Genomic DNA, 67,669 nt, shown 5'->3' with positions numbered 1-67,669 from the left:
AGTTGTGGCTTCAACCCTAGCTCCAGTCCTACCTCTGCTTGCTCCTCCCGGGCATGGGTCTCTCTGCTCCCATCCAAAGCCCCGAGGCGAGAGCAACCAGCACCAAGCCCAGGGTCTGTAAACGGGGCCATGGCTTCCACACCCAGGCCAGAAACCCTTTGCACCTCCATTGTGCTGATTTCTAATAAAACGTAACTTGCACTTGGCAGCTGGAGGGAGCGATGATGAATCGGGGTCCTCAGTTAGCGTCTGCCTGGGGGTTTCTAGGTGCTCTTTCTTTCTTCCTTTCTTTCTTGGTAAGAAAGTGGTCTACGGCTGGGCTGTTCCTTTTCGAGCAGCCCGAGTCACCTCGATGGGTGAAGGCACTTCCGGCAATGGTCTCAGTTTGGGCTGCCTGGCTTTCTGTTGTGGAAAGGGTTGGGGGGGGTCGCCAGGCAGACAGGAAGGCAGTAGGGGACTGCATCACTGCAAAGCCCGTTTCTCCGGCCTCGCCTGCCCAGCCCCGTGGAAGATGAGGCCGCGACCCCATGTACGGAGGAGGCTGCACGTCTCTTGGGCAATCGTGATCCGAGCCCCCCTGCAAAGAGACGATTGCAACGCTGCTAACCTCTGGCTTTCTGCCTGCCTTGCTTATTCTTCGAGAGGCTTGAGGTGACTTCTTAATAACTCGCCCATGAGTTTGCTAGGAAACACTGGTGCTGTCCCAGGCTGCTTGTTCCTGGGTCTCTGCTTCATTCAGCAAAGAGGAAACCATTCCCCGCATGGTCTGCCATTACATCTAAGCTGCCACTGATAGTGATGGGGGGGGGGTCCCATATATATTTTGGGGTGTCAACATTGGGCCCCTACAAGCAGTTAGCTTCTTGGTTTTGGGCCCACCGCACCTTGACCAACTGGTGAGGACCAAAGAGAATGAATCAAACTCTGCCAGTTGTGCGTCTGGAAGCCCTGTTGCCTATCAGCAAATGCTGACTGGGATCCACCCGGCTGGAGCCGTCAGCGGAACGTGGGGAGGAAGAGGTGGAGGTTTGTGCCGCTTTATTGATTGCTTTCCTTTCTGCTCATCAGCGTGAAGGAGGCAAACTGCAACCCCGTCTACCAAGAAAAGCTCCAGCTAATGGGTCTATGCCAGGCCATAAGGGAACCATCATGTGAGCCTCTCAGGTGAAGGAGACGCATGGATCTGTATTAAAAAAGGCAGGGGAGAGCGATCCACCTCAATGAGGCTAGAAACACCTTCATTTTTTCTTCTAATCAAGGGGAAAACAGTTGCCCATTAAAGCTCTCTGCCTTCCTCCACCGGGCCCTTCCATCAGATGGGTCTGTGCTACTCAAGACAGCTGGAAAGTGAAAGAAGGAGCTGGAGATGAACAGCATTTCAACTGCTAACAGAGTCGATCTCAGGATAAATAACTTAGCATGCTATCAGTTATTGTATGGGCTTCTCCTTTGGCCGTTAGCTACTATAATGACAGCCTCTACAGAAGGAAAAATCCCACGTAGCTATAGTATACTGATATTTCTAATGCACCCATTTCTACAAGTAAGTCCCTGTCAACTTCTAAGGGTTTTTGCACTAAAGCCACATTATCGTATGCCAGTCAACCAGTTCCAGTAAATACTTGAGCAGATCCTTGCCCAGATCCCACTACTGCCAGCTCTTCCTGTTGAGTGGGCCCTGCATTGAGCCTCAGGGTTGGGGGCAGAATACAGCCTCGCCAGGCTGCCCGTGGAAAGGGGACAGGAAAGGCCAAACTGCAAATGCTCCAGCCCTATTCACAACCTCATCTGATGCAACTTGGAGCAATTCCATACGCCCATTAATAGCAATGCAATCATATGGCAGCTTGAGTATTTATATTTGCAGTCCAAATCCTCTATCCATGTACTTCCATTTAAAAACAGGCCCTGTGTCTTGCACTTACACCACCCCTGTTCCCATAGCATCAGAGCTGCTCTCCACTGCTAAGGCCCTCGCGATAATGATCCTCCTGGGTATTTCTCCTTCAACAATCAAGAGAATAAGGTCACCCAGGGAATGTGCAGAGGAGCAAGGCATTGAACCCATCCTAAACGGGTGCCCTAACCACATGGGCCAGCTGCTTCCCTGGGCAGAGGAGCGTACTAAGATTTAACCTCAGGCACTCCCTGAATGCAGCCTCTAAATGTTTCTGCCATAAGCATGGGGCTGATTGACAGGCTCTTGCTAGATGCAAGATCCCACCTGCCCCCCATCTGTGTGGCTAGCATGTCGCTGCAGTACCTGCCTAGAGAGGAAGAGCTTGCCAAAACGTGGGTTAATGAGGTTTGGCGCAATCTGTTAGCACACCTGCAACAAAAGGAGACAACAAAGCTCCGGCTGTCTCCTTTAGAAGCACTACCTTTCTGTGGCAGGAGCCCTTGTGCGTCTTGCCACCATTGCTTTCCTCACAGGCCACCTCCCAGTACAAAGCGCTTCTCAAGCCCAGGATCCATCTTGCTTATTTCCCTTTGATTGCCACATCTTTCATCTTGAAAGGGATTAAACAGTGTGTCCAGGGTCCCGGTCGGGGAGGAAGCAGGGGTGATTAAGCTATCCCTTGTTAGTGTGGAAATGAGACGTATACGCCCAGCAGCAGCTCGGGCATTTCCAACAGCAGGACTCTGAGTATCCTCTTCCCGTTTTAAAACCCAAATGAAGACTGGGATGCATGGTTAACAGGCAACATTAAAACCCACCCAAATCATGAGGCCTGTGAGAAGCAGGGACCAGATGTTGGCCGCAGAGCCCATCAGTCCATGATGCCTGGCTCCCTTTTGCCAGGGGTGCTAGCACCATCGGGAGCTGGGGCCCAAGACTGGTGCTGGCAAGATCCCGGAAAGAGGATGCTGTCCTGAGCCCCAGAGAGCTGTGCACAGGGGAACTTGCCCTCCCACATCCTGCCCCATTTGCATGATGCACCCCCCACCCATTCCTGGATGGCAGCCCCCAAGTGTGCTTCTAAGGACACAGTCCTGAGCAAGACCATCTCGCCCCCCCAAGGGCCAAAGCCTCGGGGCACAAATGGCAAGGGGTGGTGGTGCTGGGAGTATCATAGGGAGAAGGGTTTGCAACACGGCCTTCAGGCTGGAAGAAGACCAGGAGGAGCTTGCAATTCCTAGCGGTCTGGTCATGCACGCCCATGGCCTCTCAGCCCTACCGGATCCAGCTGTGATCACAGCATCAAAGAATCGGAGAGAAGTGGGGCTGGAAGGGGCCTGCGGAGGTCAAGTCCAACCCCATGGCCTGCAGCAGGATCAGCCCCGTACAAACCATCCCAGGGAAATCTATTGTGCAACCTCTTAGCAAAACTACACGTCCAAATTGAGCATCACCCAAACCTGCAACAGGCAAAGCAGGGGGACCACGGCAGCCAATGTCCTGCTGCTGTAAGAGTTAACACATACTCAAGAGATGCTGGGTACAGGCTGTGCCCCCCGGTACAGAGGAAGGCAAACCCCTCTCCCCCAGCCTGTAGCAATCTGATCAGGGGGTAAAATTCCTTCCTGCCCCCAAATGTGGTAGGGAGCAAGCAGCAGCCAGGAGGGGATGCTGGCAGCACTCCCATGGGGTTGTCGTGAAAGCCCCGAGGAGGAGAAAAAGCCAGACATCCTGCTCAGGGATGCAACATCTGGCAGGCAACTTCCTCCAGGGCAAGCTGCCCCCAGCTCCAAAGGACCCCAAGCCTGCTGGAGGGGGCAGAGAGCTGGCAGCTTCTTCCCTGCTGCCCCCACACACCAAACATGGGGAGGCCTAAGGGAGTTAAGCACCCAAATCCCTTTGAACACTTTGAGTTAGGCACCCAAATCCCTGGGTTTTATGACAGCAGCCACCTACCCAGACAGGCAGAGCCCAGGTTGTCTGATGGGGACCCAAGTGCCATCACCGCCACTCAGGGAGGCTGTCCTGATCTTAGATCAGCTACAATCAAGACATCATCCCAAAACCCAGAGCTAGGGGATGGGTGCGTTTAACCACAGGCCTTCATCATGGCAGCACATAGCTCAGATCCAAGCAGCCACATACCCAAAGTCCCAGGGGTGAGTCTACGCTCCCAACCAAGGAGGGGTCTCATCCAGGCACCTGACTGCATCCTCTCCCTCCGACAGTCACTCAAGACTGGTCTGACACCGTCAGCAGCTCCTCACCCAAGCAGCACCCTGCCCTGCCATGAGACAGCTAGCAATAGCCAGGTAATGGCAGACACAGGGACCCGGACCTCCCAGGTGATCCGTGTCCAGTTTCTTTGCGCCGTAGCCATCCTTTTATAAGCCATTTATAAGTAGCTTTCCCTCACTTGGGCAAGGAAAATAGGTAAGGAGTCATGGGGGGGCTGTGCATTCACAGAGCAATGCTACTCAGAGTTGTGAATGAACATGACAAATCCACACAACATACGTGACCAAATCCATGCTGTGCTCTGGAGCTCAGAGTCCAAACCGGCAGCAGAAAACTTGCTCCCGGCTCCCATCAGAAACTGCTCTCTGCATAATAAGCCTCAAGATGAAATGCAAGTCATCATTCCCCCCAGCCAGGGTCTTGGGTAATGCTATGCAAATCAGATTAATGAGACTGCAGCAGAACCAGGCTTAGCCCAGCTGACTCTGATCGGGAACATGAAGCGCTGGCACCAAGTGGCTCAAGTGTGGCACGTTGGTTGATCGCAGGTCCCCAAGACAACTGCACTCCAGGAGGGAAGAAGCCGGTCTGGATTAAGTAGTAGGCAGATCAGGCCAGGGAAGCCTGGTGAGGATTTCTGCCCCATTTCACCTGGGAACAGTTTGGCATCTGGTGCCTTCCTCAGAGGCGCTGGGCTGTGCCAATGCTCCTGCTGGAACTCACACCCAGAGCCTCTTGGCTAGAAGGTCTTGCCCTCTGCTCGTAGTCAACCCAATGCTTCAGGAAGTCAGACAGGTCTAAATTATTGGGGGTTTTCCTCCATAGTCAGACAGGTCTAAACTATGGGGGCTTTGCCTCCCTGAAAAAGCACCAACGCCAGGGAGAGGCCCGTGTGTGTTCCCACCACGTGCAAGCTCCGGACACGCCTGACCCAAGCAGGTTGGTCAGTACAATGGAGGGGCCTGCGCAGGCTCTGGCTTGCCCCAGATCCGGCTGGTTGCCAGACAAGCATCAGCTGGTCCTGAGAAGCCACTGGGGACTCGTTTGCTTTATGAGAGATGTAAAGACTTCACACTGAACCAACCCCGGCGGCTCCAGGGATGCTCAGCGTGGGTAGAGAAGGTCTCAAGTACCCTCTTGTGGCTAAATCGTTCCAGTGCAGGCGAGCCCCCATGCACAGCACCACGCAGGGAGTTGCTACCACTTTTCTCAGGTAGAAAACACAGATTTTTATCCCCCAAAATGAAGACCTAAAATCAAGGTGCCTCTTCTACACAGAAGCTGCAGAATGAAAAAGAATTGCAAGAAACGCTGATCGAAACGTGTGTTAAACAACTTTTTTTCTGCAATTTTATCCTTTTTTTTGGGTGGGGGGGTGGGAAGCGTGCCTTAGTTATCAGCATATTTTATGGACTGGGAAAATCCGGTGCTTCCCCACGCTCCGACACCCAGAGGCTGTATATTTGCCTAACAAATTCTCATCCCTTCTGCTGTCAGTAGCAGACTGGTCAAAGCACAGTGCCCTTCGCTTCACGCAGGGAACCCTTCGGGAAATGTCTATATGAGGCACCCCCAGTCCCAGGCTCATGGGTTGCGTGAACTCTCCCCCAGGCTGGTGTAGAGTGCAGCACATGGAGACATTGCGTCTTTTGACACGTACAAGCCAGACCCTACAGATATTTCCATCTGAAATGAGACAGAAAGAAGGAGAAAACCCCAGGGATGACTTAGACTGGAGAGTTGTAGAAGTTGGAGAAGGGAAAGACACCACTGGGGTTTAGCCTGGTCACTTCTACAGGACAACCCAGGGTCCACACCATGGCAGGCAGTCAGCGGATGTCATGCTGGGAGCTCTCCAGCCGACTCCACTCCCTTGCTCACCTTGCCATTAATGCAGTTTGGGGGCTGTCCCTTCTCCTCTGCGCTATGCCTGATGCATGAACACATCCATGATCCGTATAACTAGACACCCCTGCTCCCACATCCCCTATTTTCTTGCATACTTCAAGCTCCCCTCCAAACTAGATATATACCTCTTCCCCTCAACAGATGTACACTGCCAAAACTGCTATTACCATATTTCCTCGCTTATAATGCACAGAGCAAATTTCCAGCTGCTAATTTTTTAAAGTTGTTTATCATATGAGAAAATTCGGTATGCTACACAGATGCAGGTCTGAGGGGCAGAACCATAAGCCTCTTGGGGCATGGCCCACTTACACAAATGAAGCAGCTTCGTTAGCAGACAGTGGTAACTGGGCATTATCTTCTCTAGACCTCCTGCCTAAAAGAAGATAATGGGAGCATGAGCTCCTAGAGACCACGAGGACATACTCCCACAAGCATTCCCCACATCCAGCCAGCTGCGGTAATGTGTGCACACCAAGCAGGTTCTTACAAAACATGGCCCAAAACACACATCATCACATGCAGCATCCTCAGGTTGAGTTTCTGGTACTAAGCTGTCTTTACTTGCTGGATCTATCTTATCTACTAGGTGTCTCTGTGACCTGTCCAGCAGGCAAGGTGATATGTGCGCCCTGGTCAACAAAGGTGACCAAGCTGGGACGCAAGCAATGTTGGCTTGTGCCTTTGTTTTCATTCATAAGCATCTGTTGCCTCAAATTTTTGTGCATCCATTTAGTTTTGCTTCCATGCCACTGCTACAAAACCCGATCGTGGGAGCTTAGAGCAATGCAGCTGAGGAACTAATCTCACTGCTTTTTCTTTGCCTCCCAATGCATTATCTTTTAGCTTTATTCTTGCTAAGCCCCCCGCCTCCCTTTTTCCTAGCTACGCTCCTTTACATCCAGCCAGCCCAGCATTATACCCATCATGTGACCTCTTCCTTATACCAAGCAGCCGATATAATTCCCTTAATCTTCCCTTAAACACGTCACCAGATGCCACAGCAGTCCTCACAAGGCTGAGGACTCAGCAAGAGCTTTGCATCTGCAAAGATCCTTTGCTGGAAGCAGCATGGTTCTTTCTACTAGCGATAACAACAGTAGCCACGTTCACCGTGTTGCTGGCATTGTAGGGAACTGGAAGCCTTCCCCTGGCCCCGCCTAATCTTCCCTGCAGAGGTGACTTAGCTTGTTTCATACAGGATAAATTTGCAAATATACTCTCAGGCCAGCAGCAATAGGACATAAGCATGATACATCCCATCCAGCATGTGTAAGGACCCATAGTACTTTGTCCTCATTCTGTCTGAGGACCCCAAAGCCCCAAATAAGGGGCACCCCAGGGTGAAATAGCAGCCCCCCCACACACCCATAGCAAACCACCCCTCCATGGCTCCTGTGGGCACAGGGGACCCAGATGTCTGGGCTGCCAGGCAGGCAAGTTGCCAAACCCGGGGTCTGCCTGCCTCACCCCGTCTCCTCCTGCCTCCCATATTAACACAGCAAATCTCCCTCTAACTCTGTCCTTCCTCCCCGAAAGCGCCTTACAGGCACGCGGGGGAAAGAGAGCAGGGGCTTTTAATAGCAACCATAATCCTGCTCTGGCTGCATCTCCTCCATGCAGGGCTCGATGCAGAGACGGAGGCAGAGAAGGATGCGGGAAAGCACCAGTCCCTCCCAGCATTACTCCCAGCCCTATGCTGAGCTCGGACAGATGGGGGCTGGATTTCCTTACCCACATAGCCCAATCAGGCATTTGCCTTCAAAAATCCCTAGAAATACAGCCTTCAAACTGAACGCAAACAGGCCAGAAATAACCCCCTGAAGCTGCTCCAATAGCCAAGCAGCTGTGGAAACTCCAAAGCAACATTTTCATCCCTTTTCCCCCACTTTTTGAGGCCTGTTTCAGCCCAGCCTACATATGCTGCACAGCCACATGCAGGTCCACGGCCCCTGGCATGAGAAATGAGACAGCAGGAGGCCAGGACAACAGTTAGGAGAGTGTTTATGAAATAAAAAGTCTCCACAACAGCCAGATGAGCTGGAGGAAGCACTGGTTCCAGTGTCCTTTGGATACTGGGGAAGTCCCAGGCTGAGAACAGCGATCCCGCGCCATGGAGCATCAATGCAAAACTCTTGTCTGTCCCGGGGCAGGGGCAGATCTCAGGAGCTCGGGCACCTGAGCCTGTGATTTTCCCCAGAGCCATTAATTAGCCTGTGATAAATGAGGCCTTGGCACTGGGGGCAAATGCGGAGCCGCTGACACAGCCAGGGCTACATGAGGGGATAGTGTTTTCAGCACTAATGCCAAGGCATTTTTGCAAGGAAGATTTTAGGGTCGCCAAGTGCCCACCCAAGAGATTCCCATCCTTTCCTGACTAAGCAGGAGCTCCTGTCTTTCTTAATCTTAATGACGACAGGCAGGGATGCCCGTCATTTAATCACGTAGCTTTCTCAGAGCTGATTGAAAGAGCGGCTTGCATCCTAGCCATGGTACGTCAAGAGAATGAAATGACCCTAGGGAATATCTTTAGCTAGAGAAACTCAATGCCATGTACAAGCGCCCCCTGAGCCACCCAACACCTGCCCCAGGGAAAACTGCAGCAGCCAACATCCTGCTGCTGTAAAAGATTATTAATATATACTCATGAGATCCCAGGTAGAGGGTCACATCCCCTGCTATAGAGAAAGGCAACCCCCCCCCAGTCCATACCAATCTGACCATGGGGTAAAATCCCTTCCTGACCCCAGTTTGAGCCTGAGCAGAGGAGCAAGAGCTGCTAGCCAGGACCCTCCGGTTTGGTGCCAGCAGGAGCCTGGGCACAGCCCAGTCCCCATCGCCAGCCTTGATTGCAGCCAGCACCCAGCACCTCTGAGGAAGGCTTAAAAATTTTAAAAAACCCAAACCCTGACACCTGTAGCAAAAAGGAGGACAGAGGGGAATGACACCAGATTCCCTCCCCGCCCCATGCAGCAACAAGCAAAGCCCAGACGCATGGGCAATACGCACAGTAGGATGTAGGCATAGCTGCCCTCAGCCAGCTCGTCTTCACTCTTGCCTTAGACATCTGTTGATTAAAAAAACCCCAAAAACAGATTTTCATAGATTCATAGGTTGTTAGGGCTGGAAAGGACCTCGCAGATCATCGGGTCCAACCCACTCCCCCACTCTAGGCCTCCAATTTAAAATGTCTCGCAGTTTAGGGGTCAGAGGAAAAGAAAAAAAAATACCGCTCAACAAAAACGATGTTTCTCCCCCAGTAAAAAAAAAAATCCATCTACTCAAAAAAAAAAAAAAAGATAGTTGGTAAAATTGTGACTTCCTATGAAGTTTATTGCAGGATAGCGGGGGGGAAAAATCAGTGCTCAGAGTATAACATCAGCTTCTGCGCTCGCTCCGTTCAGACGCCGACAAGCCCCGGCCTGCCGGCACCTAGGCACGGCCCGTGGTCGGAGGGATCTAGCCGGCTGGGACCGGGCCCCGTGGGCGGAGGAGGGTCGCCCCCCGCCCCACCCCTGGCTCCTCTTGGCCCAGCCCCCCAGGGAGCGCTTCCCGGGGTAGGGGGAAGTCACCCGCCTGCTGTTCCCGCGGGGGAGGGAGGGACCCCCCCCAGAGCCCCAAAAGCACTGAGGCGCCGGCCGGCCGGCCCTTCTGCGCATGCGCGCAGTTTAAAAAGGGCCCGGCAACGGCATAACCGTCGCCAGCGTCCCGGCGCGAGACGCGCCCGCTGCGCCCCGTGAGCCCCGGGACCCCTGACAAGCCCCGGCCTGCCGGCAGCGACGCAGGCGCCCGTGGAGGGAGGGAGCGGGCCGAGTGGACCGAGGGGGGTCACGGCATCCCCCCACCCCGCTCCTACTTCACCCAGCCCCGCAGGGAGCCGCGCGAGTTAGCTCGGGAGTGAGCAGTCCCAGCCGCAGCCAGCCCACCAGCGCACCCCGAGGGTCCCCTCAGGCTCTGCGGCCCTCCCTCGGGCACCTCAGAGACGCCACCCAGACGGAGCCGGGCTCCACGCACACGGATCCCCTGGATCTCGCCTGCGGGGGCTGCCTGTCGCTTTCTCAGGCTCTGGGGCCCGGGAGCATGGCCACCTCCTCTTGCGGGGTCTGCTCCCTACTGGGGTCTCTGGCGCGCCAGCGGGAGGAGCTCCAGGCCACACAGTGCAGAGACTGCGCGCCATCAGGGACTGTGAGCGGGAGATAGACTCCTGCTGCCAGGCCCTTCTCCCCCGGGAGCCGCAGGGTCGACCACCGTCTCCCTCCAGGGCAAGGGAGGACCTGCGGACCACCCCTTCTGTCCAGCCACAGGGCTGGACCAAGGTGGTCAAGGGCCCCAGGGCCCACCGCACCAAGGCCCCTGCCCCGCTGGAGCTTTGCAACAAGCATGAGCCTCTTGCAGCCCCAGCAGAGCCTGCGGAGTTGCCAGCTCCCACAGGCAACGCAGGGGACACTGCGGCTACCGTCCCCGCTCTCTCCAAGACCAAACGCAAAGTGTTTGTCGTGGGAGACTCCATCCTGAGGGGGCAATCTGCCACCCCATCCCCTTAGCCCGGGAAGTTCGCTGCCTCCCAGGAGCCCGCGGACAAGATCCCTAAGCTCCTCCAGCCCACAGACCGCTATCCCATGCTCCTCATCCATGTGGGCACCAACGACACAGCTGGGAGCGCTCCCAGCTGGGTCATGAGGCGCTACAGGGATTTGGGAGCAGGGCTAAAGGGTCTGGGGGCACAGGTGGTGTTCTTGTCAATCCTCCCAGTCTCGGGCTATGGGCTGTGGAGGGAGAGGAGGATCCACGTAGTCAACCAAAGACTGCGGCGCTGGTGTCATTGATAAGGATTTGGCTTCCACGACCACAGCCCGCTCTTCGGAGAGAGAGGCAGCGAGCTGCTGGGAAGGGATGGCCTCCACCTCTCCCCTGGGGAGGAGGCTCTTCGCAGCCAGACGGCTGACCTGCTCCACTGGGCTTTAAACTAAGCCCGCCGGGGGATGGGAGAACTACTGCCGCTGCTGGCCCACCAAGTGGCCCTTGCAAAGCCAGCAGGCCAAGGCACATAAGGGATCCCACCCCTGCCCCAGCCCTGGTACAATCTGTGGGCAAGGCAAGAACCCCTAAGGGGACACTTGCGTGTCTATACACAAATGCCAGGAGCCTGGGGAATAAACAGGAGGAACTTGTTCTCCTCCTAAATGCAAATAACTACGATGTCATTGGGAGGACAGAGACCTGGTGGGACTCCACCCATGACTGAACCACGAGTATAGACAGCTATACCCTGTACAGGAGGGATCGAGTGGACAAAAGGGATGGGGGCATAGCTCTCTATGTCAAGGAAAGCTACGCATCCCTGCAAGCCAACATTTGCACCCACAGTGGACGACTTGAGACCCTCTGGGTTAAAATCCGTGGAAAACATGGCACAGGGGATACTATGGTGTGGGTCTACTACAGACCCCCTACCCAGATTCAGGATCTCAACCAGGAGCTCACCAGGGAATTGGCTGAGGCCGCACAATCCCGGTGTATGGTTGTCATGGGAGACTTTAACTACCCAGACATCCCGTTTGAGGAGCACTCAGCCAAATCCCAGCAGTCACAAAGCTTTCTCTCATGTGTGGACGACCTCTATCTGACGCAGGAAGTCTATGGGCCGACAAGAAGTAAAGTGTTGCTTGACCTTGTACTGGCAACCGGGGATGACCCAACTGGCAGCCTAACAATCGAAGGGAAGCTGGGTGACAGTGATCATGAACTGATCACCTTCACCATCTGCCATAAAGCTGGCAAGTCAGTCAGTTGTACAGAAGTCCTCGATTTCAGGAAAGCTGACTTTGACAAGCTAAGGAGGCTTGTCAGAGAGGCCCTAAAAGGCCACAACCCGATGGGGAGGGGAGTTCAGGATGTGTGGATGCTCCTCAAGGGAGCAATCCTGGAAGCACAAGCAAAGTCCATCCTGTCTTGGAGGAAAGGCAGCAGGAGGGCACAGCAGCCCCCTTGGCTCTCCAGGGAACTGGCAGACCTCCTGCGTCTTAAAAGGAAGACCTATAAAGGGTGGAGGACTGGGACCGCCACCAAGGAGGAATACTCTGCATTAGTCCGGACTTGCAGAGAGCAAATCAGGAAAGCCAAGGCTGCGACTGAACTCCAGCTAGCTACAAATATCAAGGAAAATTAAAAGTCCTTTTTCAGATATGTGGGGAGCCGGAGGAAAAGCAAGGGCAACATTGCACCCCTGCTAGACCAGATGGGGCAGCTGACAACTGACGCCCAGGAAAAAGCCAATTTGCTAAATGGGTGCTTGGCATCAGTTTTCCATCAGCCCCATGGGACAGCCCTGCCCACTGTGGGTCAGGGAGGCCCGGGTGAGGGAGATTCCTCGCCCTTCATCAAAGCTGACCTCGTGAAGGAACACCTCGACAGGCTGGATACCTTCAAGTCAGCCGGCCCTGATGAGTTACACCCGAGGGTACTCGGGGAGCTGGCGAGCATCATAGCTCAGCCCTTGGCACAGATCTTTGAGAGCTCTTGGTGCTCTGGTGAAGTGCCTGAGGATTGGAAGAGGGCCAATGTGGTGCCGATCTTCAAGAAAGGGAGGAAAGTGGATCCGGCAAACTACAGGCCCATCAGCCTGACCTCGATCCTGGGGAAAGTCTTGGAAAAGATGATCAAGGAGGCCATGCTTAACAGGCGGGCTGAAGGCAATATCCTGAGGGATACCCCGCGTGGGTTTGTTGCAGGTAGGTCTTGCCTGACCAATCCCATTTCCTTTTACGACCAGGTGACCCATCACCTGGACAAGGGAGAAGAGATTGACGTCATATACCTCGACTTTGAAAAAGCCTTCGATCTGGTATCCCGCGATCACCTCTTGGCTAAACTGGCTAACTGCGGCCTTGACGTCACCACAATCCACTGGCTGGGAACTGGCTCTGCGGCAGGACCCAGACGGTGGTGGTCGACGGAAGTCAATCGTCTTGGTGCGCTGTGACCGGTGGGGTCCCGCAAGGCTCTGTCCTAGGGCCTACACTGTTTAACATCTTCATCAGTGGTGTGGATATTGGTGTCAGAAGCGGACTGGCCAAGTTCGCCGACAACACCAAACTCTGGGCTATAGCATCTACACCTGAGGACAGGAGGGTGATCCAGGCAGATCTGGAGAGACTCATGAAATGGGCAGAGGAGAACCTGATGGTGTTCAACACCGAAAAATGCAAGGGTCTCCACCTTGGGAGGAAAAACCTGTACCATGCATATAGGCTCGGCAGTGCTACGCTGGTTAGCTCTACAGATGAAAGGGACTTGGGGGTCATGGTTGACCACAAGATGAACATGAGCCTTCAGTGTGCTGCTGCGGCTAGTAAAGCGACCAAAACGCTGGCTTGCATCCATAGATGCTTCTCAAGCAAATCCTGGGACGTCATTCTCCCCTTGTACTCGGCCTTGGTGAGGCCGCAGCTGGAGTACTGCGTCCAGTTTTGGGCTCCACAATTCAAAAAGGATGTGGAGAAGCTTGAGAGAGTCCAGAGGAGAGCCACGCGCATGATCACAGGTCAGGAAAACAGACCTTAGGATGAGAGGCTGAGAGCAATGGAGCTATTTAGCCTGGAAAAGTGCAGGTTTAGGGGTGATCTGGTGGCCACCTATAAGCTTATCAGGGGTGCTCATCAGGATCTGGGGGAACAACTGTTCACCAAAGCACCCCAAGGGATGACGAGATCAAATGGTCACAAACTCCACTGTGTCCGATTGAGGCTGGACATAAGAAAGAACTTCTTCACTGTCCGAGCCCCCAAGGTTTGGAACAGGCTGCCACCTGAGGTGGTTCAAGCGCCCACTTTGAATGCCTTTAAAACACATTTGGATGCTTATCTCGCTGGGATCCTATGATCCCTGCTGATGTCCTGCCCCTGGGGCAGGGGGCTGGACTCGATGATCCTCCGGGGTCCCTTCCAGCCCAGATGTCTATGAAATCTATGAGACACAGCTCATCACGCTGAACGCCGGCCACACGGGGCTGTTGGGTCTTGGGGACGACAGACCGAATCCTGCTCTTCAGACCTGCAGGTCTTGCACACGTCTTGTGTGGGTCTCAAAGCGCTAATGGGCTGGATTGCAAAAATGAGACATTTCATGTATCCTGAAAGAAACATCAAATTATCCATGATGCTTGAACATGAGGGGAAGAATCAGGCTTGACCTAGGAAGGTGCATAAGGTCTCATCAGCAGGCACGTAAGTCTCTGGTAGAGAGGAATAGCAAGGAACAAGCCGAGCAGCGCAGTGTATGAAGGGGAAACCCACCCAGAAAATGCAGAAACCAGCAATGTGAGATGCTTTTCTCTGAATAAAGCAGGTGCGAACATTTTGCCTTTGACATTTTGGCTTCCCCTATCACCATTTGATGTGTTGATAATTGTTTGAAGAATGGGACCTATATGACAGCACCCAATGACAGCTGAATTTGCAGTGTACAGACTCTCTCTCTGCCTGAAGAAGGGTGTTTGTACCTGACAGCTTGCAAAGACCAAAATTTCCAGCTATTTACTTTGTCTAATAAAAGAGATCACATTCACCCGAAGAACCTTGTATGCCAATGGCCTTAGACCAACGCGGCTACAACCAGCAGCTCAGTATACAGAAGAGCTTTTTTGAAGAAAAAAAAAGACGTTCTTAAGAAAAAACAACTTTTTTCGTTGGCTCCATGAAAGCTTGTGCTCTTTATATATATATCTGTCTATAGATTGATATCTATCTATCTAGATAGATAGATAGATATCTTATTTAGTTAGTCTATGAAGGTGCATACCTACCCTGGTATTTCAGCTGTCTTTATTCTCCAAAGAAGTCCACCCTGCTGTAGCTCACACTTAGTTTCTCAGTGCAGCAATAGAGGGTGCTGTGTCACTAGAGATACGGCCCTCCAGACCCTATGAAACCCAGATTCTGTCTACACAGACTTACAGATATCCGTGAGCGCTTGCTATATGGATCTCAGTCACGCTGCCCTTCCACATGTCAGCTCAGGGTGCAACATTCGACCTACTCCATGAGGATATAGCAGTCTTCGTTTGCTGCCGTAAACTTTTGGAGAGCGTGTGGCAATCAACTTTGCCGCCACCCCCGAGGCCCAATTTCTTGACCCACGGACAGGGCCCCAGGGCTGGATGCCACATCTGGGTTAGGTTTTGAAGGGTTTGTACCACGGTGATGAGCACAGAATGGATGTATAGTATGCAAGCCACTCAGTGCAACCTAATATAATCCAGCTATGGATAATTTCAGATGGTGGTTCTCAACCTTTTTAGACTCAAAGCACCCCATGTTAGACTCAGAAAATGCCAGCTCTCCGTTTTCTCTCATTTTTGACTATGGTAAAATACCAGAGCAATTCTCCTATTGCAGAAAACTCAGAAAGACCACACCAGGGCAGAATGGCTTTGACGCTATGGATTTCTATTTGAAATTTCTGGGGTTATCATAGTTTATCTGGGTGTCTTGGCACCCTGGTTGGGAATCACTGGTAGAGGGTGGCTCTGTGAGTCATATCCAAGCCTTGGGGCTCTATCCTACACCTATAGGCACAGTGACAGGCAGCCAGGAGCCCCCAGCCCAGTTGGCCAGCAGGAGACAAGAGAAAGAGACTTTGCTTCTCCTCTCAGCTGCAGCATGCACCAGGTCCTGCCTTTTGCTCGACATGCACTCACCTGTGCAAGGGCCGTGGAGCAGGAGAGGGGGCAGGGACCAACCTGGGAGCAGCCCTGAGGGCCACTGTCCACTGCAGGAGCTGCACCTGTGTGCGACTTCATGATAGAAAGCAGCTGTGCAAGAGATGATATGTCAGAGCCAGGCTGGACTAGGCTACAGTCTGCCTTCAGCTGGTGGTCATAACCCCCTGAAAGCTGAGATCCCAGCACAAATTTGTTTCCCCATGGCTCTGCCTATGGTCCATCTTTGACTATGGTTCTCAGCCTTCTTGGGCTTGAGGCACCCCTCGCTGGACTCGAGGCCGCCTCCGTAACTTTTGTAAACCAAGCGGCACGCCATTTCAAAAGCTAATTTCTATATCCCTCCATGCAGAGGGGGTGGGTGGCGGGGGGTTGAGCCTGCATATAACTGCTTATCTCCTCATCTCTCACATAGCATCCTTCGAAGGATGCGGTGATACCCCGGTTGAGGATGACTGTTCTGCGGCCACCTCCCTGTCTGCAACCCCACAGAGCAACCCTGGGATTCATGGGCTGCACCAGGCAGAGCACAGTGTCGACATGAGGCCTTGCAAGTCCTGCCTGACAACTGCTCTTCCACCCCTGAGCTCTCATTGATCCACTTCTGCCCCTTCTCTGCTACCTGCCTTTCCCTAGCAGGTGTGTTGGAGAGGATTCATTGCACCCGAAACTAAAGGGCAGGGGGCATCTTCAGCCCTTATAGGAGCAGGACCAGGGCAGAGGATGTGCATCACTCAGCACAGCCCAGTATGACCTTCTGCCTTCCAGTCCCAACCCACAAACTGCAGCCTTAACAAGCCTGGCCAAAGACCCTAATTTCTCCTAGGTATATACAGGGCATTTTTGGTCTGCAGGCATCCTGAAGACAGGACGGCTGCCTATCAGCTAACTACCAGAGTCGTGTGAGTCTGGATCAGCCTTCCAGTAGGTCATAACTTGATGGCCATGTGGTCCCTTCTTCTGCTGGGGTAGCTCACCAGTTCCCTGCTTATTGCTCATTTTAGCAGGCAGCAGCCCACAGGCTCTGGCAGCATCTCCTGCATCTACACTTTGCTTTGAATTGCGGTGGCTGCATTGGTCAAAACTGGTCTTTCTCCACTGTTCTGAAGTAAAACGTTGGGTTTTTTGAACAAACAAAGTCCTTTTTTTTGCAGAAAGGCTCTTCTGTCTACTTGCAAATTCAGCGTTGCCAGCAGAAGCATGAGCACCCCAAAATGGGGATCCTTTGACCCAGCAAGGTTGCCACAGTGATTATAGGTTCAGTTGCCTCCTGTCTCTGTTCTCCTCTGTGGGTTGGGCTCTCCAGCCAGGCATCGTTTCCCATCATGCACTGCAGCCATAGGCTATGCTGGGATGTTAATTCCCCCATCACCAAAGGAAGCGTGTGGGACCTCGCAGAAGAGGATGGGAACCTGAAGGGCAGCTCCCATGAGACACACAGTCTAGTGGGGAATGTGACATTTCTCTGTCCTCTGCCCCAAAGTGAACCCATTTTACACATAGGGTACACTGAGACCCAGACAAGGGGACTTACATGAAGCCACTCAGCCTATCAGTGGCAGAGCTCTGCAACTGGCACTAGCTGTTAGGCTGCCCTGCCTGGAAATAAAAGCCCAAGACCCTTCCCCACCACCTCCCCATCGCCAACAGCCAGGTTCAGGCTCAAAGCAGCACGCTTTCCCATCTGAGCTGAAGACATACTTCCGCTAACCAGCAGCAGTAGTAAGCTTTTGCTCTCAGTTTAGGAGTGTGCTTGCCTGAGATCTTCCAGCCCCAGGCTGCAGCGCTGTTCCCTGCAGGGCAGTGCCCCCACCCGGGGGTCCTAGGCTGTGATCATCCCCATGGTCTCCTGGGGCCTCTGTGCAAGCAGACCCTGCATGATAAATAGGCTTTGCGCCCAAATGGCACGCTTCCAGCAGCTGGGCTAGGGGAGAAGCAGACTCACGTCAAACAAAAGCAACCCTCCTCCCCGGAGAGCAACGGGAATGGGTCCAGTCTTCCCACACAGCTCATAAAAGGAGCTTGATGGATGCAGCTGAGAGCTGCCAGGTTGTGCCAGTGTCCCACGCCCCCTCCTGAAGGGCAGTTATGCCATGCATGCTTGAAAGCACGCAAGAATGGTCCCTGAGTCGATTGTGCCTGAGCTGCTTTATAGTAGGACCTACAAGCCCCAGGGAGGGGCATCAGGGCTCTGCTGCGCTCGGCGCTGCACGTCACAGCTTCTCCCTGCCCACCCCAAACAGCCCGGTGACCCATGATGGGACACGTGCTCCCTTTGTGTCTTCACCCAGAGCTCATCGAGATTCAAACAAGGACGGGGTCTTTATAGGCACACCCCTGCCCTGGCTCAGCTCAGAGCAGCCCACAGGGTGCTACCCACCCCGGGGCAGGGGGCATGCAGGGCTGGAGGTCTTCCAGTGCCCTTGGGTAGCAGTCCCGAGCCAGGCCCATCTTATTTCCGCATGGAAAGTACGGCCAGGGGGGGTATGCAAGGCCCAGACCCCCAGTTAGGCAACATCAGGGCCTCCCCCCACCTGATGTGTCCTGGCGGAGCCTCTGGCTTCATTTCCCTGGACATCCCTCTCTCGCCCTTCATTTCCACGGCACTTTTCCTCCCGTCCCTTTGCCGAGTGCAAGGCCCTGCGCTAGCCCAGAGTCCCTGTGCAACCCAGGCCAAGGTGCCTCAGGCTCATCACTGCAAGGAGAGCAACTAGCAGGAGAGCTATCATGAAATGAGGCAGCTCTGGGCCCCGTGTAGACCCTCGGGAGGGGAGACCCCCCACAAGAAAAATCATTTAATCCAACCCAGGAAGGGCCTTTGTTCTGGACTAGGACCTCTGCACCAGCTTGCATTTATGAACCAGCTTATTGCTGCCTATGCCCATCCAGGCCCCCATGCAGACACCACTTTCACCTCCCCATTTCCCATCTAGAAAAAGGAAGCAGTAGCCCGTCCTTCCCACCCATGGGAGCAAGAGGATCAATCAGACGGCAACATGCTCAGAGCAAACTCGCAGAGGCTTGCAAAGAACTTTTGTAGCATGGTGCGAGTCCCATCTCCCCTTCCCATGTTGTCACAAGCTATAGGCCCCCGGGTGTGATATCTCTTCCCACCACATACGTGCCAACAGCAGTGAGCAGTGTTACCCCTTCAGGGATTCGGGCTCCCTGGGAAAAGCCCCCAGAGTTTGATGGTAGGGGCAGGCCTCTGGGACTTTCTGGCAGGAGCTCTGAGGGCACAGCAGAGAGGCAATCTGAAATCTCTTCTCCAACCTGAAAAATCCCAGCTGCTGGGTCTTTCTTCATGCAAAAGCCTCTCCACACATCCCATCCTCCTTGCTGCCCTTCTCTGGCCCTTTTCTACTTCTCCTAGCCCCCTTTTGACAACACACAAAGGCCTCCCATCCTGCACTGTCCCCAGGCAGATGCTTGCACCATGCACAGCGTGCTGAGCAGCAAATTTCCAGCTGCCTCCACCCGAGCTGCTGCTCTCTGCGGCCCAAGGGCCATGTTTGCAAACCACTGGCCCAGGGAACGAATCCCACCCTGCTGCCACGGGGCCCCCATTGCTGCAGATGAGACTGCATCCGCTGCACACGAATCTGATGGACAGGGCCATTCATCTCCATCAGGGAGAGAAGCGTTCCCATGCAAGTGCGGAGCGTGCCAAAGCCTCCCGCTGTGTTTCCGGTGCCTCGGGGGCTGTGCAGAGGCTGAGGGCCAGCACGGAGAGAAACAGGGGCTGGGGCGGGAGTGCAGCCCCTATTAGGCTGCACCATGGCAAAGTGGACAGCTCTGAGGAGCAGGGGGAGGACTCGCTCATATCCCTGGGAAAGCCAGATGCTTTTCCTTAGATGGAGGCCAGCAGCCACGTGGCCAGCACCAACCAGCCGTCGTTTCCTGATAAGCCCCTGGAAATCATAGACAATGAGGGCTGAAGGGACCTCAGGAGCTCATTTAGTCCAACCCCCTGCTCCAAGCAGGACCAGCCCCAACTGCATCATCCCAGCCAGGGCTTGGTCTAGTACCTCCAAGGATGGAGATGCTACCACATCCCTGGGCAGCCCGTCCTAGTGCTTCACCACCTCCTAGTGAGTTTTTCCTATTATCCAACCTCAACTTCCCTTGCTGCAGCTTGAGCCCATTGCTCCTTGTCCTGTCATCTGTACCCACTGAGACCAGTCCAGCTCCATCCTCTTTGCAACCTGCCTGCTGAAAGCTGCAAATCCTCCCTCAGTCTTCCCTTCTCCAGACTAAAAGCAGCAGGGCATTGCACGCAACCTGGGCACATGGGAAGAAATAAGGGTTTGCCATAGGACGGGGTCACTCCCCCCAAAAAAGGAAAATCTCATATTTGAATATGTTCCCACAGTGGCTCTTGAGAGATGTGGTTCAAGCACCTCCAAGGCAATGGATGCAGGTGTCACCGCAGACGTAGTCTTTCTAGACTTCAGCAAGGCCTTTGACACCGTCTCCCACCCCATCCTCATTAAAAAACTAGGCAACTGTGGCATTGATGCCTACAGTCAGATGGATTGCAGATTGGCTCAAGGGTCGCACTCAGAGGGTGGTGGTGGAGGGGTCACATTTGACCTGGGGGGAAGTGGGCAGCGGAGTCCCCCAGGGCTCGGTCCTTGGGCCTGCGCTGTTCAATCTCTTCATCAGCCACTTGGACGATAGGGTGAAAAGCAGCCTGTTTAAATTCACTAATGATACCAAAATTTGGGGTGAGGTGAGCGTGCTAGTAGGGAGGGAAAGACTGCAGCAAGACCTGGATAGGTTATGGGGGTGAGCTAGCATAAACAGGACGTGTTTCAAAAGACAAGTGCAGGGTGCTGCACGTGGGCAGTAGTAACCAGCAGCACACTTAGAAGATGGGAAACTCCCTTCTCGAGAGCATGGAGGCAGAAAGGGATCTTGGGGTCATTATTGACAGCAAGATGAACATGGGCCGACAATGCGAGGTCACGGTGGGCAGGGCTAACTGGATCTTGTCGTGCATCCACAGGTGCATCTCGAGCAGGGCCAGGGAGGTGATCCTCCCCCTCTATGCGGCACGGGTCAGGCCGCAGCTGGAGTCCTGCGTCCAGTTCTGGGCGCCGCACGTCAGGAGGGATGTGGACAGCATGGAGAGGGTCCAGGGGAGGCCACTCGCATGATCCAGGGACAACAGGGCAGACCCTACAAGGAGAGGCGACGGGACCTGAACCTGTTCAGTCTTCACAAGCGAAGGCTGATGGGGGACCTGGTGACCGTCTATAAACTCACTAGGGGGGACCAGAAGGGTTTGGGGGAAGACACTGTTTCCCCTCGCGCCCCCTGGCATAACAAGGAATAACGGCCACAAGTTGTTGGAGAGTAGGTTTAGATTAGACATCCGCAAGAACTACTTCATGGTCAGGGCGGCTAGGAGCTGGAACCAACTTCCAAGCGAAGTGGTGCTGGCTCCTGCCCTGGGGGGCTTGAAGAGGAGGCTGGATGCCTACCTGGCTGCACTCATTTGAGTCCAGTTTTTCTCCCGCCCTGGCAGGGGGTTGGACTTGAAGATCTACAAGGTCCCTTCGACCCCACTGCTATGATTTTTTGATCTCATGCTCCCTTTCCCTCTATAGGCTGGCTGCCTACAAATCCCATGATGCACTGGGATGTGCTGTCTTGGTGCTGGGGGGTGGGGATGCTGCTGGCAAGTCCCATGCGCCTGGTGCACTGGGCGATCAAGTTTGGCAGGGGGAGCCCGAACTGCAAAGGAGGATGAGGACCAGTGCCTGGCACTGCAAGGGCATCCCCCAAGGAAACATGTATAGCTTTGGAGCCTACTCTTTTAATTGGTGCTGGCTCCCCTGGGAAGGGAACCGGCTCATGCCCTCCCACCCAGCACCCGGGAGCTCTGCTTCTCCACCACCAGCCATTACCATCATGCAAGAGGCACACAGACCACCTCCGAACTGGTTCCACACACACACCACCATGGCATGCAAAATCCCAGTTTGGGCACATGCCCAAGGCACGGATCTTGCCATGCTGGGAGCTCTCCAGAGGATTAGCTGGTGCGGTGCCCATTGCACCGTGCTGTGGCTGCTTCCTGCCAAGGGGGAGGACTCGGAGGCTTGGCCGGCTCTTCTGAAGCCAAGGGCATGGCCCCTTCCCAAAACTAAGAAGCAGGCTGGATGGGTGCCAGGCTTTGCTCCCTTCCCCCCGCCCCCACCTGAATGAACCCAGACGGGCCCTTTCCATGTCACATCCCGCCAGGGCGTTTGCTTTGCCTAACAAATAATTGCACACGGGTGCTGGAAGTAAACACGGTGGGAAGGAGAGGCTGGGGCTGAGCGGCAGGCAGATGTGATGAAAAGGGAGAGCCCTCGAGGCTGATCCAACTGGTTCTGCTTCTTCATGGCTGGGGCTGTTTTAGAGGAGGGACGCAGCGGTTTTGGGTCCCAGCTGCTCTGGGTTGGTCCTTCTCTGCTCCTGATGCCGAGGCACGGTGCAATAAAAAAATTGTTTTAAAAAATGACTGAGCAGGGCCGGGTGGAGCTGGGATCCCCGGGGGCTGGGGGGTGAAGCCAGCAACACCTGCTTTCCCTGCACCCACCCTGCTGCCTGGGGCAGGGGTGCGAGCCTCTGCTGTGGCTCTTCCCTGGCTCCATGGATCTGCAGTCCTGAGCTACCAGCTCTGGGTACTTTTTTCCAGCTGTTTCTCCTGCTCAGAGCCTTTTTCTTCCAAGCCAAGGTCATGCCCGTGGCCCAGGAAAATCTGATTTTAAAGCCCTCGAGCTGGGTTGCTCCCCACCTCCATTCCTCCTTGCCCGGAGCAATCTGCGCCTGGCTGCTCCCAGCCCAACCAGCTGCTTTGTGCCCTGGAGCAGTGTTTCCCAGGGCCTGGCCAGCCTTGGCAAAGCAAGTACCAAAACCAGCAAACCCAATTGCCTGCCCATCCACCCTCCTCCCCTGTGGCCTGTGGCTGGGAGTGTTGCTGTAGCCACAACAGGGTAAAAGCTAGGCAGGATGCAGGACTGGTGCAGGGAAGCCATGTCCCGTATTGGGCTGGCTCCTGCCGCCTCCCCACCCACCGTGCAAGGCAGGGCTTTGGGGCTGCCCAATTGCCCACCCATCTGCCCAGGGAAGAGGAAAACGGCCGCATCCCCGCCTGGCACACCGGAGACGGAGGAGCGCCAGTGCACCAGCTGCTGCGAGGCCAAAATAAGCCAGCGGAGCTGGGAAGGGGCCCAGGAAGGGAGCGTGTCCCAAGGCAGCAGGAACACAGGCGCAGCACGTAGGAGTGAGCGGGGCTGTCAGGCTCTGGAGAGGGTCACCTCAGTCTCCCCACCCCACAGTCTTGGCTATTTTTGGCCAGCCGAATTGCACAGGGAACGACGGGCCAGGGCCGTTGGGGCTGGGGAGAAGTCAGGCCCACTTTGTGAGCAGGACATGGGTCTAAAAAGGAAGCCATCACCCCCTGGACACACTCCCTAGCCTCTGGGACCCACCCTGCACCCCATGAGCTCAGGTGAAGAGGCCCTCAAGGCAGAAGCAATGTGGGTTGTAGGTGGGACATGGGCTCGGGAGCAGGAAAAAGCCTGGGTCCTGTTCTCCGCTCTGCCACTGAAGTGCTCTGTGACCTTGGTCATGTCCCTCCATCCTTTTGCTGCTGCCTCTGCCGATTGTAAAGCCTAAGGGGCAGAAACTGCCTCTCCCTCCCCCTTCACAGCTAAGTGGCCTCCATGCCTTTCCCTCAAACAGCTCTTTTCCCAGTTTGTTGTATGATGTACATAGGATCGTCCCTGACTGACAGGGGAGGAAAGGGAGGTGGGGGGGTGGGAGGGACTGCCTTCAATCATGCACCAGCGAGGGAAATGGGTGTTCAAGGAACAGGACATGGGCAAAATACATTGGGGCAGAAATGGCCTCCAGCCCTCAGAGCTGCCTCCGCGTGGGGAAGTGAGGACAGGGCACCCCGCTCGTTGGGGGACAAAGCTGGGGCAGTTCAGAGAGGGCATGCCCGACAGTCCCCAGCTGCACCAGGGCTGGACTGGATCTACAGCCCCACATCAAGGGTCCTAGATCATAGAGATGCCAAGAGAAAGGGGGATGTTGCAGAGGTCACATCTAATCCAACCCCCTGCCTGAGGCAGGATCAGCCCTGTGCAAACCAGCCCAGACAAACCCATCATCTAAACTCTTCATAAAATGATCATCAACCCTGATGCAACACCGGACATCACACCCGAACCTGCCACAGGGAAAGCAGGGGGGCCACGGCAGGGATCAAAACTCATGTCTCCTCCACCCCATGACCCTAATCGGACAGGACCTGGAGCTCTGTCACCCTCCAGCTGCAGGGGCAATCTGGGAGAAAACATTGAAGCTAAATGAAGAGGAGGGTAGGGGCAGTGTGAATAAGGGCTCACACGGTATAGTAAAGGCTAACGGCTGTTATAACCATGTTCCCAGCATGAATAGCAGGTTGCAGAAGGGCTGGTGGGGGTTTGTCCATTATGGGGCTATGCAACCTTCTGGGGGCTACACGGCCTGACGTCCCCTGCAAAACCCTCTGCTGATCATCCCAGAATTGGCCCCTTCAATATGCTCCATGCTGGGGAAGGGGCTATGCAGCAGTGATATCCCACCGGTTCTGCCCTAGATCCCGCTTTGTGGGGGCAGAGCGGAGAACAGACCCCCTCCACCATCCTAACAACTAGGCTGGCTGATCATTTCCTAGAGGTGTGTGGACAGGTTCAGAACAAAGCCAGGGCCCAGCAATTACCGGCCAAGGCACAGGCCTGGCCTGCAGCCAGCAGGGCCTCACGGGGAAGTGAGGCAGTCGATGCAGCCACGCGTGCATGGCATGAGCTCTGGGAGCAGGGCGAGAAGCGGGAGCTGGTCCCAGCCCTCGGAGGCTCGGTCCCAGTGGGCTCGGCTGTACAGAAGCACAGCATCTCACGCGCAGCTTGAACTCCGGCATTGTCCCCCATGTTTACCAGCTTCCTCCAACTGCATCTATGCAGCCCCCAGGAGCCCCCAGACCCTGTTAGATTTGCCCCCAGAGCCTGGCGGTGAACAGCTTAGTGTCACAGGGAGGAGTCTTGGTCCCTGCCGTGGTCCCCCTACGTTACCTGTGGCAGGTACGGGTGTGCCGTCTTGTGTCATGTTAGGGTTCACTGTCGTTCTGTGGTTTGTCTGGGATGGTTTGGACTGCGCTGATCCCGCCCCAGGCCAGGGGTCGGACTAGATGTCACCTCTGCAGGACACGTCTTGGACTAGAAGTGACCTAGGGGCTGGATGGCCACGGCTGCAAGCACAATGCCACAGCGATGGCCCTTTCTCTGCAGGGCGAGGTGGGGAGCTCATTCGAGGGGATAACGAAGCTGTTGAGACCAGATGGGACTGGGTGGGAGGAAAGCCATCAGGCTGAAGGGGCAGCAGCTGCAAGGGCTAATTTCCAGAGGTGCCCAGCTTGCAATACTGTCCAACGGAGGTAACGTCCCTTGCTTCAGCACAGCCAGGAGCCACCTCCCTGCATGTGGAGGAGCGTGGATCCCGTCCCTGGACTCCACGGGAGCTTTGACCATCAGGGGATGAGGCACAGGATCCAGCTTTGCCCCTGTGTGTCCCCGGGCCAGTCCATTCTCCAGTCAGAGTCAGGGGCATCGCAACAGCACCTGTCCCGCAGCCCTTGCTCAAAACAGGGGCTGAAGGATGCGGTCACCCAAAAGGGATGGTTCAGCTGCGAGGGTGCTGCTCGTTCGAGGGTGATCTCGGCATGTGTGAGCCTGCCATGAGCAGGGGGTCCACGTGCAGGCCCTGCCAGCCTGGCTTCCGCAGCTTTTACAACTCTTTTTTTAGAGCAAATTTCACAGCGTTTTGGGCGTTGTTCCTACATCTCCAGCCCCTGGGGTCCTGGCACTCTCAGAGAATCTCAGTTTATTTTTTTTCTAAAAAGGGCATTTCTGGACCCATCGGCTTGAGAAAAGGCACGTGGAGAGGCTTGAAACTGGGAAGGCAAAGGTGAAAAGCTTCATACAGCACCCGTGGGCCTGGCTAGTGATTCTCAGAGCGCTTGCAGGGTAAATGCTCACATGGGCGGATCTAGGATTTTGGAAAGGGGGGTGTGCAGATGCTGCGCTGCTTCCTCACATCTAACACAACAAATAGTTTTCTCTGGTTAAGAAGAAACAAGAAGCTTTACTCACATGCTGGGGGTCTAGGGCCTACATTGTTCCATTGGACAATGAGAGCAGAAACAAGTACATCTTTATTGCAATGTGCATGGTTGGAATAGGAGCCGGCAGCACGCCCTTGCTGCCAACAAGGCGACCGGCATCCTGGGCTGCATTGCGAGGAGAGTTGCCGGTAGATCGAGGGCAGTGATTCTTCCCCTCTGTTCAGCACTGGGGAGGCCACATCTGGAGTCCTGTGTCCAGCTGTGGGCCCCCCACTACACAAAGGATGTGGACACGATGGAGAGGGTCCAGCGGAGGGCAATGATAATGGTTGTGGGGCTGGGGGACAGGACTGGTGAGGAGAGGCTGAGGGACCTGGGCTGATTTAGCCTGCAGAAGAGACAACTGAGGGGGATTGAACAGGAGCCTTCACCTCCCTGCCGGGGGGCTGCAAAGAGGATGGAGCTGGGCTGGTCTCAGTGGGGGCAGCTGACAGAAGGAGCAATGGGCTCAAGCTGCAGCAAGAGAAGTTGAGGTTGGATATTAGGATGAATTTTGTACCTAGCAGGGTAACAAAACACTGAACAGGTTACCCAGAGAGGTGGTGGCATCTCCATCCTTGAAGGTGTTTAAGACCCAGCTGGACAAAGCTATGTCTGGGATGATGAAGTTGGGGCTGGTCCTGCTTGGAGCAGGGGGTTGGACTAGATGCGACTCCTGAGCTCCCTTCACACCCTCATTGTCTGTGATTCTGTGATTAATCTGCATGTATAAAAAACACAATAAAGGAGGGGAATATAATCAAAATAGGTTGTTTCTGTAGCCCTGTAGCTAATTAAAGGCACCTCTCTTTCAGTGTCATAAAATCCAGCCTTCTTGAATACCTTGACAATACAGCCAATGCTTCACTGAAAGCTATTTCCACACAGAGTTAATTAATGGTCACCTGAGTAACATTTCTGCACCTGAATGAATATTTTTAGCTAGCGTCAAAAACAGCCTGCAGGGCTGTGAAACAGGAGCTACAGGACCAGGAGCAGCCAACAGGCAGCAGAATTGCAGAAGAAAGGTTAGCTTGATTAGTGGAACACCATGACCATTAACAAAGGAAAAAAGAGTCATTAACAGGAAGTGTTTAGAAGGAATCGGGATTATAATGAGCCACGAAGTCGAGTGACTCCCTCACTGCTGCCTGAATAGAAACGCTGCTGCTGCTCCCAAGAAGTTGGTTTTAAACTTTGTGTGGAGCAGGGATCAAAGGGGGTTTGACCACGGCATCTCCCAGATACACCCCCGGATGCTGAGCTGACGACAGCGAGAGTTTGCAATCCAGCCCCTTTTGGGGAGGAGACACAGGTCTTGGGTTTTGTTTGGGCCCATCAATCGGTCTAATCGGACTTTGCTGGCACTTGAAGGCAAGAAGAAGGATCTCCTCTACTGCCCAGAGGTCTTCTAACTTCACCCCCCAGCTGGACGGTGGGACATGAGCTCGCCCCGCTCCGGGGCTCGCACCACACGATCCCTGCTCTGGAAGCGATGAGGGATTATGTGCTGCCCACAAGCCAACCCCAATAATCATTTTGTCACTTCAGCGGCCAAACCCTGAACCTGGGCAAAGACTTGATTCGGATCCAGCTGCAAAAGGACATTTTCAGCCAAATGGGAAGGAACAAATGAAGCGTTTCATTTTGGGATCAACCCACCACGCCAAAACAAACAGGTTTCTTTGTTTTCCTCCCTATTTGGTGCTTCAGTTGATCTTTTTTTTTTTTTTGGAGAGAATTTCCATTTTTAACCAAAAAACCCACAAAGAAATGTTGGAAGGCTTTCAAAAAAGACCAATGCTCTTCGAAAGGCTGTCTGAAGTGTCCCTGCATATAGTTGGCCCAACCTGTCCCATTTGTGATTTGTTTCAAATCCCAGCCCCAAGCCCGCTGTAAAAAAAAACCCTCTATTTTTGCAGTGGATTTCCTAGTCATCGGCAAAAAAAAAACCCCCAAAGCCCTTGCACCCAGGTCTCATGGCAAGGCTTTCTCCCTGCCAGCCCACAGGGGGTAGGAGTTGCTATCGAGGATGCTCTGAGGTCTGGGGGTCCCTAACTCGTAGCCCAGCTGAGAGAGCCAACACAAGGCGGGCAGCGCGGATGACTGCACCCAAACCCCGTCAAGAGGGAGCGGCTGGCCTTGATTAAGAAGTCCCGTCCCGAAAATCTCGCAGCTGTGCACTGTGAAGTCATCTTGCGCCATTGCCAGCGGCCTGCACGGGGGTCTTGCGGACGGCGCCCTGCTATAAAAGGCTTTCCATAAGCCGACAGGGATGGGGAGGGGTGACAGGTCCTTGATGAGATGCAATGAGTGCTGGTGAGCTCATGGAGGGGGAATCCGGGACCGGGCTGTAAAACTATCTCCGAGCTCCCAGGACTGTCAGGAGGGCGGGGGCGGCGTGAGCCTGTGTGAAGATGAGCGTGGGAGGCCGAGCCGGGGAAGGCTCAGGGCATCAGGCCTGGGCTAGAGGGGGGGACCCAGCTGTCAAACATCAGCCCATCCATTCAAGGGGATTTCCCTCCAGGCTGGGCCTGCAGAGAGACGGACCCAGGGCACCTCCTGTCTCGCTTGGGGTCAGTCCTTAATCCGCATGGGGTGATTGTGGGGGGCTCCTGAAGGGTCTTGAAGCATCTGAGTGGGAGAACGAGCCCCAAATGCCCACCGGCGATGTGAGCAGAGGGGTGCCTGGAGCTGCCTGTCCCCTCGGGATCGGTGGCAGGCCGTGCAGCAGGAAGGACCGACTGACTTCCCGAGGAAGATGCTTGCGCCGGATCTGAGGAACGCCCCTGCCTTGGAAGCACCGGCCTCGGGGTCCCAAGGTCGAGGGGTCAGATGCAACCCACGGTGGAGACAGAACCGGGACCGGAGCCCGAACGTGATCTCCCCCATTACGAGGATGCCCTACGGCAGAGGAAGGGGAGCTGAGAACCGGTGCCCGCCAAAGGGATGAGGTGGATGTCCCCTCCCTGAGAGCGGCAGGGGGGATTTGGGGGGAATCGTTGCTTGTGAACACCCCTTCCCATCCCAAGGGCAGCTGGATGGGCTGTGAGCCACGGCACCCCAAAGAGGGGGCCAGGATGTGGGCATGAATGGCAGTGGGGCATCTTCAGCCACGGCTAATAAAGCCCCCAATCCTGCAACATCGGCTGTGCTGAGCAGGGGCGCTGCGCTCCCCGCAGAGCTGGAGCTGACCCTCCTCTGGCACCAAGACCCCAGCCCCGGGGGCAGACAACATGCAAACCTTGGCCACGGCGTCCCCTGACAGAGCTAAGATGGGCGCGACGTGGTGCTAGCAAGTCTCTGGATCAAGCAGAGGCCTGGGCTATAGGGCGTGTTGACTGTGCTTCGCTGTTTGAGTCCTTGGATTGCCTTTGCCTGGGGAAGACAGATAAGGAGAGGCCTTGGCGCTCATCCCATCAGCACGGGGTGCTGTGCAAGGAGGAGAAGGGGAAACGGGGAGGCTCTGCGCCGCCTGGCACATGTTACATATATTGTGCAATTCACTGGTCAGTCGTGCAATACATTTCGACCACCCACGTGCGCAAAGTAATTATCGTGCCATAAAAATGGCCGTCCAGCTACAAAAAGAGCCAACCGGCTACGAAGTCAGTGCTTGAAAAGGGGCAACACCTTTATCGCGGGTTTCTGTGCTGCCCTGGTGCCCGGCTCTCACCGCTGCTGACTCCTGTGGGCACCATGCTGCGAGCTGCCCCGATGCGGGCAGGCCTCCTTCGCACCCTGGGAGGCTTGAAGCCAGCTCCGATGAGTCACAGGAACTGGCGAGCATCCCTGTCCAGGCTCAGCGCTGCAGGGCTTGCGCCACGGGCCCCCGCAGCTGGCAGGGCTGGGCCGCCGGGGCTGGCCGCAGACTGCAGCGGAGGTGCCCTGGCTGCACGGGACAGGGAGGGGGTGGCAGAGGAGGCTTGAGTAAGGAACAATCGGCCTGTTCTTCCGGCGCCGGCTGGCTCTCGAGGCAGCTGACTGGGCACCGGGGAGGGGGTGCGTTGAATGCAGGGCACGGGACCTCGGCCTCTGCCAAGGACCAGCCGCCTGCGGGGCCGGGGGCGCCGGGGATTGACATTCCAGCCTCCGCGACGTCCATTCAATCCCCGCTCATCCAATTAGCCAGAGACAAGGGCGCTTCTGTGCAGCGGCTGAGGGTGCACGCATGCACACGCACGCATGCACACGCACCGCCCCCCGGACAATGGTGCCTTGTGCCCCCCTCCGCCTTGGCCACTGCTCCAGAGGCGTTTTCCTAACGTATTTAGGGCATCTTGCCTTCGCTGGGTGCAGGGAGAGGGCCTGGTTTATCTCACCCCCCAACCTCTGTCCTCTGCTGGCAAGGCCGAGGGCAAACTCCCCTCTCCGGCTGCGCCTGGTGAGGACCGTGCTGGGGGTGGGGGTGCATCCAGACAGACCTCCCCCCACTGTGGTCCAGCTGCCTCTCCCCCTCGCTGCTGTTAGTCACTGCCTGCATTTCCCCCCTCGCCCCCTTCCTTGTTCCCAGCGGGTCCCCCTCCCTTTGCCTCTGAAGCTATTCCAGCCATGCCAGGTATGCTGGAGAAAGGCCAGCTGCTTCCTGCGATACGCCGCGGTCAGCTCGTCTCTCCCTATTCCCATGCCTCGCTGCAGCTGGAAGCAGCGAAGGGACGGAGGAAGCGTGGGGCTCCCTTCCCATCTCAGCCGCCGGACGCAGGCCTCGAGGGACCCCTGCTTCCCTCCCCGCGAGGTCACGAGAGCCATTCCCAGCTGCATGAGGCTGGACCCAGGTTTGCATCCTGGAGAAACGCTCCAGCCCGGGGCAATCTGGCTTTTGCAGCTGCGGCCTCTAAACTGCAGGCCCCCGCACCCCGGCCTCGGGACGCCGACCAGCACCAGCACCACCTCTGACTACAGGGGGCTCCAAGACCGCTGAAGCCCCCGCCAGGCTGCAGACTCCTACCCCTCGCCCCGAATCTCCTTGCACGCTTGCAAGGAGGGCGATGCCGAACAAGGCCACTATCGCCACACCGCCGTGAGGAACACAAGGGTTTATTCCCCAAGAGGGTCCCGCGGACAGCAGCTCGCTGCCAGCACACCCCGGGAAGGCGCCGCGACATCCGTAACAGCGACGCAGCAGCCGCGTGCGGCCTCGCCCGCGGGCAGCAGCGCCCAGGCGCGGGGCTGGGTGCGGGAGAAACGAGCCGTGCTGCTTGCGAGGGGCCGCGGCTCAGGGAGGATTCGCTGCTCTTCCCCCAAGGGCCTGGGCTCGCCCAGCTGCAGGGGGGGTCCGTCGGCCTTTCGCAGGCCCCTGGTCCGGCGTGCGCCTGGCCGCAGGCAACGCGCCAGCAGCAGGCAGCCGAGCGGCGACGGCGGAGCGTGCCTGGCCCCGGGGGTGCCCGAGGAAGGACCCGGCGTCCGGAGACCCTTTCCGGAGTCGTCGCTGCCGAGCGGGGTGCGGCAGCCCAGGCCGCGAGAGCCAGCACGGGCTTAAAGTGCAAGGAGGGGCAGGGCTGGGGGGGCAGGAGAGAGGCCCGACTTCAGACTAGCACAGCTAACTCCCTTCCTCGGACTTATGAGGTCACGCTGCTGGGCCCATGACATCATAACCATGCCCGTGCAAGGGCTGTGCGGAGGGAGCGCGGGGGGGATTCAAAGCGCTGCGTCCGCCCCGGACCAAACACGCGATTGGCACTTAAATCACCGCAGGAGCGGGTGGACGGGCTCCCTCTCGCTTGGGAGACGGGGAAACTGAGGCACCACAAAGCTACCGTCCACGTTGGGGGAAGAACCAGCAGTGGGGCTGCACAGAGCCACGAAATCCCGGCCCGCACGCCTCGGCTCCCAGAAGCGCGGACGTGGCCGCGCTGCGGTCCCCGCCGCCCTCGCCCCCGCCTCCCCCGGGCCCGGGACTTGCCCCCGAGGCCAGAGCCGGCCGGCACTACAAGAAGGTGACGTCGTCCTGGGACTGCACCCAGCGCCAGTGGGCGTCGTACTCCAGGCGCACCTTGCCGCCGGGCTTGCAGTTCTCCGCCTCGGCCTTGCCCCTGCGGCTGCCGGCGCCCCCCGCCACCGCCGCCCCCCCCGGCGGCGCCGCCTGCTCCCCCCGCGAGCCGTTACCCGCCGCTCTGCCGCGGCCCGGGGGGCTCGCAGCCCCCGCCGAGCTGGGCTGCGCCGGGCCCCGCTCGGGGGCGACGACGGCCCAGTCCGGTTCGAAGCGGGCCAGGGGGGCGCCCGGGCGGGGGTCCGCGGCGTGCTGGGAGTACTCGTCCAGCTCGTCGGCCAGCGTGTCCAGGTAGCTGCCGATGGAGACGCTGTCCAGCCGGTCGTGGGGGTCCTGCAGGCTGGCCCAGCTGCCGCGGCGCGAGGTCTCCTGGCTGCCCCCCAGGCTGTACTGGCTGCTGGTCAGGCTGCTGCAGCGGCTCGCCAGGGCCCCCTTCTCCTCCAGCAGCCACTTCACCGCCTCGATGCCCTCGTTCACGGCCGCCAGCTGCTGCAGGATCTTCACGTCGATGGCGCGCAGATAGGCCTGGAGGGGAGACGGGCAGCGCCACGGTCAGGAGAGCCCGTCCCCCGACCCTCTTTGTCCTCGTTGCCCGTGGCACCCCTCCGCGGAGGCGCCCCGCGTGCGCTCGGCGCACCCCTGCAGCCCGTGCCCCGCCGGGGATACACGCCGGGCCTGGGACGCTCCATCTGCCGCGCCCGCGCCCGGGCTACGCAGCCCCCCTCCGCGTCCCAGACCCGCTTCGCGTCCAGACGAGATGAGCAGCCCCTTGGCTGACCCCCAGCCCGGGCCGAGAGGGACGTGAGCGCAGCCCCTCTCCTCCGCGCCCGTGCCCGGTCCCGGGGGCGTCTCAGGACCTCGCAGCCGCTGCAACGCCCCCAACCACTCCTGGGGTCCTGACCCACGCTGCAGGGCACGCGGGAAACCCCCTTGGCCGCTCTCCTCCCCTCTGCCTGCCTGCCCGCCCCGACTACGGCGCTGAGCGGGGCCGGCGAAGCACCGATGCCCGCGGCCGGCCCGGAGCCCGCACAGCTGTTCTGCTTGCAGCAAACCCACCCTGCCGGGGTGGGCCAGCAGCCCACCCCCGAGCTCCTCGTGGGGATTTCGGACAGACCAGGATTTGAGGGGTGCCACGGGATGCTTTTCCCACCCCCAAGCCTAGCTAGGGCCGGAGCGGGCCAGAGCAGGACAGCCCCAGCTCAGCCGGGGGAAGCGGGGAGGAGCGGACGGAGAAGGATGCGCTGCAAGCGCGGGACTGGGAGCAAAGGCAGGTGTTTCCCCAGCCCCGTCGGGGCCCAGACGTCTGCTCCTCCCGGGCAAAAGCACGGCCCTGAAGGTCTGACCGCTGCAGAGGCCGTGCCCCTCGCTCCCGTGCTCAGTACCGACCGGTGCCCCTTTCCTCCGAGCACGAGTCCCATCCCTGGCCGAACCGCCCGCTTCCCGCACAGCCGGTGCCAGCGACGCTTTAGTGACGCGCTGGACGAAAACGAGCGGCCGCGTGTTAACCGTGAACCTCCCACCGACTCGTTTTGCGTCGCGAGCCCTCACGCTCGCACCGGGAGACCGGCAACGCTAAACACGGAGGGCGGGGGGCAGACACCCGGCGTGCGGCCGATGCTGCCTCGCGGCGGCACTGCTGCGGTTCCCTTCCGGCCCCGCTAGTCTCTACCGAACCCGATTCGGTACTCGTTGCGTGCAAAGCCTGCCGTCACGTCCGCCCGCCTGTGCCCCGGGCCCCTGGCCAAGGTGACCCCAGGGCCGAAGGATGCCGGGCCGTGGCGAGCGAGGCGGCCTCCCCGCGGGGCGCGGGGGCGAGATCCTCAGCGGGCCGCGTCCCGCGTCGCGTTTAGCCGAGCCCGGGGCCAGCCTCAGGAGTTCAAGATGCCCGGCGCAGCTCCAGTCGTGCCACCTGGGCAACCTCGGGCACGTCACTTAGCTGCCCCGTGCCTCAGTTTCCCCAGGTAGGGAGCAGGGTTCACAACACCGCCCCGGGGTGCCGCGAGCACCCCCGCCGCACTCCTAGCCTCCGAAGCAGCCGCCGCGTTTAGACCTCAGCCTAAAAACCCACCGGGAAAGCGGCCGGCTGGCAAAACCCGCGGCTCCCTGGGCCCTCCCCGCTCCCCTGAGCCACAGCGCCGCGAGCAGCACGATTTGCAAGCGATTTCCTTGCCGGCGCCCCTTTAAAAAAGAGCCCCCGCCGGAGGCGAGCGGAGCTGGCTCTGCTGCATCTGGTCTCCGTGCACGGCCTGCGTCAGCCGGGCGTCAGGGACGGGGGCTGCGGGGGCCGGCCCGCCGGAAGGCCAGGCAGCGAAACCAGCAGGGAAGGGAAGGAAGAGGCTGGTGCCAGATCGGCGGCTACAGAAACCGATGCAGGGAGCTCCCTTAATTACATTTGTGCCTGCTCCTGCCAGGGATCTGGAGGCCACCCCCACCCCCACCCCTGCCTGCCCCCCAGGCTGGCTCTTTATAGCATCGGGCCGCGGACCCCGGAGCCAGCGCCGGCTGCAAAGGCCAGCCCGGGAGGGCCCATCCAGCACGCGGAGAGAGCAGGCCTGCGCACGAGACGCTGGAAACCCGGCTTCTGTGTTGCATCCGGGACGAATCGGGTCCCCAGAAATGCAAACCCTTCCTCCTCCCTAATTACACCCAGCCTCCGGCCACCCGAAAGGAGGTTGCAGAATAGGGCCTGGGCTGCATTCCCAGCGCTGCCACTCACTTGCTGCGTGACCTCAAGCCTGTCACTTAGCTAACCCGGGCCTCGGTTTGCCTGGCTGTAGCCTGCAGGAGGTACCAACCCATTTTATACAGCGTGCAGAGCGCCGATAGGAGCAGGGCACCGTTGTTATAGGACAGGAGATCAAGGAAGGGGGGCGATATGGGATCGGGGTTTCCTCATTCGACTCCTCCCTGCGATTATTACCCGCAAGGAGCTGCTTTCATCGCAAGCTACGGACCAACCCCCGCCGCTCGCAGCTGCTTCTGGGGTGGAACAGCACAGCCAGCCGCACGGCTCGGCTCCCGGCCTCGCCGTCGCGACGTGGCAGGCGTGGAGCCGCGGACGGGCCCAGGGCGCGTGGGGTCGAGGCACGGGGCAGGCCAGGGCGACGCTGGAGCCGGCCCCCCCCCGCCGATAATCCCAGGCCGTGTCAGCGCAGGCCCGGGCGCCGCCTGGCTCAGGGCCCCCGAACTCAGGGGGCGGTGGGGGGGGCCGGCCTTGCAGCCCCATCTCCCCCAGCCCCGGCTTTCTCCCGGGCCCCCGCAAGCTGCAGCAACGGGCAGCTCCTGCCCCCCTGCCCCGACAAGCCCCCAGGCTGGGGCAAGGCAGAGGCTGCAAGAGATGGAGCAGAAAGCAGCTCTGCGCCCCGTCCCCCCGCTCCTGGCGTCTCTGCTTCCTTGAGCTCCCATCCAATCGGTGCGCTACAAGCGGTATAAAATGGGTTGGCTACAGCCAGGCAAACTGAGGCCCAGGTTAGCTCGGGGGGGATAGGGGACAGCTGCTGTCAGCAGGGGTGAAGGTCACACGCTGGCCCCCACAGCTGCCCTGACACCGAATAGCTCCAGCCTGAGCCCACGAAGCCCCCCCGGGTGCCCCAGCACGGCGTGGGGGGCCCGGGGCCGTGGCCGGGCGCAGGAGGGGGCAGAACAGAGGGGGTGATGCCTGGGGGACACCCATGGCCGAGCTAGCGGGGGTTATTTTGGCGGGGGGGGGGGGGGGCACAACCCAGGAGCAGCTATGGCCAAGCTGGAGTCTCTACCTTGCAGGGGGGCTGTTGCAATACTGGGGGCCTCTGTCCCAGGGGGGCTGTTGCAGAGCTTGGGGGGCTGCTGCCTAGGGGCAGGATGGCAGAATTGGGGCGGAGGTACTGCTGTCCGGGGGGTTATTGCAGGTGGGGGGGCCACACGGTGGGGAGAGGACTCAGACCAGTGACAGCTATTGCTGCCTGGGGGAAGCTACAGCAGAGCTGGGGGCGGCTGCCCGGGGGGCACTGCAAATCCTTGTGGGGGGGGTGCTACTCAGGGAGGCCATTGCAGAGCCAGGAGGGGAGGGGTGGCTGCACGGGGGTCACCGCTCAGGGGGGCTACTGCAGAGCTGGGGAGGGGGCGACTGCGGGGGGCTGGTGCAGAGCTGGGGGTGCTGCCGGGGTGGGGGGGCGTCATTGCTGCAGGGGGGCACTGAAGAGCAGGAGGAGCGAGACTTGCTGCTGGGGGCTACTATTGCGGGGGGGGGGGGGCTATTGCAAGCCGGTGAGGCAGTGCAGAGCTGCGGCGCATCCGGGTGGGGGGGGCATGGCTGCAGGTGGGGGCTAGTGCAGACCAGCGGGGCTGTGCAGAGCGGGGGGGGGGGCTAGTGCAGACCAGCGGGGCTGTGCAGAGCGGGGGCGGGGGGGCTGGTGCACACCGGGGCTGTGCAGAGCGGGGGGGGGGGGCTGGTGCACACCAGCGGGGCTGTGCAAAGCGGGGGGGGGGGGCTGGTGCACACCAGCGGGGCTGTGCAGAGCGGGGGGGGGGGCTGGTGCAGACCAGCGGGGCTGTGCAGAGCGGGGGGGGGGGGGCTGGTGCACACCAGCGGGGCTGTGCAGAGCGGGGGGGGGGGGGGGGCTAGTGCACACCAGCGGGGCTGTGCAGAGCGGGGGGGGGGGCTGGTGCACACCAGCGGGGCTGTGCAGAGCGGGGGGGGGGGCTGGTGCAGACCAGCGGGGCTGTGCAGAGCGGGGGGGGGCTAGTGCAGACCAGCGGGGCTGTGCAGAGCGGGGGGGGGCTAGTGCAGACCAGCGGGGCTGTGCAGAGCGGGGGGGGGGGGCTAGTGCAGACCAGCGGGGCTGTGCAGAGCGGGGGGGGGGGCTGGTGCACACCAGCGGGGCTGTGCAGAGCGGGGGGGGGGGCTGGTGCACACCAGCGGGGCTGTGCAGAGCGGGGGGGGGGGCTAGTGCAGACCAGCGGGGCTGTGCAGAGCGGGGGCGGGGGGGCTGGTGCACACCGGGGCTGTGCAGAGCGGGGGGGGGGGGGCTGGTGCACACCAGCGGGGCTGTGCAAAGCGGGGGGGGGGGCTGGTGCACACCAGCGGGGCTGTGCAGAGCGGGGGGGGGGGCTGGTGCAGACCAGCGGGGCTGTGCAGAGCGGGGGGGGGGGGCTGGTGCACACCAGCGGGGCTGTGCAGAGCGGGGGGGGGGGGGGCTAGTGCACACCAGCGGGGCTGTGCAGAGCGGGGGGGGGGGGCTGGTGCACACCAGCGGGGCTGTGCAGAGCGGGGGGGGGGGCTGGTGCAGACCAGCGGGGCTGTGCAGAGCGGGGGGGGGGCTAGTGCAGACCAGCGGGGCTGTGCAGAGCGGGGGGGGGCTAGTGCAGACCAGCGGGGCTGTGCAGAGCGGGGGGGGGGGGGCTAGTGCAGACCAGCGGGGCTGTGCAGAGCGGGGGGGGGGGGGCTGGTGCACACCAGCGGGGCTGTGCAGAGCGGGGGGGGGGGGGGGCTGGTGCACACCAGCGGGGCTGTGCAGAGCGGGGGGGGGGGGGGCTGGTGCACACCAGCGGGGCTGTGCAGAGCGGGGGGGGGGGCTAGTGCAGACCAGCGGGGCTGTGCAGAGCGGGGGGGGGGGGGGCTGGTGCAGACCAGCGGGGCTGCGCAGAGCGGGGGGGGGGGGAGCTCACCAGCTCGAGCCGCAGCGCCGCGATCTTGCCGGGCAGCCCCGCGCCGGCCGGCCCCGGGGGCGGGGGCGGGGGCAGCGGCGGGTCCCCGCGCAGCCACCGCGCCAGCGCCGCGGGCGTCCCGCAGCCCGCCTTGCCCTCCAGCTCGCGCAGCTCGGCCGGCAGCGCCGCGCCCGGCTCCATCGCGCCCGGGCCGGCCTCGAACCCGCGCCGCCCGCGCCGCCCCGCCGTAAGGCTCCGTGTGCGCCCGCCGCCGCGCCGTATTCCCCCGAGCGGCGCGCGCGCACATCCGCGGCGGGCCCCCGCCCCGCCCCGCCCCGCCCGCCGTGCCGCAGAGACCGGCCCGGCCCGGCCCGGGGGTCTCCTGGCTGGGCCGGGGGCTTTCGCCAGGCCCAGAGGAAGGCCGCAAAGGGCGCAGGCGTGCAGGTGCGGGAAGGCGCTGGCCCGTGCCTCAGTTTCCCCACCCCGTGCCGTAGCGGCCTTGGGACGATCGCCGGCTGCGCCGTGCGCGCGAGGCCTGCCGAGCCCCCGGAAGCGGCCGGGCAAGCGCCAGGGGATCCACGGGGCCTCGGGCCCGCTGGACTCGGCCGTGGGAGTGGGAGTGTTGCTGCCCGCACCCATGCTTGGCACCCAGCCCTCGCTGGTCCGTCAGCCATTTCCGTGCGGAGGCTTCGGTAGCCGGCTGCGCCGCCAGGCGTGAGGCACGGCCTGCCCAGCCGCCCCCCGCCCGCCTGCCGGGCTGCCAGTCCTCCGCGGCGAGAGACCCACGGGGGTCGGGCACTGGGAGAAGGTCCCTCCATTCGGTGAATTAAGGAGAGACAGACCCGGGGTCTGCAGAGGTTGAGCGCCGCTCCGCCATAAAGGGCAACCCAGGGTCTGCGGAGGTTGAGCGCCGCTCCGCCATAAAGGGCAAACCCAGGGTCTGCGGAGGTTGAGCGCCGCTCCGCCATAAAGGGCAAACCCAGGGTCTGCGGAGGTTGAGCGCCGCTCCGCCATAAAGGGCAAACCCAGTGTCTGCGGAGGTTGAGCGCCGCTCCGCCATAAAGGGCAACCCAGGGTCTGCGGAGGTTGAGCGCCGCTCCGCCATAAAGGGCAAACCCAGGGTCTGCGGAGGTTGAGCGCCGCTCCGCCATAAAGGGCAAACCCAGGGTCTGCGGAGGTTGAGCGCCGCTCCGCCATAAAGGGCAACCCAGGGTCTGCGGAGGTTGAGCGCCGCTCCGCCATAAAGGGCAAACCCAGGGTCTGCGGAGGTTGAGCGCCGCTCCGCCATAAAGGGCAAACCCAGGGTCTGCGGAGGTTGAGCGCCGCTCCGCCATAAAGGGCAACCCAGGGTCTGCGGAGGTTGAGCGCCGCTCCGCCATAAAGGGCAAACCCAGGGTCTGCGGAGGTTGAGCGCCGCTCCGCCATAAAGGGCAAACCCAGGGTCTGCGGAGGTTGAGCGCCGCTCCGCCATAAAGGGCAAACTCAGGGTCTGCGGAGGTTGAGCGCCGCTCCGCCATAAAGGGCAACCCAGGGTCTGCGGAGGTTGAGCGCCGCTCCGCCATAAAGGGCAAACCCAGGGTCTGCGGAGGTTGAGCGCCGCTCCGCCATAAAGGGCAAACCCAGGGTCTGCGGAGGTTGAGCGCCGCTCCGCCATAAAGGGCAAACCCAGGGTCTGCGGAGGTTGAGCGCCGCTCCGCCATAAAGGGCAAACCCAGGGTCTGCGGAGGTTGAGCGCCGCTCCGCCATAAAGGGCAAACCCAGGGTCTGCGGAGGTTGAGCGCCGCTCCGCCATAAAGGGCAAACCCAGGGTCTGCGGAGGCTGAGCGCCGCTCCGCCATAAAGGGCAAACCCAGGGTCTGCGGAGGCTGAGCGCCGCTCCGCCATAAAGGGCAAACCCAGGGTCTGCGGAGGTTGAGCGCCGCTCCGCCATAAAGGGCAAACCCAGGGTCTGCGGAGGTTGAGCGCCGCTCCGCCATAAAGGGCAAACCCAGGGTCTGCGGAGGTTGAGCGCCGCTCCGCCATAAAGGGCAAACCCAGGGTCTGCGGAGGTTGAGCGCCGCTCCGCCATAAAGGGCAAACCCAGGGTCTGCGGAGGTTGAGCGCCGCTCCGCCATAAAGGGCAACCCAGGGTCTGCGGAGGTTGAGCGCCGCTCCGCCATAAAGGGCAAACCCAGGGTCTGCGGAGGTTGAGCGCCGCTCCGCCATAAAGGGCAAACTCAGGGTCTGCGGAGGTTGAGCGCCGCTCCGCCATAAAGGGCAAACCCAGGGTCTGCGGAGGTTGAGCGCCGCTCCGCCATAAAGGGCAAACCCAGTGTCTGCGGAGGCTGAGCGCCGCTCCGCCATAAAGGGCAAACCCAGGGTCTGCGGAGGTTGAGCGCCGCTCCGCCATAAAGTTGACTGTTAGTTCTTCTCAGTCCCCTGTGCCCGTGTTTACCAACCCGGGTGATCACCGAGCACTCGGTGGCAGGGACCGAGCTGGTTGCACGTCTGTACAGCACCTAGCGCAGACAGGGTCTGGATCTGGGTTTGAGCCCCCAGGGCCTGCTGGGATAAAAATTGATAAAGAATCGTGCAGGAGTCCTTCATGCAGTTGAGAGAGATGGGGGTGTTTAGTGCTACAGGTCGGGGTCCCGGTCCAGCCCTGGGGCTCCTACGTGCTCGGGGCTGTACAAATGGGCGTGATTCTAGCTCCAGGGAGGCGGGTTTCTGGCTTCCCAGGACCATCCCTTTCTCCACCTCCGTGGGGTCTCTATGGCTGGTTACACCTGGCTGCATATAATAGTATTCGTGTAAGTCCCTAATCATTTGCACGGCCGGAGCACACGAGGAAGCGTGTCAGAGGCACCGCCACGGCTCACCTGTGCTAAAAACAGGATCATGTCTCGCGTGAGCTGAAGGAAGAGCTCCCGCAGCAGTTGTAGACTCTTCTCTTTGTCCCAGGGCCACGTGGGGCGGGTGCTCGCGCTCCCCGGGGCATTGAAGCTCCAGCGTCAGTTCGGGTGGGGAAACTGAGGCACGGAGCACATGCAGTGTTTTGCTGTGGAGCGAGCAGGCCTGAAGGACGAGCTGGGCAGGATGGGGGCAGCCCGTGTTGTGGCCTGGTGCATGTGTGCACGCCAGTGCATGCATGTGTGCGTGTGCGTGTGCTTAGGCATGAGGATGTGCTGAACCCCCTGCCACCACCGCGGGGCACTTCCGGTCTTGCTGCACAGCACACGGGTGGGCTCCTGCACCGTTCTCTGCCCATTTCACAGATGGGGTGACTGAGGCACGGAGCCATAAACCACCAGGCACTTTGCTCTGAAAAGCCAGTCGCTCCTCTGGTCTCTGTGGACAGCACGACCTTAAGTGTCATCCCCAGGGCCATGCAGTGGGTCAGTGGCAAAGGGAAGAGGCCTGTGTTATTCTGTGTATTAGGACAGTGCCTGGTGACACAGAAGTGGCCTGTCCCCACTGCACAGACTGGGGAAACTGAGGCAGCAGAGGTACGTGTAGCATGCCCAAGGTCCTGCGGGCAGTCAGGAGCCGGCAGAGACACCTCTGTGGACCACAGTCCAGGCATCCGAGTCCCCGGTCCCTTCTCCTAAGCCTCGTTCCTGACCCCGATGCCCGCGAGGTGGTACCTAGGCTCACGGGGCCGCACTGAGGAAGTGACGGGACCCGAGGGCCCGGCTGCCCTTCACAGGGACCCCCGCCTCCAGCCGTGCCAGCTGGCTGCTGATCTCCCCCGGGGGAGGCAGGCGCGGAGGGAGGAGATGCAGCCCTTGATGCTGGGAGGGGAACGGAGAATGGGGGATTTGCGGGGCTCCTGGGCTGTGCCTGGTCCCCTCCAGGAGAGGATAACAGCCTCCTACTGCTGCCACCAGGCAACAGAGCAGTTCCCTTTGCCCAAGGGCTGGGTGCAAGCTGTCGAGATCCAGGGAGGGCAGGTCTCTGCCACCGCTTGCCCGTGCGACCCCGGCCCTGTCACTTAGTGCTATGTCCTGTCTACAAAGGAGGGCTGAGCGCGCTGCCTGCTCCGTCCAGGTGCCCCTGCCTGCTGACTGCAGCACGGCGCAGTGGTAGGGGACAGCATCCTGGGGGCAAGGAGAAGGTCGGTCCCTTCCCCCGGCCCGAGCCAAGACCCCAAACCCAAGCCTTGCAAGCGGGACATCCGGCTGGGCTGGGTCAGCCCAGGGGCGGGGGCGCACTGCCCCCTTGTGAAGGAGCGACGCCGTCTTCGCCCAAATCTAGGGGCCGGGCGTCCCTGGGTCTCGGGCCTGGGGGCAACGGGCAGCCTGGAGCAGTGATGCGGGGTAGCGGGAAAGGGCCTGGCCTTGCTGGCAGCAGCCCGGGGACTGATGGGGTCCCAGGGGATGAAGGCAGGCTGCCCCCGACCCCCTGGGAGATGGGCGGAGGGTGGGCACTCCCCGCAAGCCAGCTCGGAGGGGGGAGGCGGGGGGGGGCCTGGCGCCCCCAGCCTGCGCAGCCGCTCCGAGCAGCCTCTGAAGCCAGGACCAACTTCTGCCAGCCTTTGTACACGTGCGTGTGTACGTACGTGCGTGTGTATGTATATGTCCATGTCTGCGATATGTGTATATATGTCTGCACATGTATAGACGCGTGTGTATACATATGTGCATATGTGTGTCTATATGCGGGTATCTGCATGTGTGTATACACGCGTATATACGTGTGTGTGTGTGTGGTATGTGTCAGGGATATATTGGGTAGCCGAGTTGGTCTGAGGCAAGAAAAGAAATGCAAAACTCTCGAACTCTTGGCTCAGAGACGATTCCTCGGATTAAACCAACTGAGAAATTGCAAAATATATCTTTTTTTTCCTGCAAGCTCTTGGGCTTGCACACCCTTCCTCGTGCTCAGGGCAAGTTAAAGATGGCACAAAGTCCCGTGGGTGGGAAATACATTTCGTTTTTGCACAGAGCAAGCTGAGAAGTATGTGTGCGTGTACATATCGTGCGTAGTACGCATGTGTGTCTATACTGGATCACGGGGAAGCAGGGCTGGAAGGGGACCCCGGCGGTCACGTCCTGTCCAGCCCCGGCTCAAGGCGGGAGCATCCTTCACTAACCCGTCCCTGCCACGTGTCTGGCCACCCTGCTCTTGAAAACCTCCCGGGCTGGAGACCCCCAGCTCCCGGTGCCTGTTTCCAGTGCCTGACCCCCTCAGCGCCGGCCGGCTCCGCCTCATCTCCAGCCTCAGTCCCCCCCGCCGCTCGAGACGGGCTCCCGCCCCTGCCCCCGCAGCCGCGGGCGGCGGCCGGCTCCCTCGCCCTGCCCCGGCCCTTCAGGGAGCCAAGACCGCCACCAGCCCCCGGCCTGTCCGCCGCAGGCTCGGCCCCGGCCGCCCGCCCCGGCCCTCCCCTCCCCTCCCGGCGGGGGTGGGCGCATGCAGTGGGACGCAAAGCCCGGGCCGGGCCCCCGCTCCCGCCCGGCTCCGGCTGCCGGCTCCCGGCGTGCGAGGCACAGCTCTGCCCCACACTGGCCGGCAGAGAGGCCGGGGCCCCCGCCTGCCCCAAGGGCAGCACTCCCCCGGAGACCCCCGCTGAGCAGGCGGGAAGACTCCTCCCTGGCCCCAAATGCGGCCCCGGACCTCCGGGCCCACTTGTCCCGGGGCGGCACCGCCAGCACCGAGAGCCAGGCTCGGGCGCGGCCCCCGCCTCTGCTACAGGCTGCCCGCGTGCCCTTGTCCCCGTGCCCCGGCCCGCGCACGCCGCCGCGACGGAAGAGCAGAGCTGCCCTGCACCCGCCCCCGCCCCCGCGGCCGGGCCGTCGCCCTTTTAAGAGGCGGCGGCGGCTCCGGAAGTGCGGCCCGCGCCGCCTCCCCGGGCTGCGGCAGCTCCGGCCGCGGGGAGCGCCTCCCGGCGTGCTCGGCGCTGCACCCCCGGGCCTCGCGGCCTGCTCGGCGCCCGCTGGCAGCCCTCGGCCCCGCGGCGATGGGCTCCTGAGGCCGGGCGCGGCACCATGGCGGGGCGGAAGCCCGCGCCCCCCGGCCGGCCCCGCGCCCCGCGGCAGAAGCGGAGCTGGCACCTGGCGTGGAAGTACAAGCTGCTGAACCAGCGCCTGGCGCGCAGGCTGTGCCAGGTGGGCCCGCGGGCGCGCCGAGACCCGGGCGCGGGCTTCACGCCCCGGCTCCCCGGCCAGGCCCCGGCACCCCGCCCGGCTCCGCGCGCGCCGGCCGCTTGACTGAGACCTGCCCCGCGGGGCCCTCGCGCCCCTAGGGTCCTAGCTCCTGGCCCAGCCGCGGGGGCCGGGCTGCCCATTTCGCAGAGGAGAGCGCAGAAGACCGAGTCTCGGGGCACGCGCGCCAGTGGGGAGCTTTGCGGGTTTTCGGTCGCGCCCCGCTCCCACGGACCACCCCCACACGCACGCCCCCTTCCACTTAAAAAAAGCAGCAGGCCAGACCCTCAGCTGGCAGCGGGCCCAAGCCGCAGCCTCCGGCGCTCCCGGTAGTGCGGGGGCCCCCGAGCACTTCGCCAGTGGCCCTGGCTGCTGGCGCGGGCAGGTGGGGGGCACCCGGCGGGGGCTCGTCCCGTGCCGGGTCTAGGCGTGCTCATTTAGAAAAGAGACGCGTGCGCGGGGACGGGAGAAGGGTTTACGAAATGCTGAACGGCGACTTCGTACGGGCTGACCGTCTCGCCAGGCGAGAGCTAGGGCCCTTGGTAGGTGGGGTGCGTAGCGATAATCCCGGGCCACTCTTGCTTGGCTTTGTTTTTCCCCCCAGCACAGCAGTAAAGGACGGGGCTCGTTGCCACCCGACAGGCTAGAAGCTGAGAGTTTATCCAGCATCCCTGACTCGGGTACGCTGCGTAGCCCTGGTCGAGTCACTTAACCCCTGCCCCTCTCCTAGCCGTGGGGCAGTGCCACGATCTTCCCACCCCCCCGCCCCCCACGCACGCTCCGGGAGACCGGCAGCTGCCGCCCCAGCTCCCTCCACTGCCCAGCGCCTTCTCCTCCCTCGTGAACGTGTCCGATCCCTTCGTGGCAGGCGGAAGCTGCCGCCCCGAGCACCCTTGGCTTGGCGCTGGGAGTGGACGCGGAAAGGGGCACCGGTCGCTATCGAGGGCGGGTGTGAGGGGCGCGCCCCTGCATCCCACCTTTGGTGCTGGGGGCTGCAAGGAGGGGGATTTGCAAAGCATGGAAACTCCCCCCGAACCATGATTTAAACCCTGGCATGCCCAGCTTTGTACCGTGGCACCAGCCGTGATCCAAATCTGGCCTCGGGGAGGGAAGGACGTAAGGAGCTGGGGAGAGCTGGATGCCAGCTGCCAACCCCCCCGCCCAGCCCTGCCGTGGGAGATTTGTTGATCAGCCCCGGCTAGTGCGCCGGCCGCCGGGCGGGAGGCTGAGAAGAGCGGCCGATGCGCGGCGCGTGGGGGCCGGCGTGGCTGCCCCGCGGGCACCGGGCCCCGCGGCCGCTGGCCGTCCCGCCAGCCCGGGCTTCGGGCCGTGTGGGGCCAGTGGCAGTCAGGGAGGGAGAAGCTAGCGGGGCAGCGCGTCCCCCATTGCCGCCAAGCTGCAAGCGCCCCCCGCGAGGCCGCGTCAGGCCTCCTCCGCGTCGCCCGGGACCGGAGAGAGCGGGCGGCTCAGCGGTGCCGCGGCTCCTTTCGCACGCGCGTTGCCACCTCGTGCTAATCCGGGCAGCTCCCAGCAAGGTCGAAGCCGTCGCGCCCGGGCCTGAGCCCTGCGGGGGCGGGAATGGGCAGGTGCCCCGGGAGGAAGCCGGCTCTGAGCCGTGCGGGGGAGCGAGGACAGGCTTCTCCCAGCGTGCCGCTCTCTTGCACGCTTAAACACACGTGCACATCCAACCTGGCTGCTGGCTGGAGGTTTGTCGCCTGTCGCGGGGTGGGACGGCCGATGCACCCCTGCCTCCGCCTCGGGCCGGCGATCGCAGCCGTGCCGCGGTTCCCCGGGGTGGACTGGGCTTGAGACCGGCGCTGCCGGGGACGGGCCACGCTGGCCGGTTTCAATTTGCAGCCGTAAGCGACCGTGGCCGGGGGGTAACCAGCCCCGCAGCGGCTTTCCGGTGGTTCGGGGGCCCGTGGCAGCCCGTCGCGCCCCTGCCCCGGAGAGCGGCGCACCCTCGTCTCGCAAGACGCCCCGACCCGCCCGGGGCCGCGCCTTGTTCGGGTGCCCGGCCGCACGCCGTGTTCTCCGCGTACCGGAGCGGCAGAAAGACAAAGAGAAGGCCTTTTCTCGTACTACGTGACCGAGCTGGGAGGGAGCTGACCTTGCTAGTCGTTCTGCTCCGTATGGATTGGCCTTAAGCTGCTCTTACCATATTTCCTCGTGTGTAAGCACCCTTCAGTTCCCAGCAGTCGTTTTGGTTTGTTTTTGCGGGGGGGGAGGCGCACGCTGTACGTGCGGAAATGCAGCCTCGGGGTGTCTCGGGGTCCGAGGTCCTGTGGCCGTGGGAGGCGGTTCCTCGGGAAAGCTGCGGGCCTCCGAGATGCGCGCTCAGCTTTCCCAGGGCGATGCCTGCTTGCGAGCCGCGCCGGGCGGGGAGAGCGCTGACACGAGCCCCTTGCCGTGCAGACCGGAGCCGTCCTCTTCCTGCTGGTGACCGTGATTGTGAACATCAAGCTGATCTTGGACACCCGGAGAGCTGCCAGCGAGGAAGAGGAGGAGTCGGCCCAGGACTATGGTGAGTGGAGGGGTCCCTCCGCAGAGCCCGGGGCCTCCATCTTCATCTTCTCCTACCGAAAGGTGGCCCTAGGCCCAAGCTGTCTTCTCGTGATGCCCCGTGGCCTTGAGGTGAGGGGTGGGGAGGCAGTTGTATCATGGGTGGGGGTCTCCAGCCCTGGTGCGCTGTGGGAGATCTGATTAGCACCCGCAATTCGTGGGGACACAAGGGGATGGAGCCGGGACTCCGATTAGCCCCTAGCCAGCGTCCGGGTCCTGGCACAGGTTAGCCTCTTGGGCCCGCGTTTGCTGTAAAAACTAGCGCTTTCCTGCCGGAAACGGATGCTTTTCCTGGAAAAATATTTAGGCGCGATCCCTGGGGGGCTGCTCTGTGGGGTGGGACCGGCTGAGGCTCAGGGCACCTGTCTTGCAGACGAGGGCATGCAGCACCTGGAGACGCCGCGGCGGCCTGCCAGCGGCCGGAAGGTCCTGGACATCGAGGTCTACTCCAGCCGGTCCAAGGTCTACGTGGCTGTGGACGGGACGACGGTGAGCGGTCAGCGCCTGGGGCCCCCAGACCTTGGACCCAGCACCCGGGGTCCCTTAAAGCAGCGAAGCCTCGTGCCCGATGGCGATTTAAATCTAGGGTTTCTAGGGTGCGATCACGGTCGTGGTGCTCCGGGGTCCCGCGGCCGCGAGCTGGAGCGGGGGAGCTGGCTTGTGGGTGCACTCACGCTCTCCCCTCTGGCAGGTCTTGGAGGACGAGGCGCGGGAGCAGGGCCGCGGGATCCACGTCATCGTGCTGAACCAGGCCACGGTAAGGGGCTACGTGGCCGGGGCAGCTCGCCGGGCGTCGGGGCTCAGCGAGGAGTGGCTGCGTCGGCTTCAGGAGGCCTCTGGGTCCGGACGCGGCGCCTCGGAGGGCCCTGAGGAGGCTCAAGCGGGGGCGAGGGTTTGGTGCGGCGTCTGTGCATCACGCCGGCTCGGCTGTCCCCCCCCCACAGGGTCACGTCATGGCCAAGAGGGTCTTCGACACCTACTCGCCACACGAGGACGAAGCCATGGTCCTCTTCCTCAACATGGTGGCCCGGGGCCGTGTCCTGATCTTCACCATTAAGGTAAGGGACGCTGCCTTGTCTCCTGCCCTGACGCAGCCTCGAAGCAGCCGCCCCTTCCTTTCCCCCCGCCTTGTCGGAGCGGTTTTGTATTTCCGCTGTGCTGGGGGCTGCGTGCTCGGACCCGGACCCCGGCGTGCTAGGCGCTGTACAGATATGTTAGATAAATGACCAATGCATGAGTTCAGCAAACCAAGGTTTATTGCATAATATATGGACAACTGAGGCAAACTTAACAGCTTATATAGAAATCACTCTTTCTCATTCACGCTAAGTCACCTATCCGCGACGCTGTGGTGCTTCTTCAAGGCGATGGTCAGTGCAGAGGGGCACCGGCTCCAATCTCTCGACGTGCGGGTAGTTTCTGGTTAAAGCGTCCACCCGGGCTCGGCCTTCGCCGCCCTTTTGTCTTCCATGAGGCCAACTTTGACCGATGCCCAGAGGCTTCTTTACCAATCGCCACTCCGTTGTTCACACGCACCCTCATTGCTTCTTTTTTTATCAAATGGAAATGCATTCAAAATATCAGCGTAGCATAGCATGGATAGAGCATATTCTGAAACATAATCTAGCACAGACCAGAGCAATGACGGGGGTCTTCAGCCAGGTACGAGACAACAGGTGGGAGCACGAGGAGGTGATATCGGGGTGCTCAAAGGGCCTTTGGGCAGGCTAGCTGTCCAGCTGGCAGAGGAGATGGTTGCGGCTCTGAAGCTCTCCTGCAAAGGCGCATCTTTCAACGTGCGTTGTTCTTCGAGCCCTCCAGCCACGGGCTGACGCAGGGGTGCGCACAACCAGACGCTTTTCTCTGCCCTCTCCGTGCATTGCCATTTCAGCCCATTCTCCGCGTGCCTTCATCGTCTGTCAGCCTCCAAGATAAAGCAGGGAGGCCGTGGCGTAGAGGCCTGGGGAAGCTGCGGACCCTCCACCACTGGAGGGGCTCAAGGAGAGGATGGACAGCCACGGATTTGGGGATGACCTGGGCTCTGCTGTGGGGGTTTCCCAGGCTTCTGGGCTCTGCTGGTTGCTCCCTCCCCTCCTCGCTGCTTCATGTGTCGGGGGGGGGGGGGAGTGGTTTAAGCCTCCCCCAGAGGCACTGGTGCTGCTGCAGCCCAGGCTGGGGATGGGGACCGGGCTGTGCCAATGCTCCTGCTGAGACCAGCCCTACAGGGTCATGCCCCTTTGCTTAGGGTCAGACCGATGCCAGATTTGGGGTCAGGAAGGACTTTTACCCCACAGTCAGACTGGTATGGATGGGGGTGGGGGGGCGTTTCTTTTGTACCAGGGGCACGGCCTCTACCTGAGATTGCTGGAGCGTCTATTAACAACCTTTTACAGCGGTAGGACGTTGGCCATCGCGGTCCCCCCGCTTGCCCCGGGGCAGGTGCGGGCGTGATGTCTGGTGCTGTTGTCAGGGGTGACAGTAGTTTTACAGAGTTTCGGCAATGAATTTGTCTGGGCTGGTTTGGGCAGGTGTCACTGGGGTTGGACTAGTTGTCACCTGGGAGGCCCCTTCCAGTCACTTGGGGAAAGTGCCCCCTGGTTGGGGAGAGCCACGTAACGCTGACACCCTCCAGGCCTTGGGCACGCGGATGGGGTGAATAATATCCCAGTCCAGGGTGGGCGTGAGCCTCGGGGACCTTCCTACCAGCCCAACAGACTGTGAAGTAGGGGCTGGGTTTTTTTCTGCGACGGTTGCGACTCGAAGCTAAAGCCCACGTGGCCGCGTGTCAACGGTCCTGTCGTGCGTGCCAAAAATCGCATCCGGGCGTGAGCGGGGAAGGCTTTGCTCTGGGTCGGGATGGCCCCGGCGTCCCCCATCTCAGTCGAGGGCCGGGTCTTGCCCCCGGGCAGGTGCTGCCTGTTGAGTGCCGGTGCTTGCTTGCAGGACGAAGGCTCCTTCCACCTCAAGGACACGGCCAAGAGCCTCCTGAAGAGCCTGGGCAGCCAGGTGGCCGCGTCCCTCGGCTGGAGGGACATGTGGACGTTTGTGGGGAAGAAGGGAGGTGAGAGGGCAGCAATGCCTTTCCCTCCCGGGGGCTGGGGAGGAAGGGATCGTCCAGCCCGTCCTCTGCGTAGGGGAGGGACGGGGTGTCCTACCAGCCCGGGGGGCGACGGCTCTGAGCGGGTGGGAGCTGGCCGGCCTCCCCTGACGGCCTGGTGCCGGGGGATGGGCCCCGCCGGGCATCCGGACCCTGACCACGTCTCTGCTCCTCAGGCGAGGTGCATGGCGAGAAGCACTCCAAGTCCCCGGCGCTTTCCAGCTGGGGCGACCCCGTCCTGCTGAAGACCGAAGTGCAGCTGACCTCCGTGGAAGGTGGGTGACGAGGGGCGGATGCTCCCCGTGGCTCGGGGGGTGTCTCTCTCTCCCACCTGGCTACGCGTTCACTAAATAGTTGGTGCAGACTATTGCTCCAACCCCCTCGTGCCACCCACGACCCTCTCCCTGGAGGGTACTGGTGCTTTTGGCCCGGGCTGGCACCCCCGGGCTGCACGACCCAGGTGCCGCCCCGCCTGGGGAAGCTAACCCAGTGAGGACACGGGGTTAACCTGTCCGGGTGTGGAGTCTGGCAAAGCTTTTCCATCTTTAAACCCATGCGCCCGCCTGGACAAGCCCTGTGCCCTCTGGGGAAGGAATCCAGCGGCCCAGGGATCGTGGGGCTGCGGGTGCCTGTGGCCATGTCCCAAACGATGCGCTCAGGGTAGTGCAGCAGCAATGAGGACACGGGCACTCAAGCGTGGCCTCGTCGGTGGCTGTTGCCACCGGATAGGGGTGCTCTAGGCATAGCGATGCCTGTGCTGTGCTGTGCTGTGGGGGCTTTGCTGGTTGCCCCCGTCCCCTTTTAGCTCCATGTGTCAGGGGGGTTTTAAGCCGTCTTCAGAGGCGTCGGGTGCTGGCTGCAGTCGGGGCTGGGGCCATCCCCACAGGATCCTGGCTAGGGGGTCTTGCTAGATCACCCTTTGCCCGCTCGCGCGGGAATGCCAGGAGCCGCTTGGAAACATAATGGGAGACAGGAAAAGCTTCCCTGAGCCCCCCTCCTTGTCGCGGAGCAGCCAGCGGGGAGCTGCTGTGTCCGTGGTGGCAGGATTTGAACCCAGGTGCCAGCCTGGGTGGGCATCTTGCCCCACGCAGCATGCCCCTCGCCCGGGGCAGTCGTCCAGCCGTGCCTGGAGCTGCAGGCAGGGGGGCGGGCAGGCAGGGCCAGGGGAGAGGTGCCCGAGAGCAGGGAAGTGGCGAGTCTCGCGTCTCCCCTCTCGCCTGCCTGCAGAGGCCGAGTGCCACTGGCCCGACACGGAGCTGAACCGGCGCCGGAGGCGATTCTGCAGCAAGGTGGAGGGCTACGGCAGCGTGTGCAGCTGCAAGGACCCCACGCCCATCGAGTTCAACCCCGACCCCGTGAGTGCGCCGGCCTTCCCTCTCCTGGCTTGAGCAGAGAAAACCTGGGTTTTCTCAAGCCATCTCCCACCCCTGTTCACCCCTGCTTTTGGTCGCAAGCTCTGCCCACGTTGCAGCCAGCTCGGGGTAGGCGAGCTGCTGGAGGTGTCCGTGGCAGGATGCGACTAGCAGGGTTGTCCTCTGTCTTGGGCTGGGTTGCAAGGGAAAGCCCTGTTCCTCACGGATGGCATAACCCCCAGCCCTGGGCAGCGCTGCCCTCCTTGTCTTCACCCCTCGTCGGCCTGCTGCTCTCGCCCAAGACGATGCACGACCCCCCAGGCTGCTCCCCGGAGCCCTGACCCCTGGCCCTTTCGTCTTGCAGCTCAAGGACAACAAAGTCTATAGCGTGCCTGTCGCCGTCATTGCGGGGAACAGACCCAACTACCTGTACAGGTGAGCGCGGACGGGACTCGGCGCGTCCCTGTTCCTGGGGTGGCCGGGCGGGAGACGGGGGTCCCCGCGCAAGCAAGGTGAGAGGCATCTCATGCTTCCCTCCTGCGTTCCCACCGGGTCACGGCCACCCCTCAGCCGGGCGGGTGCTCTCCCGGCATGGAGACTCTCCGGCCCTCCCCGAAGGACTCGGGTTGAGAGCAATGGGAGTCTTAGGGGGGCACTTCTCCTGCCCCGTGAAATGCAAGCATCCCCCCCTCCTTGCCGTGAGACCTTCCCTGCAGCAGCTCCCGGCGGGTTTCAGCCCCTCCTGTCTCCCTCCTGTCCGCAGGATGCTGCGGTCCCTGCTCTCGGCTCAAGGGGTGAATCCCCAGATGATCACGGTCTTCATTGACGGGTATTACGAGGTAGGAGCTCCTCTCTGCCCCGGGCCCTGCCGCTATCCTCGTCCCCTTTGGTGCTCTCCCCCCCTCCTGCCAGCCGGCTTGGAGGGGCTGATGCCCCACTGGGCTTATTGGCACGTGGTAATGCCCCCAAGTTGCAGCCGGGTGAGGGGGGAAGGCTGTTTAAAGGATGGCAGGGGGGTTCCCCAGTTTCATGGAGGAGTCCATCCATTCGCACCGCTGGGCTGGGAGATGTCAGGACTTCGCCTCGCTGGCGTTTGTCATGGGGTCAGGGCTGGACGTTTTCCTGGTGCCTCCGGTTAGGTTTGTCCTGGCACCACCCCGAGGGGAAGGGCAGGGTGGGCCAAGGCATGATCCCTGCGCGATGCCCTCGGGCAGACGCATATAACACGCTCGGACGGTGCCTTCACCACTGCGGCTGGCCGGGCAGAGGGCCACTGCGGGCTTTGCTGCATCGATGCATCGCAGTCCCAGCAAATATTGCTCCTGCAGACTTGGCTTTGGAGAGTCCCCTGCGGTAGGGGCTTGGGGGCTCTGCCTCTTTTACCAGGCCGATGCGCTGCGCTGGTTGCCACGTGCGGCCAGGGAGGAGTTTGTTCCCCTCGATCCGCTACAGGCATCGGGGGCGTTTTCATCTTCCTCCGAGGCTGGGGATGGGGACTGCTGGGGCCAACACCAGAGTCTGGCCCTTCTGCTCAGGCTGATGCTGCACTGGGGGCAGGAAGGGATTTCCCCCCCTCCCCGGTCAGACTGGTCTGGACTGGGGGCATTTGCCTTCCTCTGTAGCAAGGGCACGGCCCCGCTTGGGGTCTCCTGAGTGCATCCGAGCCCCGCCGGCCCTCGTGCCCCTGCTTTCCCTGTGGCAGGTTCAGAGGCTGGAGCCGTCGGTGGGCAATGAGCCTTGCAAGGGTGCGACGGGGTTGACTGCGTAGTTTTAGGATTAGGTCCTAGGACTTGTATAGGATGGTTTGCAGGGGCTTGGACTGGCTGTGCCCAGGCTCTTCTCCTGATCGTGCCCTGAGTGTCCGAGCTGGTCTTTCTCTAGTGTTGTTTGGGGCAGCTCCTGAGCCAGGACACCTGGCAGAGCCCTGCCCTGGGACCCGAGCGTGGGGGGCATGGTTACCACCCATTAGCACCGGGTCTTCAGATGGCATCTCCCGGTGAAAGCATTGATAGGAACATGGAGCCGGGGGGGTCCTCAGTCCCCCCGTCGCTGCCTGTCTGCGGAAGGAGCAAGCTGCCGCAGATCTCTCAGACCTAGGTGCGCTTGGTTGAGGACCTAGGTGCGCAAGTGGTATGTAGCGCCCGGCGGTCAGAGGTGGGTGGCAGCTGCCCCACGTCCCATTGTAGCAGGACCCCGGGGTCCCAATTGCCCTCTGCCCACAGCACAGGGTGCCTGGGTCCATGTAACGCACGGGCATCAGTATAACGGGCTTCGCGCAGCTGCTGGGGGTGAGTCTCCTCCATCCGAGCCTGTGTCGCCATCTCCTGCAAGCATAGCGCCTCTCTCTCTGCCTGCAAAGCCTCTGGCTTGAGAGTAGCAGGGAGTCGATGGCACGCAAGGCCCGGAAGGGGTTAAAAATCCCTGTTGCTGCAGTGACTAACGCTCCCCAAGGGAAGGAGAGCTGCATCCCGTTGCTATAGCAGCTGGACCAGCATCACTTGGAAACGGGGCTGCACGCATGCCTGGGCTGTGTTGGAGAGATTTCGGATCCTGGCTTTTTCTGCACGGGGCATCCAGGAAAGGCTAAGGGTGGGAGACGGGCCTGGCCCAGAGGGCAGGGAACCGGGGAGAACAAGGGGCCTGGTTAGTGGGGGTTGTGCCGTGTAGGGACCTGTGATGGAAACGGACACATCCCCGTTGCACCTGCACGAAACAGTCCCTCCACCTCTGACGGGCTGCTGTACAGGCGCGAGGGGACAGGCATGGCTGCGAGCGGCGGTAGGAGAGAGGGAGCTGCTCTTCGGGATGGACATACCGTCTGCGGGGAGCTGGATCAGTGTAGCCGTCACCCTGAACGGAGCGGGCTTACCGCTGTGGCGGTGCTGCTTCGCTCGCAGCGGTATCGGGGCATGCGGAGGGCTCCATCCCAGAGGCTGCGTCGCCTGGCCTGCGTGGTTCGCGCGGCTCTGGGAATTTGGCAGTAGGCGAGTGGTGCCACTACTCCCGGCTGACACATTCCCGGGCACCTGATGTCAGGGTTTGGGGGGTGACGTGGGCCAGCTTCTGGCAGGCAAGGCTGTAGGGCCCTATCTACAGTACAAGCCCCGATCCTTGTGCATGGGGTACGACCCAGCCTACAAACCAGCCCCGCATCTGGTCCCCAGAGCTGAAAGCAAAGTCCATCCCGCCTTGGAGGAAAGGCAGCAGGAGGGCACAGCAGCCCCCTTGGCTCTCCAGGGAACTGGCAGACCTCCTGCGTCTTAAAAGGAAGACCTATAAAGGATGGAGGACTGGGACCGCCGCCAAGGAGGAATACTCTGCATTAGTCCGGACTTGCAGAGAGCAAATCAGGAAAGCCAAGGCTGCGACTGAACTCCAGCTAGCTACAAATATCAAGGAAAATTAAAAGTCCTTTTTCAGATATGTGGGGAGCCGGAGGAAAAGCAAGGGCAACATTGCACCCCTGCTAGACCAGATGGGGCAGCTGACAACTGACGCCCAGGAAAAAGCCAATTTGCTAAATGGGTGCTTGGCATCAGTTTTCCATCAGCCCCATGGGACAGCCCTGCCCACTGTGGGTCAGGGAGGCCCGGGTGAGGGAGATTCCTCGCCCTTCATCAAAGCTGACCTCGTGAAGGAACACCTCGACAGGCTGGATACCTTCAAGTCAGCCGGCCCTGATGAGTTACACCCGAGGGTACTCGGGGAGCTGGCGAGCATCATAGCTCAGCCCTTGGCACAGATCTTTGAGAGCTCTTGGTGCTCTGGTGAAGTGCCCGAGGATTGGAAGAGGGCCAATGTGGTGCCGATCTTCAAGAAAGGGAGGAAAGTGGATCCGGCAAACTACAGGCCCATCAGCCTGACCTCGATCCTGGGGAAAGTCTTGGAAAAGATGATCAAGGAGGCCATGCTTAACAGGCGGGCTGAAGGCAATATCCTGAGGGATACCCCGCGTGGGTTTGTTGCAGGTAGGTCTTGCCTGACCAATCCCATTTCCTTTTACGACCAGGTGACCCATCACCTGGACAAGGGAGAAGAGATTGACGTCATATACCTCGACTTTGAAAAAGCCTTCGATCTGGTATCCCGCGATCACCTCTTGGCTAAACTGGCTAACTGCGGCCTTGACGTCACCACAATCCACTGGCTGGGAACTGGCTCTGCGGCAGGACCCAGACGGTGGTGGTCGACGGAAGTCAATCGTCTTGGTGCGCTGTGACCGGTGGGGTCCCGCAAGGCTCTGTCCTAGGGCCTACACTGTTTAACATCTTCATCAGTGGTGTGGATATTGGTGTCAGAAGCGGACTGGCCAAGTTCGCCGACAACACCAAACTCTGGGCTATAGCATCTACACCTGAGGACAGGAGGGTGATCCAGGCAGATCTGGAGAGACTCATGAAATGGGCAGAGGAGAACCTGATGGTGTTCAACACCGAAAAATGCAAGGGTCTCCACCTTGGGAGGAAAAACCTGTACCATGCATATAGGCTCGGCAGTGCTACGCTGGTTAGCTCTACAGATGAAAGGGACTTGGGGGTCATGGTTGACCACAAGATGAACATGAGCCTTCAGTGTGCTGCTGCGGCTAGTAAAGCGACCAAAACGCTGGCTTGCATCCATAGATGCTTCTCAAGCAAATCCTGGGACGTCATTCTCCCCTTGTACTCGGCCTTGGTGAGGCCGCAGCTGGAGTACTGCGTCCAGTTTTGGGCTCCACAATTCAAAAAGGATGTGGAGAGGCTTGAGAGAGTCCAGAGGAGAGCCACGCGCATGATCAGAGGTCAGGAAAACAGACCTTACGACCACAGGCTGAGAGCCATGGGGCTCTTTAGCCTGGAAAAGCGCAGGCTCAGGGGTGACCTGATGGCCACCTATAAATTTATCAGGGGTGACCACCAGGATCTGGGGGAACGTCTGTTCACCAGAGCGCCCCAAGGGATGACGAGGTCGAACGGTCACAAACTCCTGCAAGACCATTTCAGGCTGGACATAAGGAAGAATTTCTTTACTGTCCGAGCCCCCAAGGTCTGGAACAGTCTGCCAGCGGAGGTGGTGCAAGCACCTACATTGAACACCTTCAAGAGTAAATTGGATGCTTATCTCGCTGGGATCCTATGACCCCAGCTGACTTCCTCCCCCTGGGGCGGGGGCTGGACTCGATGATCTCCCGAGGTCCCGTCCGGCCCAAGTGTCTATGAAATCTATGAAGCCTGAGCACCGCTGGTCTCTCCCCCGTCCTCTGACACCAGTACAGTTGCTGCCTCTGCCTTCACCCTCCCACACCAGTTGTTAAGGACGTCTCTCGTGCCTCCTCGTGCCCCCGGGCTGGGGTGCGGGTGCTGCAAGGGCCAGTGCACGTGCTTCGGGGCGGAAGCCGATGGCCCCAGGTCGCCACGTACAGCACGGCACGTGGCAGAAGGGGGTACGTGGGCTCCGGCTCCCTTGCAGAGAGTGGGTCTCGTGTTTTCCCCTTGCAGGAGCCGATGGACGTGGTGGAGCTGTTTGGCCTGAAGGGGATCCAGCACACTCCCATCAGCATCAAGAACGCCCGAGTCTCCCAGGTGAGGGACCCGCGCCCCCTTCTCCCTCGGGGCAGCTCACGGCGGGGCGGGGGCACCAGCGTGCAGGGATGCTCACGACTGTCTGTGTGTCGCCCCCCCCCGCAGCACTACAAGGCCAGCCTGACTGCCACCTTCAACCTGCACCCGGTGAGCGCAGCTGCCCCGGGCCCCGCACCGCTCCCCCGGGGCCGCGGGCATCCATCGAGCGGCCCCCGGCATGGGGAAGGGGCTGCTCCATCCCCCTCATCCGTCCTTCTCCCCCACCCCGCCCCAGGATGCCAGGTTTGCCGTGGTGCTGGAGGAAGACCTGGACATCTCCATCGACTTCTTCAGGTGAGGCCGGGCCCCTTCGGGCCGGGCGGTGGGACAGCCCGCAGGGCTCCTGGTTCCTCGCCCCGCTCTTGGCAGGGCTGTGAAATGGGCTTGGGACCGGCCCTAAATTAGCACGGCGGGGGATTGCCCCGGGTGGCTGGGAGCGAAGAAAGGAAGGGGCGCGGGCCGCATCCTGCTTGGGTGTAAAGGAAGCGAGCTCTGCAGACGGCAGCCCGGCGAGCCTGCCTTTCCCTCGCGGGGTCCCGTGCCCTGTGCCTGGTGCAGGGCCGTGGGCTCTCCTGGGGGACTTGCCACGGGGCTGTGAGCATCTCGTGGCCCCAGAGATGCCCCTCTGCTACTCGTCGCCCGTGCCGCGGGGGCTGGCCACTGCCTGGGGGCAGGGGGACGCGTCTCGGTCGGTGACCGCCCGGACCCGTGACGCTTCCCCAGTTTCCTGAGCCAGTCGATCCACCTGCTGGAGGAGGACGACAGCCTGTACTGCATCTCGGCCTGGAACGACCAGGTGGGCCTGGCTGGGCAATGGGCGCGCTCCCCCCGCGCGCCGGCCGCTGTCCCCTTGCACGTCTCCCCGCCCCGGGGCAGCCCCCCAGTCGCTGCCTCGCTCACGGGGCCCGTCTGCCGGCCGGGCACCGGGGGACGGGTCTGCAGGGCACCGCTGGGCTGCGTCCGCCTGATGCCCCTTGGCCCCCCGTGGGCTTTAAGGCAGCCTCAGAGGGGTCCCGAACTCCTGCAGACCCAGACCAGTGCCTCGCAGCCCCCACGCAGCTGTGGCATGCTCTGTGCCCCCGGAGAAGGGAGGGCCTGGGCGGGGGGGGCAGGAGAAGGGGCTCACCCAGCACCAGCCTCCGGCTCCGCAGGGTTACGAGCACACGGCCGAGGACCCCTCGCTGCTGTACCGCGTGGAGACCATGCCCGGGCTGGGCTGGGTGCTGCAGAAGAGCCTCTACAAGGACGAGCTGGAGCCCAAGTGGCCCACCCCGGAGAAGGCGAGTGCCTGCCGGGGTCCCGGGGAGGTTGGGAGAAGGGGTCTGGTGCTGGGGGGGGTCTGCCCTGCCCCTGGGGGGGGACGCCCAGCCGTGCCAGCCTCCCTGCCCTCCCCCCCCCCGCAGCTCTGGGACTGGGACATGTGGATGCGGATGCCCGAGCAGCGCAAGGGGCGGGAGTGCATCATCCCCGACGTGTCGCGCTCCTACCACTTCGGCATCGTGGGGCTCAACATGAACGGCTATTTCCACGTGAGTGTGCCGGGGCCCGGAGATCTGCCGTGGCTCGGGGCGGGGGCAGCGTGGGGGCACTTGGGTGAGGGGTACCAGCTCTGCCCACCCCCTTCTGGGCTCGGTTTCCAGGAGGCCTATTTCAAGAAGCACAAGTTCAACACAGTCCCCAACGTCCAGCTGAAAACCGTGGAGAGGTGAGTGCCAGCCACTGCCCCAGGGCACTCGGCTCTCGGGATCGCCGCCCACCCCGCGGCTCTTGGCCCCTCCGCGTGATCCCTTCCCCGCTGCACCGTGCTCCGGGGACCTTGTGCCTCGCTCCTTCCTGGACGTGGCCCCTGTGCCGCGAGCATCCCTTGCTCGCGGGTCTCCGCATGCTCTGCATCCTTCTCCTGCAGCCTGAAGAAGGACGCCTACGAGATCGAAATCCACCGGCTCCTCAGGTGAGGGCGTCCCCGGGGCTCGGGGACCTCGCTGGAGGGCAGCTGGGGTTGCCTTGTTGGCCGCGGCCCGTTATTCGTCCAACACCCGGCGCGGGGTGGGGGAAAGGGGTCCCCGGCCCGCACCTCACCGGCCTGGCGTGCTCGCCGCAGCGAGGCCGGGGTTCTGGACCACGGCAAGAACCCGTGCGAGGACTCCTTCCTGCCCGACACCGAGGGCAAGACGTACGTCATGTACATCAGGATGGAGCAGGAGGCCGACTTCACCACCTGGACGCAGCTGGCCAAGGTGACTCGTGGACCCCTCCCCGCCCAACCGAGAGCTGCTGTGGGGGGCAGTGCCGAGAGCATGGGAAGGGGAGCCAAGGTCCTGGGTGCAAGCAGGGCCTCTCACGGAGGCAGCTGGCTGGTCCCGAGGCCTGGCACCGGCCCTCCCCGGGGGTGGGCCGGTGCCCATGCTCTGTCCCCCTGCCCTAGTGCCTCCACATCTGGGACCTGGACGTCCGGGGGAACCACAAAGGCCTGTGGCGGCTCTTCCGCAAGAAGAACCACGTGCTGGTGGTGGGCGTCCCGGCCTCCCCGTACTCGTGAGTGTGGCTCTGCCCGGGCTGGGGTGGGGGCTCCCCTCCTGCGCCGGGCACTGGGCCCCCTCCCGGGACGGGCCTTTCCCCCCGAACCTGCTGTGCAAAGACGTGTGGCGGGGGGAGCGTCTTGGTCCCTCGAGTCCAGGCTCTGACCTGCTGCCCGTGCCCCACAGGGCAAAGAAGCCGTCCTCGGTGACCCCCATCTACATGGAGCCCCCCGCCAAGGACGAGGCCGCTGGACCGATGGCCGTCGAGCAGACGTGAGGCTGGCGCCGGTGGAGTCGCCGCGTCGCCACCGCCCAGGCGGAGGAGGAGGAGGAGCGGGGCCGCGGGACGCTGGGCACGGCAGCCGCCCGGCGCGGGCCGACGGGGGAGCGAATCGGCGGTGCCCTGGCGCGGGCGGACCCCCTCCCCGGTTTGGGGCCTGTGAGATTTTGCACCACCCCCACCATGCAAGCCCTTGGCTGTTTTAACGCTGACTCCATACTAACTCTTCCTTGCATCCCCAGGGACGGGGCAAGGCGGGGGCGCTCCCCATGCGCTGGCTCCTGCTTCGCCCCACGGCAGGCCTGGCCGCCCGAGAAGCCCCGACCGCTTCAGGTTGGGTTTTATTTATTTGACTGCGGTGCAGCCAGCTCTCGGCAGGCTCGTGCCCCTCCGGCGGCTTCTCCCAGCACCCCGAGCGGGGCTGGCTCCCTAGCCGCGACACATCCCCCTCCTCGGTGGGCAGGAGGGGACACGGTGCACCCCGGATGTGGAAGGACTTTGGGGGCTCGCGCTTGGTCCGTCTTGTCCGGCGGGCCCCTGCCCCTGCCTGGCTCGACCCCCGGTTTTGCCCCCCGCACCGGCGTGCTCCTGGACGTGAGCGGGGGGCGCCGGCGCCGGGGACTGCAAGGTCGCACGTGCGCTGGGCTACGCCCGGGTGCCCCCCCGGTGCTTGCCCCGCTGGGATGCTCGAGGGGAAGAGCGCAGCCCGCCAGCAAGAGGAAGAAGTGCCTTGCTGGGCGAGGGTGGCGATCGGCCTCCCCTTCCCCCCGGCTGCCGGGTGGAAAGCGCTGGGGCCCATCCCACCCCTCGCAGCCTCTGGGGGGGCACATGCTGGTGGGACGGCTCCCGCTTCCCCGCGGTACGAGCCCCTGCGCTGCGCTGCGCTGGGTGCAAGGGAGCTGCCATCTCGTGTCCTCCGGACGGGGCAGCTGGGTACGCAGAGGGCAGGAATTCAGGGACCTGGAGGATGTGGGGTCGCCTCCCCACTGCCGGTGCCTTAGCGGGGTAGGGCATGGTGCTGACCATGCCTTCCTTCTACATCCTCCGCCTGCAGCCCATGGCCAGTGTCTTTGTGGCCCTGTCCTCGCAGTGGCTAATGCATATTTTCCCCTTTTTCTCCCATCAGCTCCTCAGGAAGGGTTTCCCAAGCTGCATCTCCGTGGCCTGTGAGCCAGCCGTGGGCTGCCAGGCTCGCGGGGTCCCCGTGCCACAGGCACGTCCACTAAGCAGCTCTGCTCCCTGGCTGTGCCCCAGCCCAGCCCCAGGGCTGGCAAACTCGTCCTGGGGACATGGTGGTGGCCCCTGGCCCTGGGTCCCGGTCAGGCCAGCAGAGCCCCAAGGCGGTAGCATTTTGGGGGGCGGGTTGAAGCGCCGATGCCAGCCCTGGCACGCCGAGGCAGTTGTTGACTCGGGGGTCCGGCTGCCCGCGAATTGCAGCTTTGCAGTTGTCAGGGAGGTCAAGGGTTAAATGTGCCCCCCCACCCCCACCACCACCACCTCCTTCCAGGAGGGGGGTGCACACGTGAGCTGCTTGCCGTGTGGGACCCGTGACCCCAGCCTCCTTCCCTGCTGCTGCATGGGCCAGGTGCGTGGGCACGGTCCCTCGGCATTTTGAGGGGCGCTCCGGGGGCCTGATGCAAATAAAGCTGGGGTGGGGGGTTATCCTGAGCCTGTGACCCCCAGATCCAGGCAGCGCCCTGCGTCCGACACTACCTTAACTTATTTATTTATTTGCCAGTGGGTGCGCGGGTTGGGAGCAGGAGGGTGCACCGGGAGCCGCGGCTGTCCCGGGCGCCGTGTCCCCACCGCCTGAGCCACCTTGTCCCCTCTCTGTACTCCGAGCTTTTGCTCGGGAAGTGGCCTTTGGCAAGGCGACAGTGGCCCGCCGGGCACGTCTCTCCCTCCTCCCCCCCAGAATTGCAGTCGAGCCTCATTGCTTTTTGCTAGCGACTGGACCCCCGCTCCGCGTCCAAAGCCATGAGCTGAAATAAATGCGGAGGGCCTGGACCCGGTACTAATTTTCGATGCCCTTCTCCATTGTGTTGTTCTTGGGGCGAGGGGAAAGGATTAGCGACAGCACGTGGCAGCACCATAACTACCCCGACATCTCCAAGAGGGAAGGAGGGAGAGAGCTGCTAGGAACGACCCTGTAGCAATGCCAGCAAGCTGCAAGGTCTTAAAGAGAGGTGGCTTGTCTCGTCCTCCTCCTTTTTCCCTGCAATCTTGGAGAAAACCCATAAAAGCTCTTCTTTTTTTTTCCTTTGGGAGGGGGGGAAATCAGGCTCTTCCCCCTCACTCTTCACTTGATAACCCAAGTGGGGTTTCCCCTGGAGAGGCTGGGCTTCGACAGCCCAGATGCACGGGAAGGGACCCTTCATCCAGCAAGAAAGGGGTAGGGATATTTAGGAGCCTTTTGTTCACTTAAAATGTTTTGAGTTTGTAAAATCCCAAGAGGTCTTGGCTTCTGTGCAAGAGGTAACAGGTCACCACCTGCCTCCAGGTCTATAGGCCGTGCAGAAACCCTCGCACGCGTTCCTGTAATGCGGTTGTGATGGAGGGAGCTGGATCCGGGTTTACCCCGGAGCGGTACGTCTGGCTGCTGAACCTCGAGCGCCCGCGACGCGCATCCCTTGCCGCGTGTCTGCACCCAGTTTTCCCCTCTGCCCTTCGCAGGCAAAACTTCTTAAATAAAGTTCTTCTTTTGCGTTCCCTTTTTTCCCGGATCTCCGTAAGGTTTTATCCCCGCAGCGCTGCTTCCGCTCCTCCGTGGGTTTAGACCCGTGGGCAGGCGGATGAGGTGGCCGCTCTCGCCTCCTCGCACCTTGGGCCTTTCAAGGGCAGGGTGTCGAGGGGGAGCCTCTAATGCAACTTCCTTTCACAAGACCCCCCTTCCAGCAGCTGAATGTCTCTGTAGCCATTGCCGCACGTGGTGGCCCACCGAATTGGACTGGGGGCCTCGTCCGGCCGTCGTCCCTGAAGACGGCTGCCCTGCTCGTCCCGCTCGCGACCGGGTTTCGCCCCATAGTTCAGTCCTGCTGCACCCAGCTGGTTCGAATGTCCTCCCCCTCCTGCGAGGTCTGTCCCCAGGTGCCACTTCAGCGTTGTCCAGCCTCCTCCTCCCTTTCCTCTGCTCCATCCCTCTTTCAGACTCGCTGCTTTGCTGTACGCAAAGATGCGGTCCGAGAGGCTGCCTGGCCCGGGGGGCCGGGTTCTGCGTGCGCTCGACCAGGGGGCACGGGCGGTGCGAGAAGCTGCTGCTTTCTGAAGCCAGTTATTTTTTTCAGAATAAATCTTGCAGATCTGTTGACCGCAGCATGGTTGGCCTCTGTCTCTACACGCATGGGGACATGTTCTGCATCTCCTCTGTGGCCTCCTGCCCAGCTGCAGACCCACCCTGGGGACAGTAAATGATGGGAGCTGAATTACTTGAATGCATTATCTGCTCCGAGGTGGCTCCGGCCTCTTGCGAAGCGCCTTGGATACGTGGGGGCTCCTAACCGGCTTTAGCAACCTCTGCCTGGCGGGTTTTGCTTACCTGCCCGGGATGAAGCCAGTTGCCGGTCTTGGGGGCTTGAGGGAATTTGCCCCCACATCAAGGCCTGACTGGGGACGGGAGGCAGCGCATTTCCAAGCCCCTTCAGAGCATGCTTGGCCTCCGTTGGCAGTGACCTTGGGCTTCCTCCTGGGCCGTGCTGGCGGAGAGGGGGATATTTTGGGGTGCTTTATGGCTTTGCTGGACCGGAGGGGATGACAGATGTCCTTGCGGGGCCATTGGCCATGCAGACCCACTTTTATTTATATATTGCAGACCCAGTTACGTGTGTGTGTGTGTGTGTGTGTGTGTGTGTGTGTGTCATATATATAAGAAAGAGCTACGGTTTTCACATTCCCAAAGCGTAGACTTTTAAGAACGATGCCAAAAATCATGAGAGTTGGCAACACTGCATTTGTCCTGATGTTTGCTGGGGGATGGCAGGCGCCCTCAGGGCCCTGCTCCTAATGATGAAGCAGAGGAAAGGGGGGTGAAGGAAGCTGTGATCCCGGCAGGGGGACGGTTGAGCCCCACGCTCGTTAGAGGGGGAAGCTGAGAGGAAACGAGCCGCCCTGACTCCATTGCTACTGCTTGCCGCAGGGGGATGGATGGTCTTCATGGGAATGGCAAGCCTCCACCGCCATTTACTTCCCAGGCTGGCCTTGAGCTCATCCTTCACCCTATTTCCTATGTACCGCTCTCCTTCCTCTCCAACCTGAGCCAGCTCTGCTGCTAATTAGGCTGGCTTTTAATAGCATCGCCCCGCCTGCAGTGAGACTCCCTTGCAAATGCCCCTAGTTGGGTGGGTCTGAGGTGGATGGGTCCCCTCTGGCTCGGGCAGGGCTAACTAGGGCTCCATGAACCTTGCCTCGTTAGGGTTGTTTCAAAAGTGGAAGCAAAGAGCATGTTCAGCAAGGGGCTCCCCCGTTTTTTGCCCTGTCTCCCTGGGGCAGGAGAGGAGGACGAGTTGCCTTTTCTACTCCCTGATGGGTCCCAGGGGCAGATTTACAGCCATGAAGCTGATGAAACTCTGCTGCCATTAATGGTGTCCCATGGGCTTCACCGGTCCTCCTCCCTGCCCACGATACAGCCCGGCTCCTAGGCTGGACGGGGCGATGGTTTCTTAGGAAAGAAGTTGGAAAAGAGCTTTTCCTTCAGAGAAATCCTCCCCTAGTGAACTTCGAGGTTGCTCTGAGGCCCGTTTTCTGCAGGGTTTCCCTTGCTGTACTGCCTAGTGACAGAGAAGTAGGGCCGGAGGGGACCTCCAGCCGTCATCTAGTCCAAAACTGGATGCACCACTGGAAACGGGAGTAGCCTTCGGATGTTGGGATTGGGCCAAGTGCTCAGCTTGAGCGTGCAGAAAAGGACAATTTCCTTGCACTTTCCCAGTTAGTCTAATAAAAGGTGTTAAAAGGTGTCATTTTGGAACCAAGCCTTCTAGTTTTTTGTATGCCAGGTTTGAACGAGGCATTGAGCTCTTAGCATCCCCAAAAGGTTGGGGGAGTCTTGATGGACACTACCTACCCTCCTCCTTATTCCCTTTGCAATTCAGGAAGTGCAAGGAGCAGGTGACTGCGCCCGAAAGCTGGCAAAGAACTTTTTTCCAACTACTCAGTCGGTCTAATAAAAGATATTGCATCTACTCAGAAAAAAAAACCCAACCTTGCCTGGATGGGGTGCGAGAGAAAAAGAAGGGCCCGGTTCCTTTAGTTTCAACAAAGAAGTGCAATTACCCCGAGCTGCTGCCTTATCTGCTCAAGCAGGGAAATCTGGTAGAAATCTTTCAGGTGCAACCTTTTTCCCCAAGCCCCAACTGGGATTAATTAAAGATGAATTGTTTTGCAGCCTGGTATGTAGATATTCGAGCTGCCTCAGGTGGGGGGAATGCCAGCAAAAGGGGAAGGCTTTCATCTTGACCTTTTTGGAAACAAAAGGCTTGCTTTGAACGCCTCCGACGTTTCCCTCTTTCATTTGAGCTTTTGGGGATTATTAAAATCAAATCGAACATTTTGGGTTTAAGGGAAAAAACCAAACAAACAAAGTCTCCTGCTGCTGGGAATGAAATGCATCCATCCTGGGCTCTCCAGGCTATCGGGGGTCTTGGTGGGAGGTTAAGGAGTTTGAGCCAAGTGGTGTGAGCCGAGCAAAGCCGCGGTCTGGGGTGTAGACAGCCCGCGTTTGTCCGTGCGCCGTGTCTGTGCAGCGCCTGGCGCCGCGGGTGCTGGCCCCCAAGGAGGTTTCTTAGATGTTCATACCGAAAATTGAACACCTGAGCTGCTCCAGCGTGAGTTAGTCGCTAGATGTCCCCACTGCCCTGTCCAGTACACCAGGGCTCCCATAATGAGTCTGGTTTTGTTTAGTGGCTTTTCCTCTCTCTGCCACACTCGACCGACGTGCGTCACCGGTCTGTGGCTCAGCGCCGACATAAAACCCGTTCCCCTCGTGCTGGGAGCAGGCTGAACCAGGGCCCAGCTCCGAACCGTTTGCACGAGCGGTGCCTGCAGCAGAGAAAAGTCGGCCGTGCTGCTTCCCCGGGCGCCCAGCTCGAGCAGGGCCTAGCGGGCACTTGCCGTGGCCAAGGCAGAGCTAGAGGAAAACACGCGGCTGCTGCAATAGTGGCGCAGGCTCCTCCGCTCGACGCGCGACTCGCTGCGAGCGGCGTGGCCCGCACAGAGCTGGGGTGTGCGCTGGCCGTGCGTGCGTGACGTGCGTGACATGCGTCCAGCTCTGGGGAGGGGACTGGCGGCACGCTGCCCCGTGGCCGAGAGCTGCCACAAAGCGACGCGCAAGGGGGTCGTCGGAGCAGAGGGCGCCGCCTCGGCCAGCTTGGCCCTTGCACCCCCCCGGCACTGTGCTCCTGCTCTCTCCCGGCTGCGCACGTATCCTAGAAGTCTCCGGGGCTTTCTGGCTGCGGAGGGGAGCGGCCGAGGACGCCCGGTGGACCTGGAGCTCAGACCTGGCTCTGGAGCCAATTTCACGATATCGGTGGGAACGGAGGTGTAGGGGGTGGCCTGGTCTCGGTGGTGCTGTGGGCGCGGGAGCAAGACTTGGTCCCCTTCCCCCGCTGGATCCAGGCAAGCAACGGGCCAGAGCAGAGGCACGCTGGGATGGGGCCGGACTCTTCCCGCAGGAGCGCCGTGGCAGCTTATGGCAAGTGCAGGTGGCTCGTGGTGGCCGCCCAGCCCAGGCACCGGTCCTTCCCGAGAGGCCCGGCTCGCTCGCTGCCGCAGAGGCCTCCCACGCCGAGCGCCCGGGGCCGCGCTGCTCAGCAAGTCTCCCCGGGCAGGGGCCGCAGCGCAAGGTGTGAACCGAGGTGTGAGCTCCACTGCCCTGTTCTCACGCGAGTGTGAAATTCGGTCTCCGCTCGATGCTGAGGTGTGATAGAGGGGGAAGTTCAGTGCTAACCCCCCCGCGACGCTTCTGCAAAGCCCGGAGCTGCCGTGGGCTTGGCTGAGTTTGCTGGGGCCCCGGCAGAAGCAAATGTGAGTTGGGGATGGGTCCTCCACGCCTGGCAGGCCGTTCAAGGCGAGCCGGGGAAAGCGTGCGAGCGACGCGGTAGCCTCATTGCCCCGACTCCTGGCCCGAGTGGCCGCATGCCCGCTCGCAGCTGGGTGAAGCGGGGGCAACCGCTGAAGCCAGGCTCCGACTCACTTGGCAGCAAAACACTTTCCCTTCCTCTGCCCCTACACAGGGGCAGCCTGGATTCAAACGGTGAACGAGCACTTCGCTAGCACATCCTTCCTGCTGAGGCTTATAACCTGCGCCGCGATCCTCAGCTCATCCTTCCTCTATGGGCCCATGTGCTGTGACCTGAAGGACTGGCATGCGTCCAGCTCTGGGGAGGGGAAGGGTGGCACTCAGCAACTCTGCCCCGTGGTTGAGAGCTGCAACAGAGAGCAGCGCACAGAGGAGACTCGGGGCAGGGACCTTGCAAGCCTTGTGGCCCCTGCTCCCGTGGGTTCCTATGCCGAAGGCAAGGTCTGGTGTCCCACTGGCATCCCAGACCGAGCCAGACATCCAGGCGTGGTCGACCTGGGTCGCTTCAACACCCTCCTTCCTCCCCGCAAGCGGCAGCTCTGAGCATCCCCTTCCCACCGTGTGCCCAGGTTCAAGTCCAGGGACTGGCAGGGCTCGTTGGAGCCAAATGCAGCGCCGGTGCGGACATGGTGGTGCAGCAGCAAGGTGGGCTCAAAACACTGTCCTGCAACGGAGCTGGGCTGGTATTTAAGGCCCAGCCAGTGAGTCCCGGGCACTAAGGAAGCCGGCAGGTCTGTAAGCCCACTGCGCCCCTCCCTGCCCACTTCCTATCCCAGAAGGGTCCCCTGGGGCCCGGAGGCCTGGGCAGCATGGGGATTTGACAAGCAAGGGTGCAGATGATGTGGTGCATCCTCACGTGAGACACAATGCATATTTTTCTCCGGGTCAGAAGAAACTAGAAGCTGAACTCATACGCTACGGCTGTATTATTCGGTGGAAGATGAAACGAGAAGAAATGCAACTTTACTGGAGCGTGCATTCATTTGCTATCTCAGACGCAGCAGACAGGGCAAAAATAAGCAGAGGATGTTGTTCCTTACAATCACAGACGGCGAGGGTGGGAAGGGAGCTCACAAGTCACATCTAGTCCACCCCCTGCTCCGAGCAGGACCAGCCCCAACTGCATCATCCCAGCCAGGGCTTTGTCACCCGGGTCTTCAACACCTCCACGGATGGAGATGCCACCACCTCCCTGGATAACCTGTTCCAGTGCTGCACCACCCTCATAGTGAAGTTTCTCCTAATATCCAACCTCAGCTTCCCTTGCTGCAACTGGAGCCCATTGCTCCATCATCCGCCCCCACTGAGACCAGCCCAGCTCCGTCCTCTTTGCAGCCCCCCGGCAGGGAGGTGAAGGCTCCTGTTCAATCCCCCTCGGTCGTCTCTTCTCCATTGTCTATAAGCCCAGTTCCCTCAGCCTCTCTTCATACATCCTGTTCCTTATTTTCCTTGCCCTCCGCTGGACTCTCTCCAGTGTGCCCACATCCTTTCTGTC

The 67,669-nt window shown here is 60.7% G+C and overlaps 3 protein-coding genes across 7 annotated transcripts in view; 2 read left to right on the top strand and 1 right to left on the bottom strand.

Moving 5' to 3' along the window:
• LOC149863390 (uncharacterized) overlaps window positions 1–565 on the top strand; it is a 21,735-nt gene extending 21,170 nt beyond the window's left edge. For both annotated transcript variants that reach the window (XM_090048734.1, XM_090048732.1), the window contains one exon: window positions 1–565. This exon is cut by the window's left edge and continues 416 nt beyond it. The gene's annotated coding sequence lies outside the window, so the exon portion shown is untranslated.
• A 25,410-nt stretch (window positions 566–25,975) lies between these two features.
• On the bottom strand, window positions 25,976–38,338 carry LURAP1 (leucine rich adaptor protein 1). Of its 2 annotated transcripts, XM_090046712.1 has the most exons (3): window positions 37,598–38,338; window positions 33,338–33,427; window positions 25,976–32,476 (listed from the first exon to the last, which is right to left on the bottom strand). In XM_090046712.1, the coding sequence occupies exons 1-3, from the start codon at window positions 38,213–38,215 to the stop codon at window positions 31,889–31,891; spliced, it is 1,296 nt and encodes a 431-aa protein (XP_089902838.1). In that variant the 5' UTR covers window positions 38,216–38,338; the 3' UTR covers window positions 25,976–31,888. The 2 variants fall into 2 exon arrangements, with proteins under 2 accessions (XP_089902838.1, XP_089902837.1); XM_090046711.1 differs by lacking the exon at window positions 33,338–33,427 and having other exon boundaries at window positions 37,598–38,326.
• Window positions 38,339–43,355: 5,017 nt separating this feature from the next.
• Window positions 43,356–59,244, top strand: POMGNT1 (protein O-linked mannose N-acetylglucosaminyltransferase 1 (beta 1,2-)). Of its 3 annotated transcripts, none has more exons than XM_090046708.1 (21): window positions 43,356–43,659; window positions 46,111–46,219; window positions 46,631–46,746; window positions 46,949–47,014; window positions 47,202–47,315; window positions 49,201–49,318; window positions 49,531–49,629; window positions 50,582–50,709; window positions 51,071–51,141; window positions 51,470–51,545; window positions 56,184–56,267; window positions 56,373–56,414; window positions 56,542–56,600; window positions 57,030–57,102; window positions 57,443–57,586; window positions 57,710–57,835; window positions 57,947–58,011; window positions 58,213–58,257; window positions 58,408–58,543; window positions 58,732–58,841; window positions 59,012–59,244. In XM_090046708.1, the coding sequence occupies exons 1-21, from the start codon at window positions 43,540–43,542 to the stop codon at window positions 59,100–59,102; spliced, it is 1,992 nt and encodes a 663-aa protein (XP_089902834.1). In that variant the 5' UTR covers window positions 43,356–43,539; the 3' UTR covers window positions 59,103–59,244. The 3 variants fall into 3 exon arrangements, with proteins under 3 accessions (XP_089902834.1, XP_089902835.1, XP_089902836.1); XM_090046709.1 differs by having other exon boundaries at window positions 43,359–43,659; window positions 57,458–57,586; XM_090046710.1 differs by lacking the exon at window positions 43,356–43,659 and adding an exon at window positions 43,683–45,868.
• The last annotated feature ends 8,425 nt before the right edge of the window (window positions 59,245–67,669 follow it).

The sequence above is a fragment of the Crocodylus siamensis genome, chromosome 5 (assembly GCF_052110815.1).
Source record: "Crocodylus siamensis isolate JL-2025a chromosome 5, ASM5211081v1, whole genome shotgun sequence".
NCBI classification, from domain to species: Eukaryota; Metazoa; Chordata; order Crocodylia; family Crocodylidae; genus Crocodylus; species Crocodylus siamensis.
The sequence above is the reverse complement of the archived record's forward strand: the minus strand, read 5'-3'. Positions and strand labels throughout refer to the sequence as shown.

Bases quoted from the DNA above. Each gene is read 5' to 3' on its own strand.
- LURAP1 (XM_090046712.1), bottom strand. From the start codon at position 38,215: ATGGGTGCGGGCAGCAACACTCCCACTCCCACGGCCGAGTCCAGCGGG. The intron at 33,428-37,597 runs GTGAGCTCCCCC...GTTTTCGTCCAG, and splicing joins CGGCGCTGCGGCTCGAGCTG to CGCGTCACTAAAGCGTCGCT. The intron at 32,477-33,337 runs GTCGGTACTGAG...TCTCCCCTCCAG, and splicing joins CTCGGAGGAAAGGGGCACCG to GCCTATCTGCGCGCCATCGA.
- POMGNT1 (XM_090046708.1), top strand. From the start codon at position 43,540: ATGGCGGGGCGGAAGCCCGCGCCCCCCGGCCGGCCCCGCGCCCCGCGG. The intron at 49,319-49,530 runs GTGAGAGGGCAG...TCTGCTCCTCAG, and splicing joins GTTTGTGGGGAAGAAGGGAG to GCGAGGTGCATGGCGAGAAG. The intron at 58,258-58,407 runs GTGAGGGCGTCC...TGCTCGCCGCAG, and splicing joins GAAATCCACCGGCTCCTCAG to CGAGGCCGGGGTTCTGGACC.